This window comes from Colossoma macropomum, unplaced genomic scaffold (genome assembly GCF_904425465.1).
Source record: "Colossoma macropomum unplaced genomic scaffold, Colossoma_macropomum, whole genome shotgun sequence".
Classification (NCBI taxonomy): domain Eukaryota; kingdom Metazoa; phylum Chordata; class Actinopteri; order Characiformes; family Serrasalmidae; genus Colossoma; species Colossoma macropomum.
Window position 1 is genome coordinate 33340520 of NW_023494784.1, and position 72089 is coordinate 33412608.

General features: G+C 38.2%; 3 protein-coding genes across 4 annotated transcripts; all 3 read right to left on the reverse strand.

Moving 5' to 3' along the window:
• Positions 1 to 3594: 3594 nt before the first annotated feature.
• LOC118807452 (lactase-phlorizin hydrolase) lies at positions 3595 to 20719 on the reverse strand. Of its 2 annotated transcripts, XM_036569468.1 has the most exons (17): positions 20007 to 20719; positions 17488 to 17558; positions 14021 to 14104; positions 13676 to 13769; positions 13089 to 13167; positions 12296 to 12995; positions 11571 to 12216; positions 8949 to 10505; positions 8560 to 8828; positions 8185 to 8475; positions 6370 to 6568; positions 6078 to 6280; positions 5871 to 5977; positions 5605 to 5736; positions 5238 to 5461; positions 4280 to 4516; positions 3595 to 4204 (listed from the first exon to the last, which is right to left on the reverse strand). In XM_036569468.1, exons 1-17 carry the CDS (start codon positions 20638 to 20640, stop codon positions 3984 to 3986), a joined length of 5748 nt encoding a protein of 1915 aa, XP_036425361.1. In that variant the 5' UTR covers positions 20641 to 20719; the 3' UTR covers positions 3595 to 3983. The 2 variants fall into 2 exon arrangements, with proteins under 2 accessions (XP_036425361.1, XP_036425368.1); XM_036569475.1 differs by lacking the exons at positions 3595 to 4204; positions 4280 to 4516; positions 5238 to 5461; positions 5605 to 5736 and having other exon boundaries at positions 5877 to 6000.
• A 1990-nt stretch (positions 20720 to 22709) lies between these two features.
• gjc4b (gap junction protein gamma 4b) lies at positions 22710 to 31677 on the reverse strand. The gene is made up of 4 exons (XM_036569487.1): positions 31470 to 31677; positions 26093 to 27275; positions 23242 to 24903; positions 22710 to 23050 (listed from the first exon to the last, which is right to left on the reverse strand). The coding sequence occupies exons 2-3, from the start codon at positions 27243 to 27245 to the stop codon at positions 24890 to 24892; spliced, it is 1167 nt and encodes a 388-aa protein (XP_036425380.1). The 5' UTR covers positions 27246 to 27275; positions 31470 to 31677; the 3' UTR covers positions 22710 to 23050; positions 23242 to 24889.
• A 21644-nt stretch (positions 31678 to 53321) lies between these two features.
• LOC118807478 (cartilage intermediate layer protein 1-like) lies at positions 53322 to 57008 on the reverse strand. The gene is made up of 6 exons (XM_036569497.1): positions 56924 to 57008; positions 56805 to 56821; positions 56624 to 56657; positions 56506 to 56532; positions 54728 to 54896; positions 53322 to 54142 (listed from the first exon to the last, which is right to left on the reverse strand). Exons 2-6 carry the CDS (start codon positions 56814 to 56816, stop codon positions 53944 to 53946), a joined length of 441 nt encoding a protein of 146 aa, XP_036425390.1. The 5' UTR covers positions 56817 to 56821; positions 56924 to 57008; the 3' UTR covers positions 53322 to 53943.
• Between the last annotated feature and the right edge of the window lie 15081 nt (positions 57009 to 72089).

Sequence of the window (72089 nt, forward strand, 5' to 3'; positions counted from 1 at the left end):
AGAATGGGAGAAAAAATGGACACAACACAGAATCACTAAAGTGAAAAAGGCGTAATGGTACATAATACATACAGGCCAACATGTAGATATTTAATTATTTAGTTATTTAATTGTAGATCTTATGTTAACCAGAGATGTTCACAAGCCAAAAGTCTTAGTCAAGTCCCCTGTCCCTGGGGTCCTAGTTGAGTCTTGAGCAAGTGCGTGTCTTGAGTCTCTAGTACAGAATTATAGTTTAGTCTTGTTATTAACTGCAAATAGTACCCTTTACAAAAGTAAACCCCAAATAAAAACATGTCAGCTTTTAACGTGGCTTCAAATATGAGCCTTTCATCATAGGAAAACCTTCAGTCTGAAGGACAGAACTGATGTGCCAAAGGACAGAGGCAGAACAACTTGAAACATATGGTTAGTAACCAATCCAGCTTACACTTTAGTAAGTTTTAAAGCAGGGGTGCACAACTCCAGTCCTGGAGGGCCAATGTCCAGGTGATGTACCTGCTCCAACACACCTGATTACACTTATCTGTTAATTGCCAGGTTAACTGGGTGTGTTTAAATAGGGAAACCTCCAAACTGTACTGGACACCAGTCCTCCAGGACCAGAGTTGTGCACCCCTGTTTTAAAGGAGTGTGATCTGTAACATAACCTCAGCCAGATTTGCTGACAACTATATCTTTGGCTATAATAGCTAGTGCGCTAGTTAGCATAATTGCTACATGCTAATCAACAGTTTCAGGTTGTTTTGCCTCTTTCCTTTAAAAACTGCATTTACTGCATGAAGCACTTTCTCCTATCTATCAGACTGAAGGTTGTTCTATAATGAAAGGCCTGCTATTGAAGCTGTGTTGAACCTGATGCTGCTGCGAGCGGCAGGAGAGCAGCATTGCAGTCATGATTGCACATGCAGCAAAACTGACAGGCAAAGAAACATGCCTAAGGCAGGAAATTTCAGTGTGTATTCATGTATCTTAATGGTAAGGAGCTGAGATATGGACTATAGATGTATCCCAGTTGCCTCCTCATCTGATGGATAGTGAACCACAATAAGGCCTGCATTCATTATCTTACATGATATGTTACATGGAATCATTTTAAGCCAAGTTTGTTCTTATTTTACTTCAGTTTGGTTCACCACATCAGTCATCATGGACAGCGAGGCCATTTTTATGGAGCTTGCATGCATGTGATGTTAAAGCTGCCAATGCAGCATTGCTGACGCTTGAATTTGTGCTATAAATGCTCCAGACAGATTGACCACCTGGTATGGAGCATGGGGTTGCAGACTCGTCATAGGAATCTGGTGGAGCGGTTTGCAATGCATCACTGACCACACTGATTTTGACTGTCTAAGATTAGCCCACACACTCACATTGAGAGAGCATGACTGGTGGTTGGAGCAGGAACAAACAGACATCATTGATTGGTCTGATAGACTCTAGAGAATAATAAGACTGAGATTCAGCACTGTGCCTTATATTTTCCAGTTATAAAGCAGCTCCATTCTAGGGGTTCATGGTGACATTTTACATGTATTTTGATGGTGGAAAATCAGACTTCTTAGCATTGTAGTTTACTGCAAATTATTCATTTCACTTTTGTTGATAACATGGAACATAGCATAACAGTCTGGGGTACCATGTGCTGCACTGAAAGCAATTTGTCTGCTAACTAAAATAATGGCAATACATAAAATTACATAGGAATCTGCATTGGAGAGAAGGTATAGTAAACCCGTCACAGTTACATTATAATTTTGCCACATCCACAACCACATTGAAGTTTAAGGTCTGGTTTGAACCTGGAACCGGTTTTGTGCTGTTTATAAGACAAATTAAGAATGTAAGGGAAAAATCTGCAAAATCATTCTGGCTTCAGGCAAGTATGAGCCACCTGTGGAACACTGATGAGAAAATCTTCTCTAAAAGAAGGTTGAGGTCCCAAGCTGCCCAAGTCTGAAAGCTCAGAGTAACTCAGATTGCACTGATATTGTAGTTACCATTCATTTTTTTCTCAGTATATCAGTGTAGCACTTTCAAGTATACGTCATTGTGATATAGTGTGAGGGGGACAGGACTCTCAAACAAAAGTCCATGGTCTTACATCTCCATCTACTGGACACCATAGGAAATGGACTTTTATTTACTGTCTGTGGAATTCAGCGTTGTATACTGAGAAAAAAATCTGACCAAACTGTTAAATTGTTATGGCTAACACATTTCTACATGAATGTATGTGTAAGTGGTAGAGATTAAGTCAGAACCTGAAAGCACAAGACAAAACTCTTGGTTTTGATCTATTTTAATTTCACACTTATGCGACTTCATATTTATATATAAGTAATGTAATAGTTGAAGAATTAAGTATTGAAAAAAATATTGAATATGCTTATTTATTCTTAAAGGGGAACTCCACCAATTTTCCAATTTCCCCAGGTTTCTGTATAATTCACTCACTGAAAAATAAACAAAGTCATTCAGAGTGATTTAACGTGAATTGGTTCATTGTAGAGAAAATTACTAACTCACATGTTCTTTACAGCATTGGTTATAGGAACCAGGAGTCACAATGTCTAGTCATTTTATATGCTATCCAAAACCACCAGTGAACCTACATGGGTCTTTTAAGCTTTTATCTGTAATGTAGATAATGGTAAATAGTGGTAAATCCAAAGAATTAAGTTTTCTTTGGGAACTATCTTGCCTTTGAATGTGCCACATGTACCATTCACCACAAACACATTTTAAAAAATCTGTTTTAGGCCAAAATCATGAAACAATGCTTCAAACATCAGGCAGTATATTCGTAACCATTTCATGTAATAACTCTCTGTGAAGGAGCTTTTAGAAGCATTAAAACTTCATATGTCTGGTTCCTATCAGGATCACTGTGAACAATTCTGATTTGTCTAATTTCTTAAGAATGGAGCATTTCACAACAAACCACTCTGAATTACTTTGTTTACAACTGAACAACTGAATTACGCAGAAATTGGAAAAAGAATCTGTGGAATTTCTCTTTAAGAGTACTTTTAAAAGGAGAAGTGTTTGAATGAGTACATGGTTTATCTACAATGGCCAGATTAACAAACACTAAAAAGACTAACAAATGGCAGGACATCGCTAAATCAACAAAAGCATTCAAATACAACAAACAGTCATGGAAGGAAACAACGTCCAGTATATTTTGCTGATATATACACATGTTTAAATCATTCCTATACAATGTTGAAACTTCACTAAATTTCCTGTGGAGACTAGGGCTGAGTACGGGTCAAAATGGTCTATACTGAGACCAATATGGATACGAATACCTCGAGTTTAATACTGATTCCAGAAAAAAAAATGTTTAAATACTGTTTTTAAATTACAGACCAACATGGGTGTGGCTTGAAATGCTGTATGGGGGTTATATTGACAGACCACAACACACTGCAGATTAATCAATAAATACTAAAGTTAAAGGACAAATTCTGCATAGTTCAGTTCAGTAGCTGAGATGTAAAAACATCTTTCCATGTGAAATGGTGCATAGTAGAGAAATGTTTTGACTATAATAATTACAAAAATAGTGACCAGAACCAAGGGTCACAATGTCGTTGCAAATATAGTCATTTTATTTACTGTCCCAAGCCATAAGTCAATCCAAATATATCTTCTGCATTTTTATATGTAATATTAATAATAGTAAAACAGTGATAATTAAAAAAAATATATTTTCTTTGGGGGCTACTTTGTCTTACAGCTCCAGAATTTTCCTTTTAACAACACACATACAGAATGTAATTAAGACAGCCATTCGCCTGTGTAGCGCGCATTTTTGCACATGAATGCTGATAAGATTAAATAACTTATGCATTGAATGTCAGAATTTTTCAGTTCTCAGGAGTATTGAAGTAATTCAGTGCAATAAAAGTCGTGAATGTTGATACCTTAGCCTAGCCTGGCCTTAGTGTACACAAAATACAGATATAAACGATTCATCAGAACTTCTTCTCAAGGCTTATGTGCTCCTCCACGGGGCGTTTTGATTTCTTTTTTACTCTGATGAATTGGTAGGTGATGAGAGCAGCTGCGATCACGCCTGCAATGGTGAGACTGAAGAGGACATAGAGGGCCACCTCAGCATCTGGAGGAGACACCTCCAAACCCAGAAAATTCACCACCTCTGGAGAGGGTGGAGGACTGGGAGGAGATTCTGTTCCTGTAGAAACAAAGCAGTTAGTGTTGATTTGTTAGCTTTACTGAAGGAGATTGCAAATGTTCTGATGGCACTTACCTTCAGGTTCAAGAGTCTGACATTCATGGGGTCCTTGGAGAGGGTCTGGGAAGCCATTGCAGTTGATCACGGTGGCGTAATATGTGGCTGATTTCTTGGGTATACGTGGCAGAGATGGGTCAGAACGATTGACATAGAAGAAGCCAAATTTCTCAGCAAAACCAACGGCCCACTCCAGATTGTCCATCAATGTCCAAGCGGTGTAGCCACGTATGTCCACTCCGTCAATCAAGTAAGCTATAAGATAAAAAGTAGCATCTTTAGTGTCATTAAAATGCAATACTACAACCTAATAACATATGATTGTGATTTATGTGTCACTTCAACCAGTAAAGATTAATATAAAAGCTTGTGCTGCGCACACTTACACTACTGTTCAAAGGTTTGGAATCACTTGATTATATATATATATATATATATATATATATATATATATATATATATATATATATATATATATATATCATCATCACAGTGTAGATTGATATACTAGAAGCTAGACACCAGAAGGTATTTTAATAAATTTAAGGTTTTGAGAACATCTATATGCTATTTAATGATAAGTAATATGTTATAATAATCTATTTATAGCAATCCTCTGAATAATAATAAATAATTACCAAAATAATGATTTAAAGTAATAATCTGCCTCAATATTTGATCACCACTTTTCAAATTCTCAATGTTATACAAATTCCTCTATCATTATTTTTGACCTCTCTGTTCATTACTGTAAACAACATTTCTTCATTTTTACGGCTTCAAACTTATAAAGTTATAGAGTAGTAACATCTTAATAGCATCATTTCATTACACATACCCTCAACAAACTGCTTATATTATAATTGAACCAGTGATTCTAAACTTTTAAATAGTGACTTTTGAGTGATGGCATATTTTATTTTAGAACACTTTTCATAAAGTTGGTTCAGTTTCTTGAATGGAAGTGAATTTGTACCTTTGAGAGCCTGATTGATGTAGTTTTCATAGTAGTGAATTCTGTGAATGTCATTCAGGTCCATATCTCCTTTTTCAGAGATGCCATTCTCAGTGATATAAATGGGAGGGTTTCCATACTCATTCTTGATGAAGTTCAGAATTTTTCTAAATCCAGGTGGAGTCACTTTCAGCCATGCTGATCCAGAGTCCAGCCATGAGCGGTCATGAACAGTTCCCGCTCCCCTTTATAGGATAAAAGTACAAGTGAAAATTTCTGAAAATTTCCAAAGATTTCTGAAAATTCCTGACAAATTCTGAACATTTCTGAAAATTTCATAATTTCCATCTTTTTGGCCATCATCATAAATCTGTAATTAGACTGTTACCTGTCTGCGTCATAGCTCTGGAGGTTTTTGTAATCTAGGTTATAAGCCAAGACTGTCGTGTAATGATTGAACCCGAAGTAATCATAAGTGCCTTTTATCCTTTTCACCTCTTCTGGGGTAAATTCCGGAAGACTGCAAAGACGTATTAATAGTTAGTTTAGCATGAAATCTGAATCTTGCAGACCTGGATGCAGGCCCTCGGTGGCAATAGTTGTAATATTTAGTTAATATTTTTGATTGTGTCACAGAAGTGAAATTTTGGTTACCGTGATATGGGACGACCAGCAGCCAGGCTTCTTTCTCGTATTCTGTTCTTCATTAAATCGCTGTAATCTCCATTAAACACAGGATGAGCAAACCAGCCAATCTGGAACTGCATTATTCAGAGGTTGAGAGCTTAAAGAAGATATCACAGTTCATTTTCAGACAGGTTCATACAATTGAGTCATACGAACTGAAGAACTAGTTCTTACTTCCACAACACGCCTGGCCACATCAATATCCTCTTGTTTGTAGGGGTTTCTAGGCTCTGCCCAGTCTGAGTTTATGGTAATACCGACAATACCACCCTGTTTGGCACGGTACTTGTCATTATACAAGTGCCAAGCCTCAGCATGCGCCTTAATGAGGTTGTGGCCGACGATATAGGGTGCCGTGCCAGGCCGGAAGCTTATGCCTGAACAGAGGAGGAGCACCTGTACTTACATCTTCACGCAAATCAATGTGTATTTATAATTTTTTTAAGACTTTTAATCATTACTGTACCTGGTGCAGCGACGCCGTACCCATGTCCAACGTTTGCAACATTGTAGGGCTCGTTAATAGTGATCCAAAACTTTACTTTGTCTCCCAGATTACTAAAGACAACATCGGCATAGTCCCTGAACCTTTCAACAACTGTGTCATTCTCCCAGCCTCCAACATTTTGCAATGCTTGAGGGAGATCCCAGTGATACAGGGTTACCTGTTAGTATGGAATAGAGGAAAAAATCATACATGCCAAACATTTTTGGACCATCAGCACCAAGTTGTCCTGTTTGCAGATGGAAAAAAACATCCATTTTTGCATTTTTCATTTTTAAAATTATAGACAGAGAGTAAACCATGCTTCAAAGTAATGAGATTTACAAAATTAGTTGGGCCAGCAAACATTTTGTCCAGTGATTTGTCAAACAAATCCATATCTAAAGTTACATCAGTATTCAGTTAAACCCCTAAAATCCCAGTCTTGTTACATCCTAATGCTTATTATTATGAAACCCCATAGTCTGTGATGCAACTTGACTGGTCGAAAGCCAGGGAAGTGTTTCCCACACATATAATTTCCTTGGGCGCCACCCCAAGTATACAGACAGCCAACTAAGTATGTTTTGTCCCACTGTAACAGTTTTCAAAATATTTGAAACTGTTATGAATAAATGAGGGCAGAATTCACATGACATGCAATTTCTGTATTTATGTAGTTCGATGCTGGATACCCAGTAAAAAACTGTACAAAATTTTATTTATTTTAATTGTATTTTTATTCTAAACCAAACATAACTTATTTGAATACCCAAATAGGTAAAAATGATAGTGAGATCAATTTTTATATCCATACTTCACTGTCACTGTCACTCTTGGGATAAAACATTTTTGTCTTCTTTTTATATATAATTTTAAAATGTTATCCGCCCTTTATATTATGTGAACATTTCAGGATGAATGGACCAATAGAAAATATAAATAAAAAAATAAAAAGTATGAATAAATTGAATTAAGTATGCCTTTTCTTTCTCATGTAAAGTTACCAATTTGGAAATACAAGGTTTGTCCTGACAGTGACAATATATTAAGTAGAAGGGGAACTGATTTTTCAAAATTTCTGCAAGACTGAATGGTTAAGATGTATACATAGTCATTTGGAGTGGTTTGTTGTAAAATTCTCAGTTCTAAGAGAAATAAGAATCAGAAATGTTCAGAATAAGAATTGTTCACAGTGGTGGTGACAGGAACCAGACATCTGTGTTTACTGCCTCTAAAAATTGCCTCAGTTATTATGCAAAATGTTTAAGAATTACGCTGCCTGATGCCTGGGACAAAGTTTTATGATAGTTTTGAGAAGGTTTGGCCTAAAACCTGTTTTAAAATTCATTCTTGGTGGAGGGGTACATGTAGGTCATGTAAAGCAAGATAGTACCTTAACCTTTTTTTCAGATTTATGACTAATTTGCTATTATCAACATATAAGAACTCAGAGGGGTAGGTTCACTGGTCGTTTAGGATAGCATATAAAATGGCCATATTTCAACTATTAAATTATGCAGAATTTTTGAAAAATCAATAAAATTCCAGTTTAGCCTAACCCCTTAAATGGTCAGGGCCTATCAGTGGGACCCAAAGTTTTATTACACACTTCTATAACCTAAGAATAGCTCAGCCAGTTTACATTGAAGTAGTTACTGAATAATAAGCCTTAGTATGTAATAAGCCTGGGATTTTAAGAGGTTAATACAGATTTAGCTTGAGTTCTGGCCAGTTAATGCTTTAAATTAAATATGTGACTATGTAGTTCAAAAATGGAGGCATTGTTTTGTTCACCTGAGGCTTGATGTTAGCTGCCAGAAGTGCATCCACCAGCCGATGATAATAGTTCAGTCCTGCTTGGTTGATTTCTCTTGTAGTTCCATCAGGCAGAATTCTTGGCCATGATATGGAGAAACGATAGTGGCTGACCCTGAGTTTTTTGAGCATTTCAACATCCTCACTGATTTTGTTGTAGCTATCACAGGCAATGTCCCCGGTGTCATCATTTGATATCTTAAGACCTGTGTGTGCAAACGTGTCCCAGATGCTTAAACCTTTCCCATCTGCTCTCCAGCCGCCTTCAATCTAAGGTCGGGAACATGACAAAATACAGGAATAATTAAGAGGCTTCCAAGTACAAGAACATCATATGAGGGGATACTAGTTTACCTGATAAGATGCTGTAGCTACACTCCACACAAATCCTTCAGGAAAGTGGCCATAAATTGGCTCCTCTTCCACTGGCAATGGAAAACCATTCTGTCTCATTATTTGGTGGTAAAAGTGAGCGCTGCGTTTTGGAGTTCTTGGCCGATCTGGGTGGGTGAAGTCTACATGGTGGAGTCCAAAGCCAACACTGTAGCCATTAAGCCACTCAAAAGAGTCCAAGAGAGACCACGCTGTGTAGCCCTTCAGACGTACTCCATCTAGGTTGTGAGCTAAAATAAAATAAAAAAAAAAACAACACTTTCAACATCAGATTCATTCATTATTCAACATGTATTACTTTCATGTGGTGCTTTTAAAAAGACATTAACTAAATAACAACATCACTGCACCTTTTAGAGCTTCATCAACGTAGGTCTTCAGGAAGAATATTCTTTCTGGGTCGTCTACTGTTTTGCTAGTATCTGTAGAGACTCCATTCTCTGTTATGTAAATTTCAGGGTTCCCATACTCCTCTTTTATCCAGTTGAGAAGTCTTCTCAGTCCCCAAGCTGCTGCCCTCAATTCTTTCATTGCAGTAGCATGAGAGTCTGCCACATCTTCTACTGTAATATCCTGATCATATTCATAAGACTGTGTGGAAAGCCAACGAGTTACATGACGTGCCATTCTGGTAGTGTAAGTATTGAGGCAGAAGATGTCGGCAGTGCCTTGGATGTAGGCTTTCTCCTCTTCGGTAAAAGTTGGCATCCTGGATTCAGCTAAACCTTGAAGTTCACTCTTGTTCCCTACCTGCCACTTCATTGCATCAGGATAGTCTCCATTTTTAAAGATGGGATGTGCAAACCATCCAAGTTGGAACTGGAGCGCACGGTCAGCAGCTGCCACCTCTCGGGGTACGTTTACATCTAGTGGCTCAAACCACTCAGAGCTCACACTAATGGATACCAACCCTTGTTGTGTTTTTCTGTATTTATCATCATATGTGTGGTAGGCTTTAGCATGAGCCTTTAAGAGGTTATGTGCTACCCTATAAGGAGCATCTCCAGGACTTTTGACATTAGGGGGTAGTACTCCCAGCCCATAGCCTACCCATGCAATTACATAGGGTTCGTTGAAAGTCATCCAAAACTTCACTCTGTCTCCAAAGGTTTGGAAGCAGAAGTCACAGTAGTCGTTGAATATGTCAATTATATCGACATTGTCCCAGCCATTGATGTCTTGAAGAGCTTGGGGAAGGTCCCAGTGGTAAAGCGTCACCATTGGTGTAATATTATATGCTATAAGACCATCTATGAGTCTGTTATAATAGTCAACTCCTTTCATGTTTAAGGAATCTCTGTAACCATTGGGGAATATTCTGGGCCAGGATAAAGAGAACCTATATGCTTTTACTTTCAGGGCTCTTAACATATAGAGATCTTCTTCAAATCTGTTATAGCTGTCACAAGCCACATCACCAGTGTCATTGTTTAGGATGGAACCAGGTGTGTGGGTGAAAGTGTCAAACACACTAGGTCCTTTCCCATCAGCATCCCAGCCACCTTCGATTTGATATGATGAGGACGAAACACCCCATTGGAAATCATCTGGAAATGTTCCATAGTGATAAAACTTTGTCTGAAATTTGGATTGAGGTGAAAATTTCTCCCACACAACTTTTGATCTTGAGGGAACTTCAGATGGTGGTAGAGTGGGAAGCTTTGAACCATCCTTCATTTTACCAAAGATTTGACTAAAAGAGGTCGGTTTTTTGTCCTCAAAACCATTTCTTTCAATGACCCGAGAGTAGTAGTAAGCTGAAGCTTTTGGGGTTCTGGGTGTATCAGAATTCTCAAAATTCACAAAATGCAGTCCAAATCTTTGACTGTAGCCTTGAGGACCCTCAAATCCATCTAACAGGGACTGCACTGTGAACCTCTGGACGGCAACACTGTCCAAGTGGATGGCTGTATTAACAGATTCAACAAATTAGTTGAGATTGAATACAGTTTGTTAAAGGGCCCAAATCCTGTATTTTTCTTGTTTTTTCCCCTGAGGTCTGTTTAATGACATTTGTGTGGCTTTTGTTCCAAAAATAGCCATATTTCATTTTTACATGATAATTTCCAGCTCCTATTGCGTAGAATGAAACAGGCTGGTTTTGTTACTATGCCTTTAAGACCGATATATGCAAATAAGGTCTGTTGTGATTGGCTGGCATGTGTGGTTCCACATTCAAAAAGCAGTCCAGGCTGAAACACTACCAATAACATCAGCGTGAATGGGTGGGGTTAAACTGCTGTCAGCTGAAGAGGTGGATATACAAATGCAAATTTTGAACACCCCTGCATTAATGACATGCTTTGCTCATTTTCTAAGTGAAATTAACACATCATCTACAGACAAAACACTAAAATATGTCATTTCTCAGCAAATTTTTGTGCACACTTTTGATTTATTTGCAGAATTTATCAGAACCTTTGCACAGATCACATTTTATGTTTTTATTTTGTTCAATATGTAAAATTTAGCAAATAAATAGTAGTTGTGCATTAAAATTTGCAGAAGTGTGTTCTCTGTTTTTAGCTTATTTTCACAGCATTAAAACATGTAATTTGACCAGGTGTACCTAAAATTTTTTTAGATGATTGTATGTAAATTTGTTGTTTTTCGTGACACCACAAAAACATTCAATTAAAAACAGGCTGTTTTTGCAACTTAGTTGTCATTTATGCACTGTAGGGACTGGGGAGCGAATGGCACGTTTTGAAACGTTAACAATGTTTACATACTACATATAACATCCTTTATATAAAAAAGTGGGGAAAGGCAAATTCTATATGATATGGGCCCTTTAACATATTAGAACATTTACAGGATACTTGCATAGACCTTCATCAGCAAACCAATTCCACATATATTAAAACAATTTAAAATAAAAATGCACCCTAAAATGTTAGTAATCAAGGTTTTTGTTAGGACCATACCTAATGGTCACTCAATATATACAACTTATTGACCTTAATAATTACCTTTCATTGCCTCATTGATGTATGACTTAAGGAAGCCTACGCGCTGAGTGTCATTGAGCACATCGCTGTTGTACTCTGTTGGCATTCCGTTTCCAGTGATGTAAATGGGCACGTTGGTCACTGATGTGTACTCTGCGGCAATATAATTCAGCAAACGGCGAAGCCCCCATGGTACAGACTGGATTTGGCTTGACGCCGTGGTGGGCCAGGTTGGGTCAATATCACTTTCAAAGTCCCCAACACTGTCTGGTCCAGGGACACAGCTGCCCCGGCTCTCGCTGATAAGCCGAGAAGTGTGGTGATTTAGCCCAAAGAAGTCAGCCGTGCCCTTGATCATCTTTTTCTCTTCTTCTGTAAAGACTGGGAGCACAGCCAGGTCTTTGCCACATTCAGTTTTCTTCAGATCAATCTGTTTCTTCAGCAATGCTGGATAATCTCCATCTACAAATATGGGGTGAGCAAACCATCCCAGTATGGAGTTCAGGTAGCGCTCTGCAGCCTCTATGTCCTGGGCACTATCAGAGTTCTTAGGTTCAGCCCAGTCTGAGTTGAGAGCAATGCCCACTTTCCCACCCTGATTCTTCCTGTATTTATCATTGTAGACATGCCAGGCCTCTGCATGGGCCTTTATTATGTTGTGTGTCACCTGAGATCAAAACAGGCAGATTAAAATATGTAATGCTAATAACATATTCTTAGGTTATGGAAACAATCTTGAAACATACCTGATAAGAAGCCACACTGGGGTCCTTAATACCTGGAGGATGTTCCCCAGTACCATATCCAAAGTTACTGACCACCCAGGGACTGCCAAAAGTGTTCCAGGTCTTCACTTTGTCTCCGTATCTAGAGAAGCAAAAGTCAGCAAACTCTTTGAATGCCTCCACAATGGAGGCATTAGTCCAACCTCCATGGTCCTGTAGAGCTTGTGGCAGATCCCAATGGTGTAAAGTGACTGTAGGCTCTATTCCTGATTGCAGAAGTGTGTCAATCAGCTTTTCATAATACAGTGCCCCTTGTTCCAGCAGGCTTTCTTTCTGACCAGTTGGGAAAATGCGAGCCCAAGAAATGGAGAACTGATAGATTGGGGAGAGCATGCCCCTGAGCAAGTACACATCATAGTCCACCTTGTGATAACTATCACATGCCAGATCAGCAGTCTGATTATCAAAGACTTTGCCTTCATGGCCAAAATGATCCCAGATAGTCTCCCCTTTCCCATGTTCAGTCCAGCCACCCTCCACTTTGAAAGACTCAGAGGAGGCTGCCCATTGGAATCCATCTGGGAATGAGCCATTGAGGAAGAGATCTCTTTCAGATGGGCTTTGAGCTCTGAATTTCTCCCAGACCTTCTGATAAGAGAGAGCAGATGTACTTTGCTCCTCGCTATCAGCCTTTGTATCTTCAGTCTGCACACTGTACATTCTAAAGAAAAGAAGTTGGTACGACTCAAAAAGTATAAAACGTGACATTGTTGCAGAAATATTGTTATGCATTATTATGTTTTTTTTGTTTTACCTTGCATCTTCTTGATCAAGGTTTCCCAACAATTCAGTGATATCACAGCCCATAAGATGAATGTCTGTGTTTCTTAAAGCTGAAGGATTAAAATAATTATGTTCAGTACTTTGCAAACGTCAGAGATCAGAGACCACCCTCCATTTATTGAATTTCCAGTCAAAACAGTCATTAAGTACATGTTTTTGTTTTTCGTCAGCATCAAAAACAGAAAATTACAGACGTCTCAACAGTTAAACTTGATATCAGAATCTTCAGTATTTAGTGTGTTTGCTCTTCGTCGTTATTACAGCTTCTATTCATTTCAAGAAACTTGCATTTCAGTTTTTTAAAGAAATCTGCTGAAAAAGTTCAGTTTTAGAAGTTGCCTGCACTTTCTGCTTCTCACGATCTCACGATATTTTAACAAGTGCTATAAAGCGAAGTGTCTTGTGGCCTTTCAAGCAATCAGAAACCCTTCCAGTTTATGATATTGTTATCTTTCAAAGATTTGTGTAGTTGGTGTATTAACATGTGACCAGCTGTTACAAGGGTGGATTACGTAAAACACTAGACCATATCGCTGGAGAGTAGACGGGGACTTTTACCTTCAAGGACGCTGATGAGGGGTTGAAAATTTCTGTCAGCACAGTTCTTGATGTTCATCTGATACATAAGAATGTTTCGTTGACCGATTGTCATCTGAAACAAGAAACTGAATTAGTTTCAAAGTGGAATTGACCACAGTCTCCCTAGGCAAGACAGACAGTAATGCATTTAAGACTACTTGCTAAATATTATCCAAATGAAAGTGAGTATCTGCCACATATGAGGAAAGAGAAAAAAGTACATTTCAATTCTCTTTTGCCTTGACGTTGTGTTACATTACTAAAGGTAATATTCTTTAAAAGTTGGCTACAGAAGTTTGGAAAGTGGACACAATTGTGAATTACCTGCATTTCTGTTACTGCCTTCGTCAGACTTGTTTTGGTAGTGCAGTCATACTCCATGTGCACAGACAAGAAATCAATATATTCCTGAGCAGAAAATAAGAAGGGTATAACTGATGTGTGTACATAACAAATACAGTTAGACAGCTGACCCATAGAAAAACATATTCCAACCTATAGAATTCAATATACTTCAAAATTGTAAATAAGTTCAAAAACAATACTAAGGCACCTAAGCACATTATTTAAAACATTTTATTGTAATAATAACAGTATGCTTGTAAAACACCATACAGCATTAGATATAGTTGTTAATAAACATAAATACAGTACAAAATAATAAGAATTTCTTGTTTTCAAAAAAGTAGTTGAAATCTTGTGAGTTAGTTTGAAGAACACAGTTTAGTTCCAGAATTCTCCTTGATACTTAATACTAAAGCTTATTATTCAGTAACTACATGGACTGGCTGAGGTATTCTCAGGTTACAGATGTGTTTAATAAAAGTTTGGCCATTTAAGGGGTTAAATTTCACCCTTAATATCTGCAGGATGTTCCCTATACCATATCCAAAGTTACTAAAAAAAAAACAGGGACTGCCCAAAGTGTTCCAGACCTTCACTTTGCGCCCATATCTGGAGAAACAGAATTCTGCAAACTCTTTCAGTGCTTTCACAATACAGTCACTGGTCCAATCTCCATGGTCCTGCAGAGCTTGTGGCAGATCCCATTTGTATAAAGTGACTGTAGGATCTATATGGATTTGTCAAATTTCATCACCAACACAACTGATTCAGTTTAACGAAGGGTTGATTAGCTAACTAGGATTGGATTATGACTACAAATAGTTATTTACATTTATTGTAATATCAGTGTTTTTATCATAAATAGACAGACCGTAGACCGACTAATTGATGCCAGCTTTTCTGCTAGTGTGTCTCATGTTTATTTATCTTCCAAAGTTTACAAAGAGTTTGCAGTTCATTTTCAAAATAAAGTAGACCTGATAAGACAGAGAATAGCTTAATCAACTGAAACAAGCTCCTATAACCTTCCTGATAAGCCACCTACATCAGTAATGACATCTTTCTCTGCTATCAATTATTAGGAGCTTACAACTGTTATAAACAAATTAAGTTTATCCACATGTGATCTTGACCCTATTCCTACTTTTCTTATTAAGATGGTTTTTGATTATGTTCAATATGATGTTTTACCTATTGTAAACTGTTCTCTGTCAACAGGTGCTTTTCCAGATGCTTTTAAAACTGCTTTGGAGAAGCCTCTACTAAAAAAGAGTAACATGGATCCTTCCATACTAAATAATTTCCAAACCTTCCTTTTTAAAATCGTAGAAAAAAATGTTTTCAAACAATTAAATGTGTATCTAATATCAAGTACTGAGACAGCATTGGCTGGTGCTGTAAATGACCGCAGGCTCAGCGCAAGTCATCATATCATATATATTTAACAGACAGTTCATGGTTTCACTGGGAAATCATTCACCACAAGGTTCAGTTTTAGGGCCTTTGCTTTTCTCTTTGTACATGTCACCTCTAGGTGATACCATTAGGAAACATTATATCAATTTAATAGCTATGTTAACAACACACAGTTATACATTTCCATTCCTTCTGATAACGAAGCTCTGCGTCAAATATTTATCAGGGGATGCCACAAAATGTTTTACAACTAAATCATGAAAAAACTGAAATACTGATCCTTGGTACTAAAACTCAGAGAAAGCTGCTTTATAAGAAGATTTTACAGTTCTACTACTAGTTTTAAGGTTCTAAATGACCTAGCACCCACTTACATCACAGACTGTCTTTCTGTTTATGTTCCAGCATGTGATCTTAGATCTGCAGATACTGGCCTTCTGCAAAAACCTCCTGCAAAGACTTTCTGTAACATGCTGAAAATGTAGAGAGGCCTCTTTTGGTTATTGTGCTTCTAAAATGTGGAACTTAATTCCACCTTTTATTAGACAGTCAAGCTCAGGGCACACTTTTAAGAAACATTTAAAAACATATCTCTTTAACTTAGCATTTAATTAAAACTCTACGTCTCTTGGTATTTATCTTTTTAATCTGATCTGTTTTTTATTATATGATGGTACTCATAATTTCCTGTTTATAATTTACTTTTAATGGGGAACTCAATCGATTTTGAGAAATTAAGTAATTATTTAATGGTTTAGATGTAAACAAAATCATTCAGAGTGGTTTGGTGTGAAATGCACCTTTCTAGAGAAATTTACCATGTCAAAGTACACCATTATAGTACTAGGAACCAGACGTTGTTATGTCTACACTACAAATATCACCATTTTATTTGCTGTCCAAAATGACCAGTGAATTTGTGCGTGCATGTGTCTTGTGCATTTTAATATGTCACGCTGATAATGGTAAAGTAGTGCTGAATTAAAAAAAAATATGTTTTTGTTGGGTACTATTTTTTCCTTACAATGCCCTGCATTTGCCCCCCTGCCAGGCACACGTTTTGGAGAAGGGTCTGACTGCTAAACCGCAGATTTACACACCCGCAGTTTCACTCCAGCAGAAACTGGAATCAAGGTGAGAAACGTTCATGAGTGAAATACATTAGTTGTCATTAGCCACCGAACATATGTCATTCCTAGCTTACAACAGACCGTCTAAAGTAGGCCGTCCAAAAAAAACAAAACAAAAAAAACTAACAAAAACTATCTACCTTGCTATCCTACCCCATGGACTGGTAAGAGGAGTAGCAAGTAGTTTGTTGTTGACACCAAAGAAAACACGGAAGTAATCCTGAAGTAACAGTTTATAGTAAAAATACGCTTTGGGCTGAAACTTTATAACAAAACTATCACAAAACAATATCTCAGGTATCAAGCAATTCATTTATAACCCCTCTGTGTATTAACTTAATGGGATTTTTTAGAGCCATTTAAAGTGTCGGATGTCTGGTTCATAGTACTATAATAGTGAACAATTCTGACTCTGCAAATTTCTCTAGAAAGACACGTTTCACACCGAACAACTCTGAATGATTGTGTTCACATGTAAGTCATTGAATGATCAAGTAATTTTGCAAAATCGAGTTCCTCTTTAAGCTTTATCACCTGTCTGTAAAGCACTTTGAGCTGCCACTGGCATGAAAAGTACTATATAAATAAAGATGATCATTGTTATTATTATTATTATTATTATTAAAAGAAAATTGATGCTTACAGTGTCTGCCCTGCGATGGACTGGCGACCTGTCTAGGGTATATCCTGCCTACCGCCCAATGACTGCTGGGATAGGCTCCAGCTCCCCCCATGACCCAGATGGTTTAGAAAATGTGTGTGTGAGATGCTTAAAGACCAGAAAAATAGTTTGTAAGTGTAATTTTCTCAAGTACCTAAAATGTTTACATAGTGCTGCATATATTTTTTTATATATTGCATTTTTGTGTGGGGATATTCGGGCCAGTCCCAAACTCTTACCGCGTACATGGGTTCTGTTTGGGACAGACTGGCGACATCACTGGCTCTCATTCCAAGGGACACACGGCCATCTGAAAAAATAGTTATCTATCATAACTGCTAGGCTTGTAGTACAATATATTTATACAAAAGCAAACATTACAGCATATTATAGATATTACATTGAAGATAAAAATCAAGACGGTCACCGAGTCTTTTTAACTGACCTACTACTGTCCTTACAGTCTTGCATCAATTTAAGATGTTTCATAGCAGAAATGTCCAGTTAAATGTATTAAAACATTACATTTAACTTATTTAGCATGTAATGCCTAAGAACAATACTAGTATGATGCAACCATTGTAAAACTGAGCGCACACTCTTTCAGATAACATTGTGAAGAACAGAATACTAGTGATATATTGTTTTTGAGTCACAAATGACAAAAGGGACCTGGGGACCATCTCGTCAGCATACTCATCTACCAATATTGCTTGCCTGAGTGTTTTTCATGATGTTGTATTCTGTGGGTTCTATCGTAAAGAATCAGAGTGTCCAGTTTTGCCTCTATTGCTGTTGCTGCTATATGGCACGTCATGAGGGTGTATCCAAGCCTTACTTTCATGCAAGTGCAATCATGAACACTATGTGCAAAATGAGGGTGAGGCTGAATAGAAATAGAAGGGTGTGGTGAGAAAGATAATCTCCTAAACGTCCCATATTACTTAGCTCATTCCTTAAAAACAGCTGCACTATCCGCAATGACTAAACAAGCAAATGGAGCAGTAAAGGTCGTGCCAAGAGAGCTTAATTAAAAAAGAAGATGAAGGAGCGCACACTACCTGTAGCTGTGCCTCCTGTAAATAATGTACTCTATCACTCTGCTAAACTATGATCAATTAAGTGATTCACCAGCAATTAGAAATTAGGAATCAAGAGATTGGACTTCTTATCAGGAGTTAGAGGTCTAAATGGTATATGTAATGTAACAGACAGTATTAACAGTCCACCTGTTTGTTACATTATTTTATGTGTCTGAAAATGCCATGGAGCACCAGGTTGGAATGTCAGGTTGTTTGCATGCTTCTTACCCCATCTTTACTCCTTATATGGATTAGCATGGAGTTAATTAAGACTGTATAAATTATAAGGTTGTTCTATGCAGTGTCACAATTATGTTTGTCAAGCCCAGCTTTCCATGACCCAATATAACTCCTGGATACTTCTAGGCCAATTTTATTTAAAGAGTCTAACAAGTTCTGCAAAATAGCAGACAATTTTAAGACATTCTGCTGAAAAAAGACCTTGCAGATGTCATCTACGTATTAAATCTTCATGAATACAGCAGCAGCTGCCTTTTCTACATCTTTTATTTGAGCCTCCTATTTCTTTGCATCTTACACCATGTGTCCAAAAGTTTGCAGAGACCTGTACATCCAACTTTTTCTTCTGAAATCAAAGGTATTAATAGGGAGTTTGCTCCCCCTTTGCTGCAGTAACAGCCTCTGCTCTTCTGAGAAGACATTACACCAGATGTTGAGACATTGCTGTGAGGATTTGATTGCAGTTGAAAGCATTAGTGAGGTCACCTACTGATGTTAGATAATTAGTTCTGGACCATAAATGCCACTTCAACTAATACAGGTATTGGAGGGTTCTCCAGAATGCAGTTCTACTTCTCCACAGGGTAGTGCTGGGGAAGCTTTATAACCACCTATCTCAGAGGTTCTCAACCTGGTCCTCAGGGTCCCCCAGATAGTCCACATTTTTGCGGTATATCCAAGTTAGGTTAGATCAGGTTAGGACCGTCTGAAGATCCTTGAGGACAAGTTTGAGAACCACTGCTGTAGTTGACACTTGCCATTACCTTAGGCTCATGTGCAGAGTGTCCCATTCTACACTCTCAGAAAAAAGGTATGCACCTGTCACTGGGGTGGTACCCTCAAGGGTACATCTCAGTACCTTTGGTCAGGAAACATAATTGTACCAAAATCCATTGAAATCATGTTTTCTAAGTTGAATTGACTCCACACACCCCGTCTCGTCTCCAGTCTTTTTTTTTTTATTGTTCTGTTTTAAAACATGAGGTTTCGAAAAGGTACAAATAAGTACTTTTCCTCTGGGAAAAACTTATGTAAGGTACACACTTGTACCAACATTTAAATTGTTTGTACCTTGATGAACGAGAAATGTACCTGCACAGTACCTTTATTTCTAACAGTGTATTTCCAATGCTTTGCTAGGGCAATTAGGCAATTTTGACTGTCTGTGGCAGCAATGGGTTCACTTTTGTAAACGCCAAAGCAGCTGAATTCACTCATTAAAATGCATGTCTGGATACTTTTGGATATAAAGTGTGCAAACATCACTTAAGATGTCTTCATGCACTTAAAATAGTGCATAATGTTTTACAGATGAAATAATATGACTTTTCAACCATGAATATTTTGGGCATGGTTTAAATCTCAGCTAAACAACACTGAAGTTGATAAACTTGATCATTGGGCAACATTTATGGAGAAATGCATTGTTATCTTACCTTTAAACATGTGATGGTAGAGTTTATACACATCTACATGGGACTGGAAAGCATGTTGAAACTGTGAAGAACCTCTGAGCTCATGTAAGTGGCTAAATGTGATGTACGAGTTGACCAGGTCTCCGAACTTGGTGAAGATAAAACCTGCATAGTCTTGAAAGACCTGTCCCATGACTGGGTTCTCCCAGCCTCCATATCTGCTTCTAAGGCCTTCTGGTAATGTGGAGCGATGGAGCTCCAGCAAAGGCTCAATGCCTGACTCTGTCAGCTCCTTCACAAGGTTCCTGTAGCAGGCCACTGTGTCTTCATGGGGCTGGCTGGACTCACCTGTGGGAAGGATGTTTAACCAGGACAGAGAAACTTTGAAATGGGTCACCCCTCTGCTCTGAAGGTACTGGAAGTAGTCTCTGGCCTCTGCTGGAAGATGCTCTCTGCAGTCAAAGACATCGTCAGCATCTAAAGCCCCTGACGGCAAAGTCTGACTGGCAAAAGGGTTTGTTTTCAAATCCTTGATGAATTGGTTGGTTAATGGACCTGCTAAGAGCATAAAGTCCTGTGAATGTTCCCCATGACTACAGCTCCAACAGACGCTCAAAAGAAAGAGAATTTTCCCCAAGTCCTTCATCTTTGCCATGGATATGTTTGTCACAAGAAACCTCTCAGAGCCCTTTATACATGCCCTCCCGAAGCTTGGAGGCAGATACAGCTTATCTATTTCATAATCATACAATACAACAATATACACCATGCAGAGCTCTTTACTGAAGACAGACTGATAACAGCAGATAGACTATGAACTTAGATACACGGAAATTGTTGATAAGGCCGTAAGTTTGATAAAACTATCAACATATTGAACAAATACAAAAGAATGAAACATAACTACATATATTCTTGTTACATGCATGTCTAAATAATATAAATGATGCTCATCTCACTTTATTAATGCAACCAGAACAGTTTTTCACTGTTGTCATTTACACAAGACAAAGTATTGACACCTAGTAAACTGTGCACTTTATTACTACACTTAATCTTATCAAAACACTTTACTCCAAAAAGACAAGCAATCATTTTTTTTATGGCACACATATGTGGTAAACGATATCTTTGATTCTTTACTAAGCACTTCTCTCATTGTACAGTCTGTTTGACAACTTGTGTCTGTAGCCACTATAAAAACATTTGTCCTGCAAATGACCCTAGAAAACCATCTTTGCTTGCTTTGGCTTACACAACCACACTTAATTAATGCACTAAACAACTTCGGATCATGTCATTCAAATGGGGAAAGTAAACGTATCTTTTTTTGTTTTTTGTTGATTTACTGAACCCGTGGGATGGGGTTGGGGATAAATGGAGTGTTGGATTACTGTCATATGCAAAGGTTTGGGCACCACTGGTCAAACAACATTTTGTTGATTTTCTAAGTGAAATTAAGTACATATCCTCTACATACATCACAGTTCTGCACATTTAATGCACAATTACTGCTTATTTGCAGATTTTAACAGATTGAGGGGAAAAACATTAAACCTGTATAGTCATGGCATGCTTTATATTTCCTTAAATTAGAAACCAAATAGAAGTTGTGCACTAAAATTAGCGGAAAATGCCATTTTCAAGTTTGTTCCCTGTACAGGATCAACAAAACCAGAAAATCAACAAAACCTGTAATTTGACAGGTGGTGTGCAAAGTTTTGCATAAGACAGTACATAAATTTTATTTATTTATTTTTTTTTTTTTAGTATTCTTCTTTCCAGATCCTGTGAACCACAATCCACCCCCATCCCTCGATTCCCAGTGGGGCTGAAGTGGGCCACTCAGAGACATTCAGAAGACTCGTCACAAAACCATGCCAGTGAAGTTCCTTGGAGGTTCTTGCTTTGATATGCATTGTGAACTGCAGCACTGTCCATGGTCAGGTGTGTACTTTTCCTGAATACTGTCCAAATCAACTGACTGTCAAAAGGTGGATCATGTTCTAGACATTTCAGAGATGAGCAAAAGGAACAGGATGCAAATGAGCTCAATTTGAAGGTTAAGAGATAACAGGTAAGCACACTTATAACAAATGTTTTAAATTAAATTGGTAAAAAATGTTTTCACTTAGACATCAGTTTGGGTTAATATGCAGTGATGAAAAAATGTTTTGAAAACGTGAAGAGTGATGACTAAGAACCACTGTAACGCTGATGCCTTCTTGTTTTTTGCTGACAAGACATCCTCCCACCTGTTTGCCATGTCCTAAACTTAACTCAAAGCAAAACAACCTCTGAATACACAATGGAGGAGTGGATTTGAGATTTTGGAAGGGTTACGATCCTTAAAAGGCACTGTAAACACCAGTTAAATATTAGATTCAGATTTTATCACATTACCTCAAATTATAACATTTCCGTGTGGACTAGTAATAGCAGACCTAAATTCAACCTCATATAGGAGGCTCCTGAACTAGCAAATGACACAAACAGCCTGCTTAATGGATAAAAAGGTTGAAAAGCAGTAATGTAAAATGAATTATGCCTGTTTTTGGTTCATAAACCCACAAAATGCTGTAAGTGGAGCCCAGGGGACAAACAGAAACAAAGAAAATACAGATGTTTTACATAAACAACAAGGAATGAAAAAACTACATTCCAAAACTGAATTTCAAAGTTTTATTTTGTATTTAACTTGCACAAAAATACTATTTGTACAAAAAGTATAAAAACCATAGAATATAAAGTTAAAAAAACAAAAAAAACAAAGAAAACACTCTTGAGATGACTGGGATGACACTGCAGAACTTTCCTCTGAATTAATGCTGAAGCAATACAGGAGTGAAATGCATTTTGCCACATACAAACCATTATGAACCATTACTTTAGGGTGTTTTCTGTACACAAACTAAGCTTAGACCAAGTTGTGCCGACTACAGGGATTCTTCAAGACCATGTGTCAGATTTCAGTCGCTGAAGGCCACAGAGTTCAGTGTTCTGCCTCAAACACCTGATTCAGAGCATTAGACCAGGGAAAATGCTAATGTCTGCAGAGCTGTGACCTGGAAGAAACCCAGTTTGGCATGCATGTTTTAGACTAGGCTCAATCTGCACCTTGACTCAGTTTGCATAGAGAAGCAACAATAATGACAGCTGAGAAAAAAAAAAAGACAATAAGATATCCACAACAATTCAAGACATATGCATTCCAATAGGGGAAAAAAAAAAAACAAAAAAACAAAAAAAAACCAACCTTGCTTGAGACTTGCACCTCCAACCGTCAGAACCAATAAGCTGGTACACAGCTGTCTGCACCACAACACAGAATGACAAAAGCCAGACGAATCCACATCAGGCTAAAGAGACATTGTGAAAAGCAGTGAACAAAAATCATTAATTAAAAAAAAAACAAAAACACCCAAAACAAAAACAAAAAGAAAAAAAAAGAAAGTATGTGAACCTTTTGTACTTAACAGAGAAGCCTTTTCGTCCTTGCTACAATAAAGCAACGCTCTTAAAATCCCCATATACACATCTCACACAAGATGGAAGAAACTATCAAAAGCTTCCTTGTAGATCAGCAATTAAGATTCACAAGTATTCAAGCATTTTCCAGGTTTTCATTGTTTTGATCATTCAGACAAAAGGCACCAAAAAGTGGCTTTGATATTCCAGAACAGCACAGCTGAGTCAAAGAGACTGAGACAGAATTAGCACATTGCCTGCTACTACAGGCCTGCGCAGCACACTGCTGTGTATTAAACTTCCACTCCAACCACATTGGCTTCCAGTTCATCCAGAGAAATCTAAGAAACACACATGTATTTCTCAACGCATAAACCCAAAATGGAACTGAATCCTATGACTGGGTTTGTTGTGCAACATCAATAAATCAGCTCAGAATGTGAAATATGAACGGAATGGATTGGATTAGATATTTCAAATACTGGAACTGGGGCCATTTGGACGCCTCTCAATAACATCTCAAACAGTGATTTTGGTCTGGGATCGTATGTAAACGACAGTGCTGGATCATCGTTGACTTGATCACATCGATATCGAGACATTGTTCGATTTTAAATCTTTCTCCAAGATGCACTTTACTACAGAAGTCCAATTACAATTCAATCAATAAACCAGATCCAAGACCAGAAGACCCTCTTATGAACTCTAAACTCAGGCCCTTGGTTGATGCTACTGGAAGAAATCAACCTTCCCCACCCAAAGTCTACAAATCAAAACTGAGTAACAGAACGTTCCATCTTTGACAATAAGAAGCCCTTGGCTGACACTGGTTCACAGATACATGCAAGTACTAATTACAGTTCTCTACTAAACACAAAACCTACTTGTCCTATATATGTACTTAGGCTAACCAAAAAGTCTAACATGGTTTTACACTGGCTCATCCTTTTATTTTTGGAATGACAAAAAACATATATGTAAACTCCAGTTAAAATTTAAGGCATTTTTGAGATGCAACCTTGGCACTTCATAAGAAGTGTGTTAAACATATGGAAGAAACTGATGTTTCCCTATGACAGACACATACACACACAGAAAAAAACAAAAAACAAACAAGAACAAAAACACCCTACTCAGTCACCTCCAGAGAGGAAAGGTTTCATTTGCTCTCAGGTACTTTGGAATGTTAGGCAGACTGGCCCTCAAGTATAACTGGCTGCTGAAACGTTCAGAGATGGACACTCTCTTGTTATAATACTGTACAGAATGTTCTTACAGTCCACCAGTGTGCTCACACGAAGAGTGTCATATTGCTTTACAAAAAAAAAAATTCTACAAAAAACACTCAAGAATGTCCATATCCATTTCCTTAGACCACCAACCTTAACCATGGAACGGTGGCTTGGCAGGCAAGAAAGCAGAAGCAAATCTCAGATTCAGGCTCTGATACCTAAGAGAAAGAGAAGAGACAGTGAAAATTACATTCACTGACAATTCATGTGAATAAAGAAAGAAAACAAGAAAGAAATGTATAAGATGAGGTTCAACATGAACTTTTCCCCCAACTTTCCCCAATAAGGCAAAGGGACCTAGTGTTTTGAACAGATTAGGGCGATCAAATCATTCTTAACAACAAAATCTATCATTAGAGAGAGCGAGAGAGAGTGAAAATGGGATGGCATGTGTGACTTCTGTACCATTAACTCAAACTAATATTGTTCATCAGGTCTCCAGACTAACTTTTTCCACAACCATCCTGAAGAAAAAACTGACAGTCCAAAATAGTGCAGTGCTTTGTTGTCTTTTTCTAACTTTTGTATTACTATATCCAAAAATGACCCAAATCAGATGGCAATACAAACAATACATGCTTGATACACATGTGCATGTACACACACACAAATACATCTATAGTCCATAAACAGATTAATGTGCATACAGCATACATACAATACACTTTATTCCTTGGACTGAACTGCATTTTTGAAATGCAAAACAAGTTTCTATGAACTTAGATTTGTTCTGTTTTTCTTGCAATAAATCATTACTACCTTTAGAATAACAATATAGCAATACCATCATTATGCCCTGAAACATAAAAGGGTTAATCATTAAATCACTGTACACAACAAGCATTGGACTAGTCTGTACCACCATATTTGAAAACTTGAGACTAAAACTCCAACAAAGTAAGAAAATCTTATTTAAATGTCTGACAGCCTTAAATTGTCCATATTCAAAAGGGAAAAGATGCTAAAAAAATGTGAATTGAGTTACTTGTCCCTGAATCATCCCAAAACAGTTTTACACTGCACTATATTTAATGTCCCTGGGATGACAAGACACTATTAATCTGGGACACTCATACAGGCCTGGGTGATACTAAAAATATTAAAAATAATTAAGATATTTTCTGCTCCTAAGTGTGAGACGAGGTGAGATGAGGTACGTTTAATGACAACTTACTGATATATAGTTATAGTATACTTCTCTATAAAAGCAAAACAGCACTGATCTGGTTTAAGCCTGTCCTGTCAGGGTAAGACCTACAAACTTTGCAACATACATCGGGTACAATGTGGGACATTACTTGCATAATCTCGAGCACAGCTTCCAATACATTTCAAAGTAAGTTTTACCTTTCTCACAAGCGCTTCCCTGCTTCTCCTGCTTCTCAAAGTTGAGTCTGTTCTGTTCAACAGCAGTGCCATTGGACTCCGGACTGCTGCTGCGTGAAGGACTGCCCTCCTCACTCTGGTAGGCCAGGTCCAGATGCTGCTGGGCCAGCTTTAAGTGCCTACGCAGCCGCTCCAGCTCACGGGAGGATGTCTCGTCGCCAAACGACTCACGCCCTGAGTCACCCAGGTTGTAGTCAGGCTTCATGCCCATGGCAAGTTTCCCCGTGTTGTCCTTTTTCAAGGCAGTGTGGTAACCAGGGGGCGCTGTTGGGACACGACTGCACATCACGGGCCTCTGGCCAGTCGTGGGCACATGGTGGTGGCGGCGTGCCCGACTGCGGAAAGCATCACGGATGCCGCTAATGCCCAGGTGGAGGATCTCAAGCACAGTGAGAAACAGACAGAGCGAGCTCACGGCATACATGATCATCAGGAAGATGGTCTTCTCGGTGGGACGGGAGACGAAGCAGTCTACAGTGTGGGGGCAGGGGCTCCTTGTGCAAACATATGAGGGGGCCACCTCAAAGCCATACAGAACGTACTGGCCAAAAAGGAAGGCCACCTCAAAGGCAACACGGGAAAACAGCTGGAACACGTAGACCTTCATTAGACCGTCACGTTTGATGCGCCGCCGCCCATCATGCTTCTTTGTTGGCTTCTCTGGCTCCTTTTCCTTCTCAGGCTCGATCTCCTCGCATATCATGGGGTCCTCCTCACCATTGTCCTCCGCCTCCTCGTAGTCGCGGTTGGCACCACGGTTGATCATGGGCATGCGCTTGCGTGACCGTGGCCTGTACTCATCATCCTCCATGCGAGCGATCTTGTGCATGGCAAAGCCCAGGTACATGATGGTGGGGGTAGAGATCATGATGATCTGAAAGACCCAGAACCTGACATGCGAGAGCGGTGCAAATGCGTCATAGCACACATTCTCACAACCAGGTTGCCCTGTGTTACACACAAATTTACTCTGTTCATCATAGTAGATGGACTCGCCACCAACCACAGTCAAGACAATGCGGAACACGATGAGCAGTGTGAGCCAGATCTTCCCCACGAAGGTGGAGTGGTTGGAGATCTCCTCCAGAAGCCGTGTAAGGAAACTCCAGCTCATGATATTACTGCTACAACACGCTTCTCAGTACTGCAAAAGAAAACATGAGAAATTAAGATTAATGGTGGAAAATGGTGTTGGAATAGATTCAGAGGCAAAACAATGTTTGTACATATCCGAGTTTAGCGTTTATTGGACGACAACCCATAAACCCACAAAGAGTACAAATAAACTCAACAGCCAATACCGTTTTACAGCAAAAGAAAACAGCCAAGCAATAACATTCAACATTTATTTGGCTAGTGTAGATGATTCATGCACACTTATTGGTGTTTTCAAATAAGTCATGTATAATTTGGAATTAAAAGGTTTTTTTTTAATGAATGCTGCACTGAACCACAGAAATATTACTGCTGTCTAATAATTTCAGAAATTGTTAAAATGGGACAAAATACACATGAGGGGCCAGCCAAGTAAAGCCTATGTGCGGAAAACACTGAGGTACTGCAGAGCTGTCAAATAACGTTTTTCACTCATGTATGTTTTCATCTGCATGTGAAAGTTTTAAAGGTTTTGGGTGGGTTGCCCCCAGACAGTGAGAAAGTACAAAGTACTTTATAGGATGTGGTGCTTTTCGCTGTTACTGCTTCTCTGTACTGAGGAACAGTAATGTAATTCACTTATCATTGTGTCAACATATGAAGTTCTGTCCTTTCCAAAACATTAGTTTAGAGGTAAAGGTATTTTGGATAGTTGAAAGTCAGAAGGCATTAAATGCTTGTCCATGTTTCACCCACTAGATGGAGCAACAGCAACACTGAAAAATATTCAGATTTACTAACAGGACAGAAAATGAAGCAGTCATAATCATCAGTCTTGATGATTGCATTAAACATGTCTAGACTTATAAGTGCGGACAATCCCTTCCTGACAAAAATTAAGATTTACAGATTATTAGGTAAAAACTGGCTTAAAACTGTGTTTTACTCTTTATTTTTATTTGCACTGAAAATAATAAACAAAGCTTTTAAAAAGTTGTACATAGCAGGACAAAATCTTCTGTAGCCTAGCTTCTGTAACGACACCTAGGAAGTTGGTAAACTTCAAATACAACGGATTTAAAAGACATTCTTCAAGAAACGGTCACATCAAAGTATAAAAATGCCCTTTGCCTGAGGAATTTGGTGTGCTAGTGCCTTCTGACCAATGTGGGTTAGCACCTACTTACTAGAATACGTTCAAAACAGCCAACCAGTTTAAAAGTGTGTTGACATACTGAAAGAACTGAGCTGGCTTGCAAAGGAGTGAGAAGGTCCTTCCCAGAGTCACCAAGCAAACAGTTTCTCAGAAAGAAAGAAGGGGGGGAGAAAGACTGTTTCCCCAGAAGCTGTTTGAACTGTGCTTGTAACAAACAGACAGTCTCTATAGGTCCACCTTAACCGCCCAAAGCAAACATAGTGATTCTCAAGCCTTTTTCTTAACAAATATCTTTCAGTGGTTCCACTTGACCTACAACACTCTGTGGCCCACAGCTTTCAATTTGTGCCAGTATCTAGAATATCCATGATGGAGGAATACCATCCCCTCCCAGAGCGAGTTGCAGCATGTCAACATAAGCCCAGAAGCCCAGGGAAGGCGTACTTACCACAAGACTTAGCTTACTTCAAGAACAGGCTTTTAATTTCTGCACTACAAATACTTACTTGAAAGCCATTTAGCATACAGTAAAATAAGGATGAAAGCATGACTGTGTTTGTTGTGGGGGGCACCCAAGTTAAATAACGACAGGCAATGTGATGATAATAGTATAACTGCAGCCAGAGAGTGTGAGGCAGCAGGATTTAATGGATACTGTGTTTGCACAGTAAAAGTCATGCTGTCCTCTGAAACTGGCACCAAATCACCACAATTTGTACTTCACGCAAAAGGGACACAGCCGTTTGGAATCCAGCAGCACAATGAACTAGTTGTGACATGCAACTACACCCACAGCTGGTGCCCATCCGGCCCTCCACTTCCACATAACTCCAGGCCAATCCAGTCTCTCAGCTCCTAAAAGTCCTCTACTGATGCACCTTGCTTGCAGATGGACCATCTTACTACAAACTGCTGGTACTTTACCCTGAATACCTCAAAGAAATGGGGGGGGGACTATTAATTTCCTTTAACAAAGAGATGGATGGTGTTTACAGGCTTTCATGGACAAAACTGGGACCTGAAAATGTCCAAAAAAACCCACAGTGACCAAGAAAGCAACTTATAAGCAGACATCAACTTGTTAAACCCACTATCAATCAAAACAGATGTGCATATAAAAAGAAACAGGCAAGGTTTTCACTAAGATTTTCAAAACCAAAACAAGAAAAATTTATTTTACTCCAGAAGAGCAGAACAGTTTGATGACGTCAAGCTACTTTTCCTAAATGTATGCATTTTATTTATTTTACTGCATTTGTAACTTTATAACCCTCTACAAATAAATGCTTGGCAATATGACAATATTTATCACCATCATGATAAATTGTCACTATATGCTTTTCCAAGTATATAGATTGTCAGATTTCCCAAAATCCCAACAGCACGTTCGGCTACAATAAGAGCATAATAAGTCCTGTTTAATTGGATTTAGTGCAGTGTAGTATGCAACAGGAAAACTTATAGAAGTATTATAATAACACATTTCTGCCATATTGCCCACCTCTAGCAATCTGAAGGTTTAGGGAGAACTATTCTGAATCTCAATCTATTTTGAAGCCTGATCATTCACTGTTCTGAGACGTTCCTGACATTGAGCCCCACTCTGAAAACCCCTACTGCTTCCTTACAGGAGTCCAGAAGAGTCAAGCAGGGCGACCATTACAATCCATGAGTGTAAGCATTAAACCGCACAGGAACAGAACAGCTTTGTGGGAGAGACATCTGGGAGAGTAGTTAAGGTTCCAGCCCAAACCCCTTTACCTCAGAGACAGAATATGAGGACGTTGAGCTCGCACAGAAGCTGGAAAAGCCTTCTAGGTAACAAAACAGAGCAAAACGCTAAGGTGACTCTGGACGAACAGGCCTCCACAAGGGCCTAGTATGTGTCACAGGTTTGAGACTTCTAACTGAGCCTCAGTTCCTCGCCTCTCTTCTGTAGACCTCCCTGGAAAAGTAATAACCGCCTTTCAGCCGGAAAAAACAACCACTGACAATAGACACCACATGGCCTACCTACCGTTGTCACAACAGCAAGGCAGTTAGTAAAACTGGGAAGAGCACAAGCACATGGGCGAGCACTAAGAAATGCTGAGGATGTAACGAGATAGCTGAGCAAGTTCGGACACAGATGAGCAGTAACGTTTTTTCAATGTGGTGGTGCTAACTTAGCTACCAGTGGAAGACGGTTCAGACAGAAAAACAAAACCGAACGGATTCCTGTCTAGTTTTGGGGGCTAACGAATATTACAGCTAAGAGATGGGAAATGTCGCTGGGAAAACCGCTCCAATTTGTATTTTACCACCTCGAAGACATATAAATCTTTGTTCTCGAAACTTCAGCTTCGGTGTGTTTTTTTTCCACCGTTTGGAGTGAACGCGCGCCTGGGTGGCGCGAGCAACGTGTCGCCTCGGTCTCAGTCTGACCGACCACAACGAGGCTGAAGTTAGCTTCTTACTCAAATTTTCCGTTCCACCTTAAATGGCGTAAATTCTGACGAAACATTCTGATGCTTGTACGGCGGCCAGAACGTAACTGCTGCACCATTTAAGGTGGGACGGAAAATTCGAATAAGCAGCAGGCGAGTGGCAAACCAACTTCAGCCCTGTCTAGCTAGCTAACGACATTAACGTTCATTTCATCCCCAACGGTCAGTCGCAAAGTTAGCTAACGTTACTTAATTCAGCCGTTAATGGCATTAAAATTTGAACGTGCTGGGTTCGGGTGAGCCACGGTCGTTGTAAAAGGAAAAGCACCCCAAAACCCCTTAAAGCTGAACCCGAAATGTCGTGAAAGCAGATGATTTCAAGTTAGCCAGTTAGGTTACTATTGTTCTCCTACAGAGGCGGGAATAACTGCACCGACCAGCTCTGTGAAAGTCTCCCTTTAAACTCAGCAAAATTGTTGGATGTTCTCAGAGATAAATTCTTAGACTAGCTAAACAAATACATACCTATCAAACAAATCCTGTGGTTAAAATGTCTAGGCTGTGAACGTTAACGTAACTGGTAAGTTAACGCTAAGCTAAGCCAAAACGACTGGGGACGTTTTGCGTAACGTAACGTTAAAGAAAGAAACAAACAACGTACCGCTGCGAGTTGACTTCCACTCCGCTCGTTTGTTTTTTGCTTAGAGGCAAGGTTATAAAGGATCACCACATGTTTTAAATCTTCAGACGAAAGCTTCACTCCTTATGAACCCATTCAGATAACTGGCGTCTTCTTTTCCCCACTCTGACGGGGTGCTAAAAAGAGCGTGTGGACAAAGAGCCTCCCGAAATCCCGTCTTCTCCTCCTCCTTCTCCTCCTTCTCCTCCTCCTCTCTGACACCCCACCCCCCCCTGCAGGGCCCCAACACTGAAAGCCCAGTCTTCATTCTCCTCTGGCACATCACTGATTCAAGCTTATTTAATGACTCAGTGAATTATCTTTGTGTGTCTGTTCTCCATACTCACATTTTGTGTTGTTGATTAATTGTGTAAACTTTAAACTTAAACAGTCAAACGTAGTGATTTTTGTGATGCAGTTTCAATCATCAGGCTGACTCCAGGGACACTTTGGAAATCATTAACCTGTTCAGGTCCATATCTGAAATATAAAAATTCCAGAACACAATTTTATTTATTTATTTATTTGGTTAGAAAGTGAGTTTTTATCACTTGTCAGAGTAAATCTTATCACATAGACCTTTAAACAACAGAAAATCCAGTTTGTGAATAAAAGTACGAAAATTACATGTAATAAACAGTTCAAAATTGGTATAGTTGGATGTTTATCTAAGACATAACTATGCTAAATTTCACAACTTTAGACTAATCAGAACAAGATCTGTGGCACTTGTCCTTACCACACTGAATGGATATGAATGGGTTAAGATACAGTGAAAAGTGTTTTCTATTTTAATCCTAACTTAGGTCCCAACTGAGTAAATTGCTAGAATAAATTGGGGGCAGCTACTGTGGTGGCTTCAGGATCTTTGACCAATTGCTCTGGTTTAATGCGCCTGACTCATCTTGTAAAAGTTTCATTATTGCCAGATGAGTTGAATCAGGTGTATCAGGGCAGAATAAACTCAAGTGTAAAGTGTTTTAAGTGTTGTGATTAAAAATCAGGTGTAGTATATAGAAAAACATGCAGACCACATATTAAGTAATAACACAAAAAAGTGGGAGAGGCGTGGGGTACAAAACAGATTTGCGGGTGCCTCTAGAGTAGAAGATAAGGACATTTAACTATAATTCAGGGCAAGTCTATTTCTAATGAAACAGGCTTTGTTACAAGTGGAGCTGGCATGGACTGTGTAAATACACTAATCTATGGGCTCTTAAACACTGACACATTGTCCCCACGTGGCCACTGCTCGTGTGGCAACAACAGCTTCCTCTCTTTCTGCTGGAGAGGGCGTTCGGAAGTAATTGTTATTTGAGATCTTTCCTCAGTTGCTTTGTATCCAAAGATGAAGTGGTGGAGGGCTTCCTTTCCCCTCCGATCAGCCTCGCAAAGCTGGTTTTTGGTATCATTTCATGCATTTATTTACAAACTGATTGAATGTACTGTTTTAAATATATACTTTTTCCTGATCTGGGTCATGACAAACTGACACATTGAGTATGAGTGAGGTTGATGGCTGAATTTGAATGAATAGACGCTATAGACTTTTTGATGAGGCTCAGCTACCAGTCACTGAAACAACAGAAGACACGTTTACATTTGCATTTTCATGAGACGTAGCCACACATACTTTACATTTGGAAAGAAATGTGAATTGCCACACATTTGTAATTGTGGTAGAATTTAACTGGATTAGCAACTACAAGTTGCTATAAAATACCTTGTTAATAGTTTAACAAGGTAGTTTAATAGTTTAATAATCAAAAATCACCTCTTCTGGAACAGTTTATTGTTATAAAAAAGTACTCTACTATATCTGAGAATTGTGTTGTCTTTTTATGATTTTGTTATTTTTAGAGAAAGAGGGAATCAGGCGGCATTTCATTCCATCTCTTTTTCTCTTTAAAAGGCAATTCCATCAATTTATTTTTAAAATTTCTGCACAATGCAGTAATTGAGATGTGAAATAAGTCATTCAGAGTGGTTTGATGTGAAATAGTTCATTTAACCATTTCATTACTCAGTTTTTTTGTTACTGTGGTGGTGATAGGAATCAGTAGTTACGATGTTCACAATGCAAATTTTGTGTACTGCCTAAAAGTGAACGTATTCATATTGTCTGAGTTTTATTGATATGGTAAAGCAGTCGTAAATCTGAAAAAAAAAATCTTTGGGGACTATTTTGGCTTACAACACCTCTCAAGTACCTCTTCAACATATCTAAGGACTAAACCTTCTCAAAATGATTGTAAAATAATCTCTTTGCTGTGTATCTGTGACCATGTCATGTCATATCTTTCTCTAAAGGAACTTTTAGAGGCATTAAACTCTTCAGACGTCTGGTTCCTATCACCACCACTGTGAACAATTCTGACTCTGTAAGTTTCTCTGGAACGGAGCATTTCACATCAAACAACTCTGAATGGCTTTAACTTTTTAATTATGCAGAAATTTTGAAAGATTAGTGGAATTCCACTTTAACTGTGCACCTTTTCAATGAGCCAGCATGTGGTCAACTTGAGTGATTATGCTGAATGTAAGGCGTGCGTGTGGCTGAACGCTTCCATAACTTCCTGTGCTGATGTCACCACACTTTTTTCATGTGGCTTGTGGTGATGAAATCTCAGTCTTCGCTCACATAACAGTGCTTTAAGTTTTTTTTTTCTGTGGTTGATGAATGATTATAAAACTCACTCCACATTGCAAAAGCGAAGGGGGGAAATGTGAAACTCTGGTACAAAGTGAATGTCACGCTGAGGCATAACTGAACCTCTCATAACTGAACCTCTCAGGGGAGGAGATTTTTCCTGAACAGCTCCAATACTGCTATCACATGCTTGAGACAATCTCCATGCCAACCCTTGTACCAAGTCTTTGTGCTAATATTCCCTGCCTCAGGTTTCAATGGCTATTTACTGCATACCACTGGTAATTTAATGGAAGCTCCAAGACTCCTTGAAAGATATGTTTGTCTTGCTAGGACATTTTTTCCCTTCAAATATCTGAGGGAACATGTCAGATAACTACACCTAAGTAATGTGGTCTGTTTTGTGGTATTTTTATTGCTCCACACGTTGGTTTTGACACCAAAACAGACCTCCATATTCAAAACATCTGCCGTATCGCATTCTGTGCATCAGAGACGAACGTCTGGAGCAATTTTCCAGGTGCCAGGTAGTGTTTATTGATTGCATATGCACCAGACTTGAGTCAGGGTGCCAGTTTACATGCTACAGTAATTAACTAATGTCATAAACATCCACCTCATTGTTATAGTTAAATTCACAGTTGTGAAAGGAGCTGCAGTCAGGTGCCAGCCGCACTAATTTTAACCATCTGTGTTCCTAATTCACTGTGTATTTTTTATTAGCCAGTCTTATTGTTATGTACAGAGAGGTTTTTTCATTGCTCCTCCAGCTTGGCACAAGAATCTCAGGAATTAGTTGCTCGATTAGAGAGGCTGAGACTTCCACTAAGGATCAGCGTGCTATGGTAGATGCTGCTTTCTAACTAGTTGCACATTTAACCATGACATTGCTTGAACCTGACCTGTATTCACCCACAACAAAGAAAACCTTCGTCGTGGACGATCATTTCTTGATTAAATGGCTCTATAAATCTAGAATTAAAACATATTTACTGTTCTGTTAAGGCTTCTTAACAAGCACTTCTTCCAAACAAAGGGCATAAAGCTTCAGGAGTCATTTAAAAAAGCGGGAAAACAGATGAATAGGTTGAGCAGACAAGGGGTGCGCTTCCCGCCGGGTTGTTTTTTCCAGCGTATGTGTGGGAGTGCTTTGGGGGGCAGGGGTTACAAGGCAGTGGGGGTGGGGCAGATTACACAACCCCCCTACTCTGTTGTTTCCACACTGGTAGACAAGCAAAACGGTAATTTGTGAATCTCTTATTCCATTGCGTGGGCCATCACTGCCCTGTCGTCTCCCTGGCCCCCAAATATTACTGAGTTACAAGCAGAAAAGTGAATGGGACACAATGGAACCCCTCAGACTATATAGGGAATGGGGCAGGGGGTTGCCATGGAAACAGTGATCTGCCCTCAGACTACCCCCACCAGTAGCAGATGGTTGGAGGTAGGGCACTTCAGGGCTTGGCTTGTGCAGAAATTCACAAAGATAATTATCTATATTTTTTTCCACCAGCAACTCAAAACAGCCGAGCTTTGCTAAATGAGCTGATGTAGCGAGGAAAGATGATTGCTGACCTGTAACACCTAATGAAAAGAGAACTTCAGAAAAAAGACATAGTGTTGTGTCAACACACAAGTATAAAAGGTGAGATGTTTTAATAAAAATGTTTTTAGAGCATTGATTCTTTCCTTGAGGCCTCAGCTGTGGGTAGGTTTGGTGAAACTCAAAGCAATCTTGATTCCATCTCACAGAGATAAAATTGTTCACGTTTAGTATTAGTCATCAACAGAGCTTGCATATAACTGAACTCTGTAGCTGCCCCAGCTTAAGCCACTGTTACGCAACAAGATTCTTCCCAGTTTTAAATGTACTGAAGATTCAACCTTAAAGCACTGAGCAGTTCTCAGAATACAGCCAGTAATTTTAGAGCCCTGAAACAGTGAGCAGCAGACCCAAAGTTGAACTGTCTAGAACACTGATGGTAGGGTTTCTAGGGAAATTTTTCTTGAAGTTCTTTTAAGGATCAACAACCAGTGATATAAGATATAGATGAACCCTTACTTAGTTAAAGCAGAAGAAATATGTGAATACGTTTTTCATGACATATTTTATTGCTAAGAAAAAGAAGGTAAAGGTAAAAGTCAACTCTCTTTTTGTTATAATGTAGGTAAATTGAAATAGCAAATAAAAGAGAAAAAGCAAATAAACAAACATAAAAACAGAATAATGGTACAATGAATCTATGTAATGATTTTGGAGGTTGTACATATAGAGCCTGTTTACACCTTGCATTATCATCTGTTTCATGTCCTGATCATATCTGGATAAACTTTGGCCAGTTTTCATCAAATTGAATTCAAGTGTGAACAGAAACGTGTTTTCATTATCCGTTTACAGTTACACGAGTGGAAATGCACCTGCCCAGCGCTGACTAGTAAGTGAAAGGAAAGAACTAAGCTTGTCCACAAGTATCGTAACGGTGAAAAGAGTTAACAAAAGTAAAATGGAAACGATGTATATGTTGATGTTGCTTTCACACTGGAAAGTACAAACGGGCCTCATCTGGCCACACTGGGATGTATTTTAGTGAAAAATGTGTAAAGTGTGTTTTAGTGTTTTAGTGTAAAAGGAATCCAGCCAGACAATCCAGACACTAAACATATGTTAATGCAAGGTGTAAACAGCTTGAAACTAAAATGTATCCTCTGTTTGATTGTACTTTCCCATGTAAAAAGCACATTGACCCATTCATCATTTCTCTTTTACTTTTATGTGCTTTTTTCCCATTACAACACAAGTCGACAAGCTCAGCTTGGACACTTTCATCGGCCCAGTGTGCCAGAAGGCTCTTGGTTTGGGGCAAACTGCAGCCTTGTGTAGCCTCCATCTTTCATTTGCTTGTTTATCCTCTGACTTCTGGTCAGCACTCAGCAGAAACATTTCCGTTTACATAATATACAGATGAAAATGATTTCCAAATATTGTGTTAAATGTGGTCAAGATCCATCTCTTACCACCTCTGAATGTGATTTGAATGATCCAATCGTAATCCGCTCACAGCACACCCCAAGGGTGTTTACACTTGGCCAAGTGAAATTCAAATGAGATCACTGGAAACTTTCATATAAGGTGTGAACAGGCCCATAATGTTGTTTAGAATGGGGTCAGACTATGATGAGAAAGACGAAACACTAAAACCCCAGGCAAAACTACAGCGACAGCAACAGAAACAGAGGTTTCAGATGTCGATGCTTTGACTGTTCAGCTGAAAGCATAACATACAACATCCAGTAGTTACATTAGAAACAAATCAGTGTTAAAGCTCTTCTCTAAAGAATAAAGTAATGGTTCAAACTGCAAATGTAACAGACCAGTGACTTTTACATTTTGAGCACTGATGAGGCCGTCGAGAGTCATTGCCATGACTTTGATCTATCTCAATTAATTGTGGTTGCAGAAGTCAGTGTCACAACAGGAAGTCTTCACATCTTTAACTCTCTCCAGTTCCTTACACACAAGATCATGCATACAGCCTTTAAAGTTAATGTGATCTGTAAGAAAAGATTTAGGAAATTACTGCAAGTGTTAAAATAAAAAACAAAGAAGAATGTAAAGTATGTACAGTTCAAACAGACTGAACAAATAGGGCCTATCTAAGAATGTATGGCTCATTGCTAGTTAACTTGAGTCAGACTTTTGCATCAGAAGTTCTACATGCAATCTAGACATAGATTTTACAACATCTGCATGCAAAATATATGTATAGGCCTCGATTTCATGAGAAACATTTTCGTCTTTTCACTGAATGTGGAAGTGTCCTTACTTGACTCTATGATGGCACAGATAGGATTGGGCAGAAGCAAGCCGCAGTGCTCTCGCCTGCCAACGCAGTCTTTCCCAATGCACGCATAACAGCGCAAAGCCTCAGCTAAACCAGACACGACACGAGAGATGCTGATGAATTTCTACTTTTTCCATACTTTTCATCACTTAATTGAATATTTTCTGTAGTTAAAACCAGAGGTAGGCAGACTTAATCTGAGTTAAAACATTGTTACTCTAATGAAAGAATGACTTAGGAGTAAAGTAAGCTACTAAAAATCAACTTAGTATCAGATCCAAAAAAACTCAAGTACTGAGTTCCATAGAAAACTGCAGTAGGACTTCTTAGTCCAGCATCTATCAGTACACAAGTAGATACTATTCCTTTCATTTTGGTCCAAAATAAAATGCTAAACCTTAAACATGACATGCAGAAAAGAAGCAAAGAAGTAAAGGAAGTAAAGGAACGGCAGCAAAAAAGTAGGAACTGAATGTGAAGGACTAAAATGGAACTGAAGAAAAAGTTGATTATTTTCTTCACAGATAAACTTGACTATAAATAAAAGTATAAAAAGTATAAAACCTGTCGACTGAGTTTATGGAACTAATCATCGCCCATCTCTGGTTACATAATATTTAAATAAGAAGCAATACAATATTTAATTACAATATGACATGTAATGCCTGAGGAATATGAGCTTACTGTGGTTAATGAGAAGTAAAGCCAGTAGACCCATTAACAGCGTCTTCATGTTTTTGATACCTAGATATCACAGACAAAAGGGGAAAAATATTGCTTTACCAATCTGCCAACAAGATTACATGTACAAAATGAAGTGGTTTTTCCAACATAGACCATGCAAAGACTCCTCTCTGCATGCAAGTGTTCTTTCAGTGTCTGTGTAGAACCATTGTCTTGAAGAACAATTTTAAAGACTGTAGACATGGATTTAGTTTGTTGTTAACAGCTGAAAAAATAGATTTTGGACAACAAGCTTGGTTTCAATCAGGTTTAAAATCATGTGTCAATTCACATCTTAACATATACAAAAAGCTTTAGGGTTAGACAAGTTAATAAAAAGGAAATGTTTCAGCATTAAGATGAATGGATTTACCCATATATTTGTAAAGGATTCCTCTGCAGGTCCTCTTTTCCTTTTTGCAGTGTTGCCTCAGGTTCACTTTTGCACTGTCAGTGATGCTTCTCCTCATTTTATACCTGTATTCTGGCATTTATTCAAGCACATAGTTCCCAGACAACAGGGAAGAATATGCTTTTCCATCTTCCTATTATCAACTGTGTCTTGGAACATCAGCCATGTTCTGGATAAACTTACTTAGCATGCACACTTGGCCAAAAAAAGATTTCCGTTCTGGATAAACTTACTTAGCATGCACTCGTTAGAAAAGAAAGGAACAGTTCGGTAATCCAAGAGATTTTTTATAAACAAACATTTTAACACCGAACTCTCCATCAGCAACGCATTAAACATGAAAATCCTCAAACAATGTTTGGTTGTATTTTTATGTGGATTTCTTTTCATTCTTTTTAGGGTTCTTCTATTGTTACGAAGTCAAGCCCTTTTGGTGCTACATAGAACCATTTCCGACCACACCTGTTGCGACATCTGACTCAACCACACCTGTTACGGCTCCATCCGTCTCCCAGAATTCTCAGTACACCTGTTCCCAATTACTGCAATTATAACAGACTGTAAATACCACCTTATCCAGCAGCCATTTGCTTAGACTAGAGCTGCTCTGAGCATTGTATCTTGTTTGCCTGATATAATTTCCTTAAACTCTTGTGTCTGGGTTTGAAGGCTCTTTCTGGACTGTTTGCATTCACAAACTGTCTCAGTCTCCTGTATTGTTACAAAGGTTTCCCAGGCAGGGAAGGCAGGGAAGCCTAGTCAATCACTAAATTGCAGTGACAATGGTGATTCACCTTTGAAAATTGCTTGTAGTCTAGCTTTCGGCTTATTCTGGATCTGGGAAACTAGGCCTATTTGTCCACAAGCATCCAGATATTCTAAACATAAAAATGTGTCTCCTAATTAAGGTGAACTCACCTACTTTCCAGCTGACACAGGAGTTCAAATGTCACCTGCAGCTTGTGTAATGTCCATTAATGTACATACAAGAGCACTACCAATACGAAGGAGCAGCTGCACATGGAGCCACCATGGTCACCATACCCAATGGCAAGAGCTGGCTAGATGGATCCCCAGCATTGGGCCGTGGAGCAGTGGAACTGTGTTCTCTGGAGTGATGGAGCCCCGTCCAAAGCTTTGGGATGAGCTGGAGTGGCATTTGTGATACAGCACTAATCATTCAAAATAACCCTGCATATTTATGTAAGTCTCCTGAAAAGGACAGAAGCTGTAATAAAGGCAAAGAGAGGACAGACTAAATAATGAACAACAAATATGTAGTTGTTAAGGCTACTGTATAATTCTCTGTTAATATATATGTTTTCTGCTTTTCCCCCTTACACTGAAAACTAAATAGGTTGTACTTAAAGACCATTTTGACTGGAAATTAAATAAATGAATGGTGGCCTTTGCATAGTACTGTACTTCTAGACTGTACTTCTGTACTTTATTAGCAGCATTTTTTGTGGAAATAAAGTTCTTACAGGAGTCTCTGGTGGGACAGACAGGATTGAGCAGAGAAGCAGCACATTGTTCTTTGTTACCCCCACAGCCTCTAATGGAACATGAATAACACTAACACCTAAACACACACAGCACACAAGCTGCTAGAAAATTTTTATTTTTTCACACTGTTGGGAAGCATATTCATTCATGATAAACTATGAAAATTCATTGAATAAGCATTGCGGTGTGAAGAAAACAATATAATGTTTCATGTATGCATTAAGGAATAAGTACATACTGTAATTTATGAACAGAAAAGTAAGATGACTGATGAAAATGGCCTTCATGTTTATGACACCTAAACATCACAGAGGAAAACAAACCAAAGCACAAAAAACTTTTGTTCCCATAATTTTAACCTATAATACCACATTCTGAGCATGTACAGCTTCACTACTCTATTCACACCTCAGCATTTGCAAAATGACACAAATTTCTAATATATAAAGTTGGACATAAGCAACAAGGCACCAGTGCTTTAGCCTTTGTTCAACATGAAGATACAAACTTGTGTATATTAAAAGATTCACCTGTAGATGTTTCTTTATTTGGTTAACTCTATGTGGTCTCGGGTTCTGTTTTTTCTCCTTTGTTACACCCCAGCCAATGAGGGCAAGGATGATGAAGTTTTGAGAATAAACTTCCTGGAATATCATACATGTTCTGAAAAAAGCGGCACCGTCACCTGTTTTGTCACCGAGTTACATTGTTATAGTCATTTTGTCTATAGAGTACTTACACTATACTATTGGACTAAAGGAATTACAGATTGGGATGCTCTGGAGCAGCCTCACATGAGCCTTAGGTCACCATGCCCAAAGCCAAATGTCAGCTAGAGGGGTATAAAGCCCCCCAGCATTGGGCTATGGCTCAGTGGTCTCTGTAGTAATGGAGCACCATCCAAGACCTTTTGGCTGAGTTGGTGTGGCCAGTGAGGATGCATGCTTATACCAGTGCTCTTGGCTTTAGAGTGAGACTCAACAGGACATTTTAATGTCAGGTCTGCAGGACCAACCTGGTACCAGACAATAAAGGGTCAAAACCAGACTTTCCAGTCCTGAACTGAACCTGGCACGCAGACACAGAAGTACAACTCTAGACGTAGAAGCTTTTTTCAAGGTTTAACAAAAGTGAATAAATCTGCTGGATCCACCAAACTAGCTAAAAAGCTATTGCTAAAAAAAATCATCCTCTTCAAACACTGAAGAGGATCTGTGCCCCACAAGAGCATAAGTGAGGTTTGAAACCACACCTATGGGAGTGGTTTCAAACCTCACTAATGCTCTTGTGACTAAATGCTATCAAATCCTCAGAGCAATGCTCCAACATCTAGTGTAAAGCCTTCAGAGAAGAGTAAAGGCTGTTACTGCAGAAAAGAGGAACAAACTTCCCATGAATACCCTTGATTTCAGAAGAAATGTTGGATGATCAGGTGTCTATAAACTTTAACTGTATCTTAAATATCACAATTGGCAGCTATTTAGTATTTAGCTATTTAGTGGTGGTTTAATTTTTATATGTATGCTTTTGACTAGCATCAGTATGTGCAAACTTTGGTTTAAAATCTTTGATCATTTTCCTATACTTATTATCGTCAAGCTTTTAACTGAAAATCACATGTATCCGACAAGAGTGATCACATTGCATTAAGAGGTGCAGAGTCTGCAGAAAGTACCTGCTAGTCTTTAAGATGTGTTTACAGCAATCTTATGTGCTGATGCTTAAAATGCTAATAAATATTTCAACATTGCACCTCACTTTACACCCACAGACCCAAAGACCACCCAATTCATGCCTCTGAGATGATGTCAGGTTCAGGCTTCTATCAGCATAGCTTATGAGGGGCCTCACACAGGCCTCTGGTTACACTGTGGTTTATTGGTCAGCTCAACCTGAGGCAGGGTAGACCAGGGAAGAAAAACACATGCACAAAAAAAAACTTGTTTTCCAAAGGCACTTTGAGTCTGCCGATCATGGACAGCAAGTCTCACACACAACAAATCCTGTACACAAAGTGAAACATCAGTGAGGCAGATAATGTGACTGTTGATGCGTGAGTGGAAAGTTTGATGACTTCCATCTGGTACAAGTTGCACCCAAAGGGTGGGTGTGCATTTCTGTGGGCTGGTCAAGGGTCTCAAGACTCAGAGTTTAAGCAAAAAGGTCAGCAATGTCAAGTGCTTGGGAAAAGCATTTCAAGTTCAGAGAAGTTTCTGATCAAATTTAAACAAAAGTTTGTGCACCCTTGACATGTTGACATGTTTTGTTGTTTTTCTAAGTGAAAGTAAGTCAACATCTTCTACAGAGAACACACTTCTGCTCATTTTAATGCACTGTTACTTAATCACTGTTACTTAATCAGCAGTTACTGTTGATTTACTGAATTTAATATATTGATATGCATATAAAATTTGGCCTGTGTAAATGTTATGGCAGTTTATATTTTATGTTTTTTTTCCAATATGTTTAACTTAACAAATGAGCAGAAATTGTGTACTAAAGTTTGGGAAAAATGCCAAATTTAGGTTCCATGTAGTTTCCTTGACAGGAGTTTCACAAAAAAAGTCATCAAAATCAACAAAATATGTCATTTGACCAGAGGTGTAAACGTTTGCATGCAACTCTATACTGTATATTCTTACTGCTTTTGCTGTTTTTTTTGGTTTGTTTACTTATTATTTACATCATTTAAAAAAGGCCAGCTGCCCTTTACGTGGGCATTTCATGATGCATGGAACAATAGAAATCCTAAAAAGCAAATAAGTTACATTTTTCCATTTAAATCATTCTTTACTTTTCCAATAAGTTAAGGGTTTTTTCCTTGTCTTACTATTAGTCATTTAGAGATTGGGCATCTGGTATGCATATTTAGGCAATAAAACTTAAAGCTATTTATCTAGGCAACAAGCATTTATTAAAATACTAACATAAGAATAATACAAATAAACAAACGAATAAATAAAAAAATAATGCATTATGATTTGATTTCCTCAAAGAAGGCCAGCATTTACGGTTACCATCCAATACCCAGTTCATGGCTGGGTGGAGTGCAACCAGAAGTCAGGAACCAAACCTGTGCTCTTCTAACTACTTTCTTTTCACCCAGATATTAAAAACTTATCAAAAAGTCGTACTACATTAAACTGTTTTTGTGTTTATTTGTATGTATTCTAATGTGCAGTACTGTAGATGTTTATACGAAGATATTTTTGGTATAGTTAATACATTGCTGCCTGTGTGCTCCTCTGTAATTCACTGCCCATTGTGCTGTGGTATGCAGCAGAGTGCTTGTCAAAAACAAAACAACAGTGTGATTAACTAGGCAGTTATATAACGTGAAGTAGCACATGACCGGTCTCAGGGCTCACCCTTCATTATTCAATAAGCTCACCTGACTGAGCAGACAGCACATGCCTTCAAAAGTGTAAGCTGAGTGTGTTTCTTCCAATTCAACAGACACCACTGGAGAACTTTTTTTTGGTTTTTAGACGTTGACACATCTCATGAACTCAAAGATGAGAAATCAGAAATAAAGGTCGGACAGGGTTACATTGAACACATCTTAGCCATAGAAATGACCGTCTCTAACATTGTAACATTGGAAAGGAGAGTGTTAAATGGCTCTGGTTCAACAGGCCAGGTCATTAGCTTTGATCTGAAGTAGTTTGTGACCCAGTAAATCCTACTCAGACCCACGTGATTCCACAGACTCACAATTTGCATTTTGAAAGACGGCACCAAATGGCTTAACGAGACAAGACTGGTCATAGGGCTTGGGTCACAGGCAAGAGCTTGGGTCACAGGCATCAATACTTGTTTGATTTGTATCCTTATGCTTTTTGACTCTCCTTAAATCAAATCTGGATCACAAATCCAAACCTATATTTTTGTAATTACTGGTAGTTAGGGCTGCATTATGTTAAGTTGTTTTGTTAAAATTGAGATTGTTTTGTTAAGATTGGAACAAGCAGCATTTATGAGTCAGGAAAAAATAAATAATAATTTAAAAGTCAAAGGCATTGGGCAGATTTGGTGAAAGTATTTTGGACCACGTCATCTGTCATTACCTATTAACATCACTTGCACAGGTTCAAAAAAGAAGGTCCAGCTTGATGTTTAGGTCTCATATGCAAAATCAACACTGATGAAGGTATCATGATAGTAGACAACGCACATACGTCCTCAAGTTTTCACTGAGTTCTCTTAATATACTCTTTCAATGCACTCACAATCATCAGATTCATCTGCTGGGATGAGATCTGAAGCACAACCGATATTACAAAATGCTCTTCCACACAATGTGTCCAAAGTCATCATGCATCCCTAAAAAGAAGAGTGGACAGTCTGCATTACCTTGACCTTGAGAGCTATGGTTTATATTTCATTACATTGAATCATATGTGAACACACAAATAATGCATATCCAAGCACAAAACAATCTAGTTTTTACAAGAGCAAGGTACTATGACATATCCAGTTGAAGAGGTAGAGCTTTTACTAAATGCAACCTGATTTACTTATTAGTAAATCTGGGATCGTCGCTTGCTGATCAAATTGTAAACAGTTCTCTGTTCTATATATACTGAATGTCATATACTTTGTACATTCTTTTCAAGTGTTCTGGGAAACACTTCAAGGACACCAAGTGTCATATGTGGAATAAGCAGCTTGTTATTTGAGCAGATATAGACCTTTAGACATATAGATTTCATCAAGGCCACTCCCACAGTACAGAACAACAGTGGCCTGGACTTGAAAGCTTGGGCGTCTGTCCCTGTGCATAACCTTTAGATTCCCATCAGCCATGACAGAGACATTGTCCTCAGCAATGGACACAATTATTGTCAGTGTCAAATGCTAAAGTGTAAAGTTCAGCGTCTATAAAGAATTTACTGCATACTTTGCAGAGCACTTCTTTGTTTTCAGTTTATTGTCTCAAAATGGAGCTCCTCTCAAGTCTCCCCAGTCAACACATCGTAAAGTTATATAGTACATAGACAAACATCTGACAGTGGCAGATGGATAGTTAAAGTGGCTGTTCTTTTCTGAAACTATTGGATCCTTGAGCCCCTAATAGGGAATATATCTGTAGACACATTTTCCACTGATGGACTTCATGGACCTGATACAGATCTTATTATTTCATTTAAGCATTAAAAACAAAAAAACAACATAACAAAAAATAGTGTGCATCTGTAATAAAACATGTACCTAAAAACTATGCAGGCTCTTCATGCCAGTTCAAGTGGCGTCATAAATAAACAAAAAACTATTAGAAAAATAATTTTTCTACCTAAAATCTCCCTGCACACAAAATAGAATAAAACATTTTAGTCTTAAGACAAACAAACCTGTATGTCAAATATAAGTTAATCTGCATTTTTCCTAGTGTGGAATGAAGTTGGATTGATTTTCAGGGCTCAAAATCAACTAAACCACAAAGTTACAGTTTAATGTCCCAACACAGGTCATTGAAATGCATATGGTTCTGTCCAAAAGTCAGAGACCACTCTTTATTTATTTAATTTCCAGTCAAAATTGCCAATAAGCACAAATTATTTAATGTTAGAGATTTTTCTGAGGTTAAATATAAAACAATGTACAACCCCAGTTCTAAAAAAGTTGGAATGCTGTGTAAGATGTAAATAAATGTAAATAAAAACAGAATGCAATGATTTACAAATCTCATAGACCCATATTTTATTCACAACAGAACATAGAACACATATCAAATGTTGAAAGTGAGACATTTTACCATTTCATGAAAAATATTAACTCATTTAGAACTTGATGGCAGCAAAGCACCTTAAAAAAGTTGGGACAGGGCCGTGTCTACCATTGTGTAGCATCACCTCTTCTTTTAACAACAGTCTGTAAATGTCTGGGAAGTGAGGAGACCATTTGCTGGAGTTTTGAGAGAGAAATGTTGTCCCATTCTTGTCAGATGTAGGATTCCAGATGCTCAGCAGTCCTGGGTCTTTTTTGCCGGATTTTTTGTTTTATGATGTGCCAAATGTTTTCTGCTAGTGAAAGGCCTGGACTGCAGGCAGGCCAGTTCAGCACCCGGACTCTTCTCCTGTGAAGCCGTGCTGTTTTTGATTCATCTGACCACAGATCAGTTTTCAATTTTGCCTCAGTCCATTTTAAATGAGCTTTGGCCGAGAGAACATGGCAGCGTTACTGGATCGTTTTGACATATGGCTTCTTCTTTTCATTATACAGCTTTAACCTGCATTTCTGGATTGCACAGCAAACTGTGTTCATAGACAATGATTTCTGTAAGCATTCCTGAGCCCGTGCAGTGATTTCCAGTTCAGAATCATGCTTGTTTTCAATGCAGTGAGGGCCCAAAGATCGTGATCATTCAGTATTTGGCCTTGTCCCTTGCGTACAGGGATTTCTCCAGATTCTCTGAATCTTTTGATGATATTATCTACGGTAAATGATAGGATATCCAAAGTCTTTGCAATTTTACGTTGAGCAACATTTTTCTGAAATTGTTCCACAATTTTTAGTCACAGTTTTTCGCAGGTTGGTGAACCTCTGCTAATCTTTGCATCTAAGAGACTCTGCCTCTCTAAAATGCTCTTTTTATATCTAGTCATGTGAGTTAGTTGCAAATTGATCCTCCAGCTGTTTTTTGTTGGTACCACTTACTTATCCAGCCTTTTATTGCCCCTGTCCCAATTTTTTTTATGCTTTGCCATCAAGCTCTATTGACTTACTGTTTTTCATGAAATGGTAAAATGTCTCACTTTCAACATCTGACATCTGATATGTTCTACTGTAAATAAAATATGGGTCTATGAGATTTTCAAATCATTGCATTCTGTTCTTATTACATTTATTTACATTTTACACAGCGTCACAACTTGCATAAAGAAAAGGAAAGTCAAAGGGAAAGACATGAATACAGGAGTTTAAAAAATATTAAGAATGTACAGAAAATGGGACTCCAACCTTAAAGATCTGGTAGACCACCAAATACATTGCCATCAGATTAACAGCAGTTGAAGCTTTCCTCTTTGAGAGAGAGGAGAAAATCAAGCTCCACTCTTACTTCAGATCTGAAAAATCTACAATTTTTTCTGTCCAGTAAGCCCTTACTGAGAAACTGGACATCTGAAATGTGGAGTAAGGTTTTGGACTGTTTTGTAATTTGTAATTAGGATTACTTGGATTGTGAGAAGTAGAAAATACAATCAACTTCTAAGACTGAACTTTGAAGGTGTGGAAAAATATCTCTAAAGATTTCTCTGAAAAACTGAAAGCAAGACTCCCAAAATGAAAGAAAGCTATAATAAAGGCAAAGAGGCAAAAGATGCAGTGAATACTGAAAATATTCTGTGATATTTCATTGTTAAGGCTTTTGTGTAATTTTCTGTTAAACATGTTTTCTGCTTTTTTCCTATTGCTGAAAAATAAATTGACTGCAGGTGAAATAAATGAAAAGGTGGTCTCTGACATTTGCACGTGTATGTCTGATAGACATGCACAACCTCATAAATAAGCAGTCTTATGATCTCAATTAGAAACTGCTCAATTTAATTAGAAACTGTTCAATTAGTTGTGTCCAAAGAGAAAAGATGGTTTGGGATTTGAGTTTTGTGTTAATCACAGAATGGCAAAATATCAGAAATAAATAAGGTGGTTTGCCTTAATTTTCCCACACCAAGCTGAAATATTTTGACTCCATGATCTTCTTTAATGAGACAAAGTTATTTATTTCCCAGCATTTGCTTTATATCTATTTCTTACAGCCTCCTCAGTCTCGAGAAACAGATGATCTGTTTGCTTTGGCTACTGATCACCACATGCCTCCCCCATCTTTCTCCACTAATTAAGATGCAAGGAAGCGCACTGCCACATGTTAGCTTCACTTCTCCATCTCCCATTCTTTTAGCCCATGGCCTGGAGCTAGGCTTTAGCGTTCCAAGACTCACTCACTTAACTCAGGACCACTGCCCAGAAGGCTGGAGCATTTGCCAGACCACCAATTAGAAGAGGTTGGGGGAAGTTCAGGTGGCAGACTATTCCCACTCCACCCAAACCTGTGAGACAAACAGGGAGGAGATCACATTACAAAAGCTACCTGTTTGCTTTTGTTGATGACCTCAATACTCATTATAATACTAATGTTCTGCCATCTGGCAACAGGCCTGTTTAAGAAGGGTGGGTAGTACTACTGGTAATCCTTGTAATTCTTGCTGATGATGTGAAATTAAGAATCCCTGACCTTTGTGTTTGACTGTGTTTTGAGAGCTTTGATGACGTTCTGGGTTAGGCCTAGTGACAAACACTCTGCTAAGACATGTGCCTGAATGTTTGACTTGACCTCTATAAACCTTTAAAGTCCCAGGTAAAATATTAAAACTGATTGTATGATACTAAACTTGAATGTTATATTAAACATCCAGCACAGTTTGAAAGAACAAAACAAGATCTAAATTTGATAAAACACGGCTCAAAACTCGCTCATCAGACCTATCTAAGAACTGTGTGGGCGTGGGCTTGATTGACAACTCCCTGTTCAACACTCCTAACCTGATCTGCCACTTATACAGAAAAAATAATCGTTAAAATCGTTATCCATCTCTTATGTGATGGTAATTGGACGAAAAGTCACAGACAAACAGATGTGGATGGACAGATGCACAATTGTGCAGATGGATGGACGAACAAACAGACAGATGAAGCAACACACGAAGGAACGGACGAACAAACAGATGAACTCAGCAAAGCGTGAATAAAGGAATGGATGAACAAACAATGTTTGTGTATGGAGAAATAAATCAACGGGCCAACAGGCAGCTACAGACAGGTCATCTAGCATGCTAGCTTTTGGTTATGTTGGATTAGCTTTAGCTCACTAAGTTTCTCTGACTCTGAAACTGTTTTGTGTGGGCGGAGCAAGAGACCTCAGCCTTGTGAATGGTAAGGGGAATGCTTACAGAAGTGTTACCCAAGATTAGGACTGCCCACTTTACATTGGGAGGAGAGACATATGGTGAAATATATCATTTATTGGTCATTGTTTTTAATAGCAAGAATTTTTTATGTCATTTACAGGTTTAGGCAAAGCAGCTATAAAGCTTTTGCTTTTCTTTTTGATGGTAATTATGAACAGAAATCTGATTATTGTGCAGCAGTTAGGCTACAGGATAATGTGCATCTGATGGATTGTTAAATTTGTCTTTACATTTATAGTATATAGCATGTTAATAGTGTTGATTGTTTTTGATAACATGATTTGGTTTATGTAGTAATTTCACATAGTTGCTATTGTGTTGCTAAGCTGTTGCTAGGCCATCCCAAGTGGTTGCTAAGGTGTAGCTAGGCCAATCCTAGGTTATTCCAGGTGGTTGCTAAGGTGTTGCTAGGCCATTGCCACTGGTTTCCTAACTTGTTGCTAGGCCATTGTTATGGTATTCCAGGTGGCTGCTAAGGTGTTGCTAGGCCATTGCTATGGTATCGCAGGTAGTTCTTAAGTTGTTGCTAGGCCATTGCTATGGTATTTGCTGTAGTATCCCAGGTGGTTGCTAAGGTGTTGCTAGGCCATTGCTAGGGTATCGCAGGTGGTTCCTAAGTTGTTGCTAGGTCACTGCTATGGTATTTGCTATGGTATCCCAGGTGTTTGCTAAAGTGTTACTAGGCTGTCGGTATGCTGTCCAATGTGGTTGCTAAGGTGTTGCTAGGCCATTGCTATGGAATTTTTTGAGAGCTTTGATGACATTCTGGGTTAGGCCCGGTGGCAAATGCTTTGCTAAGACACATGGCTGAATGTTTGACTTTACTTTTAGAAGCCTTTACAGGTGGAAATGTCTATGAAGGGTCGCTTTATAAAAGCAAGCATTTTATTATGTCAGTTACAGGTTTAGGCAAGACAGTTATAAAACTTTTGTTTTCCTTTTTGGCAGCAGGATCCCATGTGGGTGATAGGCCAATGGTATTCTATCCAAGGTGATTGTTAAGGTCAATTTGTTAAACAAACAAAACTTGTGATGTTCTACGACACCGCATAGTTTTGTGATTCTAGCTCAGAAACTGCAGAATTTCAACTGTAGAATAATAATAAGAAGAAAATGAAAAACAGTATGTTGACTTTTTAAAGGCAATTTAATTATGCATGATGCATTTCTTCTATATAGATTGTCATTTTTGTGCATGTGCTACCTGTGCAGCATTGATTGAGAATGTGACTGCCGCAGTGCGATTGTGGGAAATGCTGTAACTTGTCCATGAAATCATGCTACAATGAAACTGATGGACAAAGATTACTGCGCTGAGGAGCAAACGTCCACCTCACCAAAACAGGCCTGACTTGATTTTCATACAGGAACAGCTCTGTCAACTTTTCATTTTTTTCATAAAAAGTTTATTTTGAGGTGGCTGTTTTTGAACTGTTTCTAGTTTTGCATCAGTCATTCATAATTGTAGTCAGCATAAATGGCTGTGTTGTTCAGAGTAAAGGCAGGGACAGTGACACTGCTTTGTAAATGATGTTTACTGTGAATGTCTGTTCTTTCTGAGTAAAATACTGAAGTATTAGGCATTCCTTGTCCTTTCCAGTTGGTAGAGATATGGGTTTCACAAGTGGGTGGAAATAATATGGATAACATATTGAAGAGAAACCAACTTGTGGATGAGCATTTGCATCAATAGCTTATGTAGCCTAGTCATTGTGAGTCATCATCTTTTGTATACTACTTGTACTGATCACAATTACCGAAAGAAACTAGCTGAAAACAATTCTCACAATGTAATTAGAAACACGTGTCTGTACTCATGCAAGGCTGAGAACACATCTGTGATAATATTATCATTTCTTTGTACTCTTGGCTAGTAGTTCAGCAAACACGAGTATGGGTTACATTGTTACATTTTTTAAAAGATACAGAAAAAATGATATATTTTGCTCTTGCCAAAAAGTTCTGTGCATTTACAAAATAATTTTGATTGGTTAGTGCCTGATCATTTGTTGTTAATGACTGAACCAAGCAGGCAAAAGCTGCCTATTACTTCTTTAGCTTCATCATCAATGTTAAAGCTGGTCATCTTTCCCATTGCCATATCCTTTGTTTCTTCATATTGAACTAGAGACATCTTTTCACTCTTTTTGTCTTCTTTTCTTCTGTTCTTTAACTTTCCTTATAAGAGCCTTCAGGTTTTCATCTCTGAGTGTCATCTCCATTTCAAAGGTTATTGAAGTTTTGGTCCTACTTAATTTTAAGCATCTATTAACTATGTAGTTACACATTAACAACACATCCAACAACCAGGGATGCAGTAAGCAGGGGTGCTGAGGGTGCAGCAGCACCACCAGTGTTCAGGATTGCAGCTGCAAAAAACATAATAAAAATAAAATGTCATGAACTTCATAATAATTTGAGCATAGTACCAACCCATATGTGCTTGTTTCTGAGTAGAGTTTCTATTTTTACATTTTCAAAATCTGCAGTAGCCCTGCATTATTTAAGTGAACGCTGTATTTTTATCACGGATTTGAAACTGTTGGCTGCTTTTTGGGCGAGTTCCTAAAACACATGCAGGTTGAAGTGCAAAGAAGGAAAGCGTATGTAGAGTTATTGGCCTGTTCCAAAGCCACCTAATGTTGCTTTAAACTTTAAAAAGTCAACTAAGGTAATAATGGCATTTTTTAACTAACCATTATATTCAGTTCAGGGTGCATTGGAGTGTTAAATCTCACTGTGTGACCATGAGCGTGACACAATCAGTTACTGCACCGCATAACAGTCTTATTGGTTGGCGCTCAGTTGATTTGCATAAAGTTTGTCCAGAACAAGAGAGCAGAGTGAAGATTTTTCAGTTATGGATTTGATGTTTCAGTTAAATATTTATGTTGTCATCTCTCCCTGCATTACAACACTTTATAACACTGTTCTGTTTGATGTAAATTAGCAACAAAAAAAAGAAAGAAAACAGACAAATCATGTCATATGACATTATTCAGTAAGTTCAGCACCCCTAACTTAAAATATCTTCCCGCATGCCTGGCAACAACAATGTAAGTGCTGCTGCTGTATTCACTGTCACAGAAGTTGCTGGCAGATATCTGCATGACGTGAAGCACTGCACTGCTGCAACATGACTGGCTGATTAGAAAATTGTATGAATGAGTAGGTGTACAGGTGTTCCTCATAAAGTGAGTGTGTGTTGTATTATACGACCCCAAGGACAATGTCTGGATTATCAATTTGTAATTTCACTGATTCTATATGACAACTACATAGAGACCGTGCCCTTATTTTACAGTGTAACCTTGACAGTTACTGTGGAGTACTTGTGTTCTTACATGGTAACCTGTTTAAGTCACATGAGTTTATATGAACTTGTAATTTCACAGTGCCTACCAAAAAATACATATTTTAAAGGTAATTGATATCTGCTGTTGCTGTATAAATACAGTCACTTTAGAGAATAGATGTTAGATGTAAAGATGTAAGTATTCTGTACAGATGCAGTATAATGTAGTTAACTGCACACCTCCTGTTACAATCAGAAAATCTATAAAGCAGCAGTTCATACAAATGTAATTACCCTCACACTATTACAAATGTGTAATTACATAAGAGAAAGTATGCTGTTCCTATTGATAGTAAAAACTGAAATTGATACACATGTATATTTACATAGGCTGTACTCCTGCAATTCATCTGGAAGAGTGAATATATCACCAGTAGTTACATTGATATTGTATTTATTGTTAATACGCAACTACATAGTTATTAGAGACACTTAACAAAGTAGCACCGATGTGTCTTCCACCAATCTTGAATCCTCAATCATCATCTTCCAGTCCTACTTCTCTTATTATATGTTCAGATAGATAGATAGAGTGTGTGTGTACATATATTTATAGTTTTATTGTATAGTGTTGTATAGTACTTTATGCTATACATTTACTTATCCCATTTTACTATTTTTACCTTGCTTATGTATATTCTATGTCAGTCAAATTTCCCTTTGAGGATTAATAAAGTGTTATAAACAACTCAGCACAAACCAGATGAATTAGAATTCTACAATTTTAGGCAGAAAGCAGCATAGAAAATATAGGACCCATCCCATTACACCCCAAGAGTCTAAATACATACTTGTGTTGATGACTTTGAATACAAGACTCATTCTCGTATCTCACTCAGACCACATGTTCACATCCTTTACTGGCCTGGAATGGACTTGCAAACAGTACACGGCCATTAACACAAGCATGTAAGAGCACTATATTGCAGTAGCATGACTTTTCCAGATATGAGATTAAAAGTTGAAAAAAATAAGAAAAATGTTTAATGTTGTATCTGTTTAGTTGTCTGCTGGAGTCTCTGTTTGAGAGATAATGGTCCTGTTAATGGCTGCATCTTCTGCAATCTCTGCTAGAGAGACATTGGGCTTGATAATGACGGGCCAGGGACATGGGCATCCGAAGCGCACCTTATAGTCCAAGCAGCACTCTCCATTCGGCTGAGGGTTCAAGCAGATAAAGCCAGTTGAAACATCATACCTGACAGAGAGAGAGAGAGAGAGAGAGAGAGTGAGAGTTTGTGTGCATTGGTGAAACTGACACAGAAAGTAAAAGAATAAATAATTGAAAAAAATTCTTCTTTACACTCATTATTCACATCAATTACACCTCACAAAAATAAGGTAAATGTTCTAAAAACCTTTCAGTGTTTTCAAAAATAATGTAAAACCAATGTTGCTGCAGATTTAAAAAACAGTTCTAATATGACCTTTACAACTTCACAGGCTTCAAACAATTATTTGGAAGCTATAAAAAGACATTTTAGATGTGTCCAGAATGATGAAAGAGCTGTAGGTGGAGCAAGCTGCATAACATCAAAAATAGCTTATATTCAATGATCAATCTCAGATAAAAAAAAAAAAACTACAGTGTAATGATCATTTAATAACATCTTATTGTTCTGAAAACACTTTATGATCTGAATGTTATCTAAACTGCAAATGTATTTTATTTAGGAAGTTATTGTTGAATAAAAAAGCAAAAAACAATTAATATGATGCTAAACCTTTGAACAACAGCACATATCAACAGCACACTCAGTAAAGTAGTAAATATCAGACAGACGATGAAAAAACTTGTCCAATGCTTTCAGCAGGTACGCCAGTGAGGGTTGCAGCCTGAATGGTCTTGGGTTTAGGGCAGATCTTTCCTGGATACTGCATTGTCAGTAGAGCCCGGGTTTCATAATCTCCCCCACTGGGGTTGTCCCGGTCAAACCACTGAGTGTAACATACTAAAGAGTGAGAAAGACAAGCAAGAAAAAGATATTATAATAAAGTCATCACCATAAAAATGTGTTCTCAAGCTGAATTGTGAACTGTAAAAGGGCAGATTTACTAATAGAGAGGCGCTAATTACTGATAGACTGCTGACACATTGTGCTGGTGAGGGTGGCCAATTTAGCAGCTTATCTACAAACCTCTATATAAATGAATACAGGCACTTTGTAAGACATGAGCTGCGCAATATAACCATGTTTGGTTCACATGTGTTTTGTAGAAAACCTGTTTCCTGCAATGAAAAAAAGACGTTTGATTTGCCTATTTCAGTTTCAAACTGTGACTCATTAGGTAGAAATGATGACTTATAATAAGCAAAGAAAGAAAGTTTAATTTCACTCAACACAATCAGGTCATTTGGGAAGTGTATGATTTTGAGAGTATCTTACCTACATGCAGTACAAGGAAAAAGGCTGTGACATTTCTTATTAATGTCATTAGTTATTATTATTGCCATTGTTTATGCAAAAGTGTTGTACAGTACATCAAAATTTTTAGTTTTACTAGTTTAAATTTTAGTAAAACTGTTTCATTTATGTATCTCTTATTTCCTTCATCACATCAAGAACAATTTGACATGGCACATGTTTACACATGTTTTCTTTTAATCTAAAACAAGTAAATGTGCTTGAAAAACGTTTTTTTTTCTCTCAGCACAAATAATAGCAGCCATGTTAGCACCAAAAATAAGATAAGCTTTTTACAGGGCTCAAACAGTACACAGTCAGTCTTTACTGTCAGTCTTGGTAAACATAGTAGGTGCTTCATTATCATAATCTCAGTATTTTGCACTTTGACAGGGAAACTCCTGTAAATGCACATGAAATAAGGCAAAAGCAAACAAAAAGCCACAGCCTCTTTAATCATTTAATGAGCGCTAAAGGACCATTGCACTTATTCAGTAAATCAAAACAGCCATTTTTTAATGTCAAATTTGAGTTTGCAACAATGCAAAACATTAGTAAATCTGCCACAAAGCCCTTGCACTGGAGGCTGTGCCTGCAAATACCATGGATCCCACATAGCACAAAATTAAAGCCATGCTGGCTGAAAAATGCCCACATGCATTCATAAAACTCTAAGGCTGAGTTCAGACAGAGGGCTGACATGTCCAATTCAGTTTTGCTTTTTGTATTTCATAACATATCGAGGCAGTGTAACAGCAGTCTGATCCATCATCATCTCTATGTTGAGGTGGTACAAATCAAATTGGAAAAAGCAAGTCCCAAGGTTTCTTGGGTTTAGCATTGGTCTTGAATAAGCATCTCCTTTTCAGATCATTAGCTTTGCCATTACTGCCTGTCTACATGTAGTCCAAAGTTAAAGATCCCACATCATGGAAAACTGAACGTCCCTAGTTTTTTTAAATATGGACTTTGAAGTAATATGTAAACATTGTTAGTCTCAAAATGTTCAATTCATTACTCTGTCCATACTGTCTATATATGGAAACCATGCTGAAAATACAGCCCATTTTGAATTCATTTTTTAATTCTATGAGATCCTGAAAACCAACTCGTTAACATATATCTTTATTATGTAAGAAGGTAACTGAAATCTTACGTGGAGGTAGAGCAAGCTTCACAGTTCCTGAAAACAGAAAACAAAAGATTGAGAATTAGAAACATTTCAATAATACTTGATTTCAATGATTGAGTAGGCCAGTTTTCATCATGCTTACCAAAACTGGCTCCAATCAAGGCCATGGAAAAGATCTAGGAAACCAGGAAACAGAAAATGGCAATATAATCCAAACAAAAAAGAACTTTGAACTAAATGAAACAAGACAATGAAATGATAATATAAGGCACTTCAATATTAGCATCAATGGATCTGCGTATATCAGACAAAATGAGACTTACCAACACCTTCATTTTGCCTGTAGGTTGAAGTCAACAACAAACAAACAAACAACAAAAGATTTAAAGACAAGAGTCTGTGTTTGAATCAGTGTTTTAAATGAGAGATTTTCTGTGCTTACCGATGCTTCCACTCCAATGAGATGCTCTCAATCTGTCTGTGCTCTGCTCAGTACCCAGTGCTGTGAGGCTTCTTTTATAAATAGGCTACTTCATTATTAGTCAGTTATCTAATTCTGCTGGTATTGTTTCATATATGTCAATCACAACCGAGCCATCCTTTGTAGAACCTATCGTATATGTTCTTATGTTTCATAATACAGTCAGTTCAGCCTTTAGAATTAGGGTAGGAAAAAGTAGACTGAAGTCTTTTTCACATGGTCTGAGGGGTTATATTTCACCAGTGGGGGCACAAACTAAAAAGAAAAAGATATGGGTGGGTTTGAGAACTTTGTGGTCCTTTCCAGTGATGTGTTTTGTCAGAAGGTCTTAGGTAGTGTCATTATTGAAAGTAACTGAATGGGATTGCAACTGTGTTTGACCCTTTGTCACCAATTCGGTTTTAAAATGAGGGGTATTTTGATACCTGACACACCCCTACACTGTCAGTGAACAATAATCAGAACAGTTGGGGCTTCAAACCCACTGATTTGTTCCTTTCTTGCACCATGAAACAAGAGACAATTCCCTTTTTTCAATACCAAAAACTAAGGAAACTAATTATGTTTGTTAGACTACTTTTATAGAAATTACTATCTTCTCACAGGTCATTCCAGGACAATATCAGCATCCAAGTGTAGATCAGTACAACGTGATTGTATTTTAAATGCTGGTTTCTCAGACACAGGTCAAGCCCAAGCCTGGACCTAATGAGATTTTTAATAGTGACACCATTAACATCGAGATTAGTCTGTGACTAGGCTTAATCTTTGTCCACAGATCTTCAAATGTATCTTCTACTACATTTTCTACAATTTGCAGTACTAATGTTCATGCACTACAACCACTGAACTCATATCATTTGGTCTGGCTTGTCCATCGCTGTAGGTATAGTGACATTTCCTGTGCTTCTAAACAATAACACACAAAGAGAAGCACTTTCCCCAGAACATCTCAAACTAGCTAATAGAGTGCACCCTGTTGTCATAGCCTGGAGGCACGAAGGAAGTCAGACAGAGACATTTGGTGTGAAACTCAGGCAAGTAAGCTGACCAACTCCCATCTGAACAAAGGCCCTCCAGTGTGAGAGGGTAATCCGAGAGCTTTCTGAAGCCAGAGGTCAGCCAGCGAGCGATTAACACAGACCTTCAACACTCTACAAGTCTGCCTCAGAGAAATGGACAATCTTTCAGTCAAAATGTGAAGTAAGCTTGCGAACCTGAGATTTTTTTAAGGCCTATTTCTGCTGTCTTTAAATAAGTAGTGAATCATTTTGGGCAGCTGTATTTACCAGAAGCACTGTGTGCACCACAGCTCTTTTGCGTCCGGTCCACCCTGCATCTACCAGCATTTAAAAGCTTAGCCACAGACCAAAAGCTCTACCTTTCATCCTTGTGGAAGACCCATTCAGAGTTTCAGCTGCATTCATCCAAAGGACAAGCATGTTTCTCAATGACTCAGTGGTTATGTGGTTCAACTGCATTTCTGCACTTTTCTTTTTTAGGTCATGAAACATAGTTCTGTGAAGCAGTTTCTGATTTTTTCTTACAGTAAGTTAGCATTTTTATTTTTCCTGCAGTGGATGAACCATGCTTTTTTGCCAATAGACAAAATGACATACAGTACATGAAAAGACAAGAAAGGAACAGTGAATGTTAGAAAGCACAACAACATCCAATAGGCCCTTTTCACATTTCCGCATTTTTCTGCCTGAAGTAGTCATTTCAGGGTAACACTGCTACCGCTAAAGCAACAACGATGAGGAGTAGAGGGTGTATAGTTTACTCACGTGTTTAAGTTTGAAGCAAAACCAACCTTATCACAGTTTCAGTGGTTTGTCAGCTGACAAGCAGAGGAACTAACGTTGACTAACGTTAACATGCAGTTTGTGCTTTAAAGTTGCTGCTACAGCCACTTTCAGAGAAACAGTTCATTTTCTCTCTCAAAAGCTGCTGGCATTTGAGAGAGTGAGTCCTCAGCAGGGACTAGATGTTCGTTCACTGGAGCCAGTGTTTGCGTAAAATGTCTACAGAGGTGCTACAGACCATGAGGACCCAGCACGCCCCCTGCTGGAATGTGTGCATGTTTAGCTTTTTGCCAACTAGTTTATTGTTTGCAAGCTCACTCTGTGGACATTCACTGATGTTATCGTACTCTAAAAGCTGTGAATTTTTCCATGAAGCATTTATGTCCTTTATTTATTTTGGACTCCCACGTTATTGTGTGTTTAGTGTTCTCTGGTGAGCTGAAGTGATACAAATGCCTGTATTTCTGAGGTTAAGACAATAATTTGCATTGCAATTTGCATTCTTGATGAATCTGTAATGATTAGTTTACAACTTGAATGATAAACAGGGTATAAAGCCATGTTTAGCAGGCAGAAGATCCTCCACAAAAGTTTGATTAAAATCACTTTTGTGAACATCACTGAAATAAGATGCTCTACACTAGCAGGATTTCATGAATGCATGCATGTTTGTAGTTATTGCATGTGATGTTTGCTGTTACGAATCACAAAGACAAAAGAAAGAGGCTGTAAAAAGACTTTTTATTGTTCTGTAAAGCCAATTTTTATCATTCTTTTTTAAACACTGGTTACTTGTCAAAATAATTTGTAGATTACTCAATTACTAATATACAGACCTATACTGAAAGTCAAAGTGGACATGAAAGATGTTTATCCATTGGATTCCACTATTAGTTATGTGAAATATTTAATATAAACATTTTATTTCTTTGTACAGTACATATAACAATAAAGCTGTAAAAGCTGACATTTGGCTGTATTCCTGAGTATGAGCATGCATTACTCTACACACCAATCCCTTCTTTAATTTCAGCTCATCAGTGCTTCACTAACATCAGGAGCTAAGTGCACTTTTTGGCCAGCAGTGAACAAAAGCTCATCTCACATTGTGTCAGTTAGATGCTAATACATGTGTTGCATTTGTATGATAGAACAGACAGGAATGTCTGAAACACTACCATGCTTGACCCTGTAGTGCTTCTAATGGTTTATTTGGATGACTCTGAGTTCTCTGTTCACCACAAGGAAGTTGTATTTGAATGTTCAACAAAGTTATAAAGACAGATGATAAATTCAGGCATATCCGGGTTATTCAAGTTTACCAGTTGAAATGTATCACCAGCTGGTATGTTCTCTGATGCCACATGAAATCTGTACACCAAGCTGGAAAACAATGCCTCTTGTTGTTAATAGACAGGTTGAATCAATAAGCAACGAACATAATTCCTCATGACTCCACTTTGGATTCTCCCTTGTCATTATTGCATAAACCTATTTGTATTCTTGTTTTCTCCCTAGCCCCTAACTATAATCATTAGTAATGTCATGAAAAAAAATATTCTGATTTCTTCTATTCTTGCATATTTGTCACGCTTAAATGTTCTTTGATCTTTGAACAAAATTCAATATAAGACAAAGACAACCTGAGTAAACACAAAATACTGTTTAATGACTGTTTAATTTCTTGCAGAATAAAAGTTATCCAAAACCAACAGGCTCTGTGTGAAACAAATAATTGTTAATTAAGCAATCCACCAAATATAGTTACTAACTGGGGTCAATTAAACTAGACACACTCAGGCTTGATTATGGCCAGCCCTGTGGAATCTAAACATAATTTTATACAGAACCTTTCCAGCAAAGTAAGATAGGCTAAAGGCCTCAGCAAGCCTCACAGTACCATGTGCCATGTGATGCCGTGGTCAAAAGAAATTCTGGAAGATTTGAGAAAGAAAGTTATTGAAATACATGAGTTTGGAAAGGGTTACAGAGCCAATTCTAAGGCTCTGGGAATCCAGCAAACCATAGTGAGAGCCATTATTTCTAAATAGAGAAAACTTAAAACAGGGGTAAATCTTCCTAGAAGTGTCTGGGCAGAAATAGAAAGAGGAACATATAGGCTTGTCTTACATTTGAGAACCTGAAACCATTTAGTGTGACATTTATTATTAGTGACAACTATTAAACTATGTAATTGCACACCTGTTATAGAGTTTCTATGCTGTTATTTCCTAGTTCTTGAGTATTTCTACTCCTGGTGCTAGTTTTGTTCCTTGTTCACCTTGTCACCTTTTAAAGTTAGTACATTTGTTTTATATTATGATGGTTTTATGCTTTTCTAAAGGTGTCATATACATTTAATGTAGCTTACGGATGATTCCCTGAATAGATTTTAAGACCTAGGGATCATATTTCTTAAGGAGTCATACTGCCTTGAGGATGTTTGTTATAAACCCCTCAAACTCTAGCACCCATTGATGGGAACTTCTTCACAGTTATTAGATATTACATGTTAGTTTCATAATAGTTAGTTACCCCATAATTTAAATTGACCTACTGGATAATAAGCTAATAGGTTAACTGAATAATATGCATAGCACATAAAGGGTTAAAAGAGTGAATAAAAGCAAAAAAACTGATGTGCATATCCATTTACATTGAATCCTAACATTACCCAAGGACCCTTGAGAACAAAAGAGCAGCTCCGTAATAGAACACAGTGTTCTTGAGAACAAAACCCACCCAACTCTCCCTTGCTCTCTATTGTGTTCTAGGCCAGTGAAACTGACACCTTAAACTGGCATCAACATGGCTTACAGTAATGCAGAGCTGGATGGAAAACCTGAAAAACAACATGGCGTTTAGTTCAGGTGTAGCCTTTATCAGTCCACTACAGGAGTTTTTCCCATACATTTTTGCTTGTTGATATCTTATTTTAAAATCAGAGCACTCAAGCACTGGCACTGTCTTCAGGAGACTGCAAATTTGATTCCTGGCAATGCCACAGCCATCCTTTGCCATCCAGCTATCTGAGTCCAAGAGAGCATGTGGGTGGGTAGGATGACTGTCCTTCCATTTCTCAGCGTGATGCTAGCCAGTGCAGTTGTCTGTTATTTGATATGCAGTGATGTTTCATTAAGTGCAATTGGGAAATATGCAGTGGCTGGCTTCATGTGCTTCAGCAGTAGTCTTCACCTTCCTGGCTTGGTAGCATTGTCTTATGAGAGAAGACCAAGCTAGTGGGTGCAACTGAACATGACTAAATTTCAGGATAAAAAGCCAATAAATAAAAAAATTGTGAAAAATATCCCACATAATAAAATTATATATATATATATATATATATACACTTGTATATGTACTTATTGAAATAAATATGTGGAATATATGTGATATTTTTGAATATACACTCACCACGCACTTTATTAGGAACATCTCCTTGTATCTACGCTCATTGTCCATTTTATCAGTTCCACTTACCGTACAGGAGCTTCTTGTGGTTCGACGATTACAGACCCCAGCCCCCTTTCACCCTGTTCTTCAATGCTCAGGTGCCCCAAAGGACCACCATAGAGCAGGTATTATTTGGGTGGTGGATCATTCTCAGCACTGCAGTCACATTGACATGGTGGTGGTGTGTTAGTGTGTGTTGGGCTGGTCTGAGTGGATCAGACACGGCAGTGCTGCAGGAGTTTTTAAACACCTCAGTGTCACTGCTGGACTGAGAATAGTCCACCAACCAAAAATATCCAGCCAACAGTGTCCTTTGGGCAGTGTCCTGTGACCAGTGATGAAGGACTAGAGGATGACCAACACAAACTGTGCAGCAGCAGATGAGCTATCGTCCCTGACTTTACATCTACAAGTTGGACCAGCACAGTAGGAGAGTCTAATAGAGTGGATAGTGAGTGAACAGTGTTTACTCCACAGCAGCACTGCTGTGTCTGATCCACTCATAAGCGCAACACACGCTAACACACCCTCACCACATCAGTGTCAATGCATGATCCAACACCCAAATAATACCTGCTCTGTAGTGGTCCTGTGGGGGTCCTCTGGACTGAGAATAGAAGAACAGAGTGAAAGTGGGGCTAACAAAGTATGCAGAGAAACAGATTACTACAGACTACAGTCTGTAACTGTAGAACCACTGATATGGTAACCAGGACTGATAAAATAGACAACAAATGTGGTTGCAAGGGGGTTAGGTGTTTTATATCATTATCTTTACACTATGTCCCCTTCTAATTATTGACTTCAGTTCTGTAGAAAAGCATTGCCAATACAATGGGATGCCCTGGAGCAGCTACAAATGAGCCCAAGATCACCACACCAAATACCAGGTGGCAGGTAGAGGGATATAAATTCCTCCAGCATCAACCTGCGTAGCAGTGGAACTGTGTTCTCAGAAGTGATGAAGCTCCATTCAACACCTTTGATGAGTTTTAGCGATTCAGAACTAATCATCCAACATCAGTACCTAACTAGTCATTCAACATCAGTACCAGTACCTTATGTTCTCATGGCTGAATGCAACCAAATCCTCACAGCACTGTCCCAAAATTTAGTCTAGAGTCTTCCCAGAAGAATAGACTCTGTTTCTGCAGCAAAGAGGAACAAACTCATGATTAATACCCTTCAGTTCAGAAGAAACACTGGATAAGCACGTATCTACAAACTACTGGACACATAGTGTATAATCACATTGTACTGATCTACGCTACTGTATATACTGAAATGATACGAAATCTAATGACCTGTGAGAAGGATGTGACTTACGAAAAAGGTAATCTAAGCATCATTATTAGTTTCCTTTATTTCTGGTTTTGAATAAAATAAACATTTCAGTACATGTCTGATGTTAGAGTGATGTGTTAGAGGGGTGTGCTAGGATCAAAATACACTTCATTTTGAAGCCGCTTATCCTTCGGGATCAGGCTTCATGGAAATGTGTAGTATTAAGTTCATACAATGAGTTTTTATTATTTGAGAGTGAGCATGTGTTTTGTTGTTGTTTCAGGACAGTTGCTTAATGTAAATATAAATCCCCTATTTTTTTACGCATAATTGGCCAAGTACTGTACCCAGAAATTATTTCCTTAACACATAATGAAGTACCAATTAATTTAAAATGTTGCTTTAAAGCTAAAGGTAAAGGTTTTTTCCATAAAATACATTTGGAAAAGTAGTTTTAATATTCTCTATATACTTCCAGTATACTACTGATGTACTTCAGTATGCCTCTTTGTTGAAAGGTGTCTGTAAAGTGCTGATCTGTGACCGTAAACAAAGCTGAATTCAGACTCATGCTGATTGTCTTTTTTACTGATCTGCTGGCTATTGCGCATCATCAGCGTCCTGCTTGGAAACTGATGTGTACCAAGTCAGCCAGTGACTTGTTTCTTTCAGGAAGCAGAATGAGAGGTTTCTGACAGGAACTTTGTTTGTTTCCTTTTTGTTTGGTTTTTAGAATCAACTCACTGGAGTTTCATCATAGTGGAAAATAAGCTACATGCTCCAGCTGCTGGCTTTTGTGATGTTAAAGAAATGTTTTGGAGAAAAATCTAATTTACACAATTTTCCACTTAGTGGAGCTACGAGGCTAACATTGTTAATAAACACCAGACGTCAATAGTCACCCAAACCATTTCCGTTTTTGTGCTGAACTCCAACTCCCCTGCAGAACAAAACACTACTCCCCTTCAGATTCACGTGCATCACGCCAACATATGGATGCTAGATTAATTTTAAAGTTTCAGTTATTTCTGTTCAGAAACATGTTTTCAGTTTAAAAAACAGAAATTGTGCATATATTCTTGGTTGGATTTTAGCACAACTGTATCCTAAACCACACTGACTGTCTGTACAACCTAAATGAAAACCTGGATGCAGTTTAAGCATGTTGAGAGAAGTTTTGGGGTTATATTTGCAGAAAAGATTTGGGTGACTATTGACATCTAGTGTTTATTAGCAACGTTAGCCTCCAGTTTTATACTAAAGAAGAAAAGTTTGCATACCAAACACGTCTTTGCTCATCAACTACATCTAGTGTAAGTGGAAATTGTTTCAATTCGATTTTTTGCCAAACCATTCCTTTAATATTTCACTCCAAATTTATGTCTACTTCCATAGGTGCAATACATTTATGCAATTTAGTCAGGATTGATTACACCTCTAGAATATATGTATCAGATTGCAGTGCTCCCTCTTTATCAACTATTTAAAAAACAGTGATCTACTCTATTTCCATGTTCAGATTTCCCTCCTTTAAGACAGAAGGCAAAAGAAATTAAATGCTCTTCACCATACATATGATTTCTCCTATAGAACTCCCTTAACTTGTATGACTGATGTAGTGATAATAATATATAAAAAAGAACTTCGATTACTATATGTAAAAAAGACAGTATGAATCTACATCTATAAACAGAATAAAATTGGAACTGAATGGAAAACAAGGTCATTCCTCAGAGGGCTTCAACACACGTCAGTCTTTTTTACAGAGTATGTAATTGTCAAAAAGAGCTACCACAGAGATTCTGGCCAATCATTTCTGATACCATTCCACCTTTATGAAAACTGATCTGTGCAGTGAGTCCAAGAATGGGAGTAGAATAATAAAATGCGATTCCCTTAAGAGCCTCCCAGGGGAGTGCTGTGTGGGGGATATTATTCTAACCAGGTGTGATTACACACAGGTCTCCTTTCTCAGGAGGAAACTGAGCTGGACTGGAAGAGGGGAAGTGAGAGTATGGGAGAGAGACTTAATGGATCAGCCAAATGTAATTCATTCAATCCTATTTCATTTAACACTGTGTCTAGCACATACATTACGCTCCTGGCAACTATCACAGAACCCAAAACATCACATTCCACTTACACAGACAGAAAAAAGAACAAGCTAAAGATGGATGTTGTCTCTTTAGAATAGGTAGAATTCTCTACCTTAGGGTTTCAGTTTTTCTCAGGGTTTTCAGAGAAGGAGATTAACTAGGTCCACCCAACTTCCATTATGTCTGAGTATTAATTAATTAATTTATTTATTTAGCATTAAAAGTTTTTCAGAATCTTGAGGTGTGTACTGTTAGAAAATAAGCTGAAACTGATATGAAAAGTTGCTGAAATGTTAGCAGTGTACTTTGCTATAGTGGTGTTTTGGCTCTGTATTAAAATCCATTGGATTTGAAATGAAGCAGTTTTATTTTCAAGGCTATTTACATCCATACTGAGTGAACCACATACAGGTGTATGCAAATGTTTGCACACCCCTGGTCAAATTACTTGTTTTAGTGATTTTCTGACACTAAGTGAATACATCCTCTACAGTGAACACACTTCTGCACATTTTAAGGCACAATTACTTGTGTAACACTTTATTTGGAGTGGTCATTTGTAGATGATCAATAAACTCTTAACAGATTATCAGTAACACATCAACAACATCAGTGAAGTAGCAGTAGTAAAGCATCTGAATACATTGAAGTAAATATCTTGTAGATGTTCTGTTGATACATTACTTACATTAAGTAGATGTATTGTTAATATCTTACTTCCATTACCCAAAACCTAACCTTACCCAACTTTACCCAAAACCTAACCCTAACCCTGGTCCTAATCCCAACCCTAACCTTAACCTCAACACAAAACCTAATCCTAAACCTAATTTGACATGCTACTGAGAGTCAGATGAGTGTGTATTTCATCTAAACAGGACCATTCAAAAGAAAGTGTCACCTTACTATAGGAAATAGGAAAAAAAAATATTAACATAAAATGTGCCCTGTGTAAATTATGGCACATACATTTTTTGTTATGTTTTATTTTGTTCAATATTAACAAAATCAACAAAATATGTCATTGACAAAAAAAGAATGTGCAGGGAACTTAAAAATAATGCCCAGAAAGGATTGTACAAAATATGTTTCTTCAAAAAAAAATAAAATAAATAAATAAATATAAATAAAATAATGAATTAAACTGAATACAAAAAAGGACAAAAACAGACACAAAAATGTGGTTTACAAAAAGGGTGTTCAAAAAAAGTACATATGTATTTCAGAGGTTTGTTAGAGTGAAAGCAGATGTTGTTATGTTAAGTACATGACCAGTGATGAGCACTGCTGGCATCTGGGCCTAATAAAGCATGCAGACTTGGTCTTAGGACAATTTACCGACTGAGCCAGTCAAGGAGAACTTTCTGGCCCTGAAAAACTCTCTAATTGTTTTAGTGGTCCATTTCAGGTCTTTCTTATTCCTCCACACTTTCCTCATTCCACCACTCTTGTATGGTTTAACCTGCATCTCATCTGTCAATAAGGCTTTGTCCCAGAACTCTACAGGATTTTCTATACATTTAACAAATGGTAATCTGACCCTAATCCTAACCCTACATTCTGGATAGAGATCTGAATCTTTTTAATTGCAGTTTCCTTGTCAGGATTGCAAGTATTCTTTAGTTATCCATTACTGTGGAGTATTGTGGGCTACATTCCTAAGCTGACCTTTTGCTTCTTAACCAAACATGGAGTCTCTCCATCCAGAATGCTGTGTTATTCATGACTAGACTTAATCTCTGTTTAGGAAACTAACCCTAATATTTTTGCAGTAACACTTTAATTGAAATCTGCTGCATAACATTGGTATAATCATGTCATAAACATGTAATGGCAGTCATCATATGTTGTCATGAGTTGCAATGACTGATTATTTTCAGTAATATATCAGTATTATGTTACTGGTAAATATCATGATGTGTCACAAATGATGCCATGATTGCTACACAGCAAAAATTAGTCATGGCAATCATCAGTTCTGCTAGCGTGACACTGTTATATTACTCATGACAGCTCATGACAGCATGATATTTGTCTTTAATTGTCTATGGCAAAGTTGTGTAAATGTTATGTAGCAGGGTTCAAGTAAGTGTTACCATTTTTGCTATGTAGCGAATTTGTTCTCATTTGTCGCCCTCATTTGCTAGCACTGACACTTCATAGACTCCAAATGGAAACATATGTGGATTTAATATATTTTTTTTAACTTTCTTTGTGTGTGAACTGATGGAATGACACACGGCTGGCCAAGATAAGAGCAGCCAATTGTCCAATATATGTCCCTTGAAAATGGAGGAATATTCTTTAAAAAGGTGTGCGATTCATATATTTACAATACAATTGCAAATAACCTTGAATCAATGCAGTGAATGTGCTCTTCAACTTCATTGTCATTTCTTTCATTTCAAATCCAAGTGAGCCAGTCCACAAAAGCACAAATTGTACTCTCAACTACTTACATAATCAACATTATTAATCTTACTTTATTTATTATTTGATTTACTGCTTTCATTTCGACTGTGATAATTACATATGGAGACAAAAGGTCTGGCCAAACACTGACAGTGGATCATCATAATTATGGGAGTACATTGTCCAAAGAACTGTCACCCCTTAGAGAAAACCACAATCTAGTTTATAACAGAATATCTCAGCTAAATCCCATAACAACATGGAACTGATGGGCACTTGAGCAACGCAGAGAAAGACCCTTCCTATTCTCAGGCTGGTTTCCCTTGTAGAAGGAGAATGCTGAATGCTGAATCTGTGGCTGCTTTTTAGGGAGAAGAGCCAGAGCCACCCAGATTCTTTCTTTCCAGCAGCCTGCAGCTGTGGGCCTGACACTAAAAGCAGAAGAGGAACAGCTGTAGAGGCCTCTGGCCCCCTGCTTCAGGGAGCAATGTTCTTAGTTTGTGAGAATCCACCAAGGATAGATCCACATGATACTGTGCCTCCATAGTTCCATCAGCAACAGAAGCATATTTTTCTATTAAGACCATAAAAACAGAATGAAAAACAGGTAGAACACATCCCTTTGGATGTGAAATATTTACATCAGCCAGAAAAGATCTGCATCACTCACACAGCGAATGCATGATTGATTCTATTATGAAGGAATCATTTCCTCTCATTGACAAATATTATAACAGCTGCATTGCAACAGCACCGATGTCTGTAAACACAGTTTAGCCACGCATGCCAAATACTTCAAGGCAAAATGCAAAGGTATAATCCATGCAAAGGAAAACTACAGAGTAAAAACTGTTTTGGGGTTTGAGCAAAGCAGGTATTTGTGCCCTCTAGTCATAGTTAGGAATGCATTATGCACTCATTCACCAATGTGCGGGTTAGCCAATATAATTTTTCCCTCTGAAAAAAAAACATTGGATATTTTAGGATTGACTCAGATGCATAAAAATCCAGTGGCTGGCAACCTCAGAGCACTCTCAAAATGTCAGTTTATTCAGCAGAGCTTGGCTTGGACGCGATTCACAGAGACCTTGCTCTTGATTGAGTCCACTGTTACACATTTTGGATCTCTGTTGGCTACATAATTGAGCAAAAAGCTATCAAACAAGTCCCCAAATAAGATCACTTGTCTAAACTCAAATTAAGTAATGGAGCTCTGTTGAGAAAGCGTGCCTGAGGAATGAGATGGAATGAGATTTGGAAGGGAGGAGGCATGTTTGGACACTCTATTTGTAAATCCGTCCAAAGATTTCTGGGAATGAGAAGGGTCAGCATGACATGCTGAACCCAACCAGGGTTTGTGTGCCTGCCTCTATGCAGGACACAGTCATCTGTCTCAGCCATTTTCCAAACAACCAGAGAGGAAGGAAAGCAGATACCAACTTAGGTATAATTCCAGATGTATTACCATTAATGTTACAATGTGTGGCACTCGAAGTGTGATGTGCTTTGAATACAGGGTTGACTGACTCAAGAAGAATCTTGTCCTCCTCCATAGCAATAAGTGTAGTCCTAAAAATACATATGCCAGATGGGTTCTTTGGAGCCATGCCATTGAAGAACCACTTTATTTGAAGAATCGTTCATTGAAAGGTTCTTTAGGGAACCAACATGGTTCTTCTAATGCATCGCTCCAAACAATCATTTTTATTGTGCTGCTGTTATCATCCCAAAAACTATATCTGTGCTCAACATTAAGCAAGACATCTGCGAGTAAGATGTGATACTGACTGCCAGTATAGTTTGAGCAATTGCCTTTATTTTTGATTTAAATGTCTGTTTGCTTGTTCTATATTACCTTGAAGCATCTTTAAGCATGAAGTATGCTGCAGTCTCAAAAAGTTTCCCTTCACAGGCTTGACATAATCATCTCAGTTGCCACAAACTGAACTCTAAACAGACTGCCTTGTGATGTATGCCATGCTATGATAACTGTCAATGCCATATCTGTGGTTAAGGCTTGGCAGGGCTGCACTGGAGAGTCTATGCTGGGCTCCCTATCAGAGAACAGGAAGAGCTGGGCTCCTTAATGTCCAATAGCCTTTTCTCTGAGCATGTAATCTCCTCACTGCAGACTCAACTCCCACTTTGTGACCTTCCAGCCCAGTGCCATAAAACACTTAAAACTCAATGCAATGTGCATATATATATATATGCACTGATCCACTCAGACCAGCGCAACAAACACTAACACACCACCACCACATCAGTGTTACTGCAGTGATGAGAATGATCCACCACCCAAATAATACCTGCTCTGTGAGGGTACATGGGGGTCCTGACCATTGAAGAACAGGGTGAAAGGGGGCTAACAAAGTATGCAGAGAAACAAATGGACTACAGTCTGTAATTGTAGAACTACAAAGTGCACCTATATATTAAGTGGGGCTGATAAAATGGACAATGAGCATAGAATATATATGTAAATGTTTGTGTGCTGGTGATTAAACTACGAGGACAAGTCAGGAAACAAACCTGTTTTCTTCAAACTAATTCAAAAGATACAGACAAACATTGTCAGTAGAACAGGTTGTACTGATGAACTCAGTGACTTTAAATGTAGCACTTTGCCACAAGTCAGTTTGTGAAATTTTAATTGTGCTAGATCTGACCCTGTCAACTATAGTGTTATTACTGTGAAAGGGAAGCATCTTGGAGCAACAACAGCTTAACCAGAAAGCGGTAGACCACGCAAAGTCATAGAGCAGGCCCACTGAGTGCCTATCCTCTGTAGCATCACTCACTACAGTTCCAAACTGCCTCTAGAAGCAACATCAGCACAACAACTGTGCATAGGGAGCTTCGTGAAATGGGTTTCCACAGCTGAGCAGCTGCACACAAGCCACACATTACAATTGCTCTTTTAACTGAATGGGCAAAAATTAACACAGATCCACTCCAAAATCTTGTGAAAAGCCTTACTAGAAGAGTGGAGGCTGTTACAGCTGCAAAATGTGGGGGTGGGGGTTGGCAACTTCATGTTAATGCCTATGGTTTTGGAATGGGATGTGCAACAAGCTTGTATTTGTGGGAGTCCAAATACTTTTGGCCATGTAGCGTATGAACAGTTGCTATCTGAACCAAACCTCGTATCTCCAAAATGGTCTATTTGGACTGTGGAATATTTCTGTTGGTCTATAAATAAAGGGCAAGACTTTTTTAAAATTATCCAATAAAATTAAAGACTACAGCTCTTCTGGGGAGGATTTACACTATACTAGAAACATGGCTGTAAGGATTTGATTACATTCAGCCACAAGAGCTTTAGTGAGTTCTGGATCACAACTCATCCCTCCAACTCTTTTAAAAAGTATTGGAAGGAACTCATTCACTAAAGAGAACAGAGTTCCACTTCTCCTCAGCCCAGTGCTGGGGGGCTTAATAACCTTCCAGCTGATGCTTGGCATTGGGCATGGTCACCTTACGCTTATGTGAGGCTGCTTCAGAGTGTTCCAGTGTTCTATTGGCAATGGAGATTATACAAGCTGTATATAACAAACAGACATAAAGGTGCCAAAGAAAGTTCCTACATTTTGATTTAATCCTTTTTTGCTTGTAAGTTTGATTCAGATTTAAGGAAGTCAAAGCTCACTTTATCGTTTTAAATCAAGGAACGGACTTTGTTTAAGCAAATGCTTAATGCAGTTGCCACACCTTTCACTGGGTGGAAGTAATGATTGCAAAATCATGGACTACGGTTACAGTCCACTACAATACTGTTCTTATTGTGTTAAAGTTAACTGACTGGCTGAACTAGATAAACAGTGACTTGTTTAGCCACAGATCTGGGAATCAGCCCTGGTGCTTATGGGAATGGAAAATTTGAAATGACGTTGCTCTAGAATAAACTTCCACAATGATCACAATTACAATTCACAGTTTCTTGCAACATAAAACAAAGAACCATGTCCAATGTGACAGCGCAAGATGATGATCTGATATGTTTCAGCCAATTTCAATCACCAAACATGAAAGTATCCTTAGTGACTCACAGTTAAGATTCCACAACAAGTGCTAAAA

What these genes read in the sequence shown, in the direction of transcription:
- gjc4b (XM_036569487.1), bottom strand. Translation starts at nt 27,245, where the DNA reads ATGAGCTGGAGTTTCCTTACACGGCTTCTGGAGGAGATCTCCAACCAC.
- LOC118807478 (XM_036569497.1), bottom strand. An exon ending in GAAGCTTGCTCTACCTCCAC is followed by an intron (nt 54,897 to 56,505) that starts GTAAGATTTCAG and finishes CTCACTCTTTAG; the next exon opens with TATGTTACACTCAGTGGTTT. An exon ending in ATTGGACAAGTTTTTTCATC is followed by an intron (nt 54,143 to 54,727) that starts GTCTGTCTGATA and finishes TCTCTCTGTCAG; the next exon opens with GTATGATGTTTCAACTGGCT.
- LOC118807452 (XM_036569468.1), bottom strand. Translation starts at nt 20,640, where the DNA reads ATGGCAAAGATGAAGGACTTGGGGAAAATTCTCTTTCTTTTGAGCGTC. An exon ending in CGTTGATGAAGCTCTAAAAG is followed by an intron (nt 8,829 to 8,948) that starts GTGCAGTGATGT and finishes ATTTTATTTTAG; the next exon opens with CTCACAACCTAGATGGAGTA. An exon ending in TGGCCAGGCGTGTTGTGGAA is followed by an intron (nt 5,978 to 6,077) that starts GTAAGAACTAGT and finishes TGAATAATGCAG; the next exon opens with TTCCAGATTGGCTGGTTTGC.